This window comes from Leptinotarsa decemlineata, unplaced genomic scaffold (assembly GCF_025532065.1).
Source record: "Leptinotarsa decemlineata unplaced genomic scaffold, Ldec_3_MD MMD2_tig00001064_RagTag_RagTag, whole genome shotgun sequence".
NCBI classification, from domain to species: domain Eukaryota; kingdom Metazoa; phylum Arthropoda; class Insecta; order Coleoptera; family Chrysomelidae; genus Leptinotarsa; species Leptinotarsa decemlineata.
This window is the reverse complement of record NW_027412558.1, coordinates 4,586,083-4,658,171: the sequence shown is the minus strand read 5'-3', so window position 1 is coordinate 4,658,171 and position 72,089 is coordinate 4,586,083. Positions and strand designations below refer to the sequence as shown.

At 35.1% G+C, this 72,089-nt stretch overlaps 1 protein-coding gene and 1 long non-coding RNA gene across 2 annotated transcripts; one reads left to right on the top strand and one right to left on the bottom strand.

The window, feature by feature from the left end:
- Positions 1-13,011: 13,011 nt before the first annotated feature.
- Positions 13,012-52,212, top strand: LOC111517180 (uncharacterized). Its single transcript, XM_023173254.2, is given in 7 exon segments — positions 13,012-13,525; positions 32,141-32,437; positions 35,362-35,601; positions 39,305-39,426; positions 39,483-39,736; positions 51,376-51,878; positions 51,881-52,212. Coding segments are annotated over 7 exon segments (2,112 nt in total). The 5' UTR covers positions 13,012-13,077; the 3' UTR covers positions 52,129-52,212.
- Positions 51,461-58,881, bottom strand: LOC141482401 (uncharacterized). Its single transcript, XR_012465507.1, has 2 exons — positions 58,587-58,881; positions 51,461-52,527 (listed from the first exon to the last, which is right to left on the bottom strand). It is a non-coding gene; the product is annotated as an uncharacterized lncRNA (long non-coding RNA).
- Positions 58,882-72,089: the final 13,208 nt, after the last annotated feature.

The window sequence follows — 72,089 nt, the reverse complement described above, 5'->3', positions numbered from 1 at the left end:
TCCTTTTCTGAGTTTCCATTTATATTTTCATTTCAGTGTGACCAGTCCAGTCGCATACAATAGTATTTTCTCATCAATAACTCCATTGGAAATTCGAATTCATCATCGATTCACATCTTCTCGACCTTCTGCTTGTACCACTTGTGAATATTTATCTGAGTACAGTCATCGTATGCCACTGGCAACATTCCAAATGAATTTGAGCACTCAATTCCATTTTTCTGCAAATTATTCGATCAATTTTGCAAAAGTTGAACTACTATGGCTTCAGAGGAGTGTGTAATGACTGGTTCATGTCTTACTTAAGTGATAGAAAACAGTTTGTATGATCAAACTAAAAACTATCACACACTAAGGACATCTTATGGGACGTTCCACAAGGATCAGTACTGGGCCCGATTCTTTTCCTTATTTATGTAAATGACCTTGTTACTCTCACAATTCAAGGAAATTTTACGATCTTCGCAGATGACACCACGCTCCTTTGGCATGGAAAACATACTTCTAATATGGAAGAAACTATTTCTTGTGATTTAGAAGTTGTGAAAAAATTGTGTGACGCAAACTATTCGGGCTTTAATATTTAAAAAACAAACCTACTCACCTTCAGCTGTAATATTAACAATTTATAATTGAATGGACAAATTCTTGAGAATAAAAACCAATCCAAATTCCTGGGAATCTTCATGGGTACCAACAAAAATGGTATATCATTCCTTGATTGAGTCTTATCTCAGATATGGTGTTGCCTTCTGAGGATTTTGCAGTCAACAACTTTTTCATTCAGTATTTGTTTTGCAAAAGCGAGCGGTTAGATACTTATGCATGGGGGAGTGCGTGAGTCATGCAGACCATTATTTTTGAAAGAAAAAATTCTCACTGCTACTTGTATTTTCATACTTGAAACTGTTTGCCTGATTTCCAAAAACATAATATGGTTGGAACTCCGGAACATAGAAATTACATAACCCGGCAAGTAACTGAAAATAAAATACATCTTCCTGTTCCGAAAGCAAGCCAGACAAAGAATCTTCAATTTATGACAGTGAAAAGCTGTATAATTACATAACTTACGAAATTAGGATGGAAAGAAGCTATAAAAAGTTCAGAAATCTTGTTAAAGATTCCCTTGCAACTGAAGCTTACCACAATCTTGATGAATATTGCAATGAAACTTTGTTGTGATTTAATATAGGTGTTTTTTTGTTGTTGTTTATATCTACACCTATACTTTAAATTATATTTTATACTGGAATATATCTTATTTTATTGCCATGACATGTGAAGTAATATTCAAGTTCTGTATATTTGTTATTTACATCTTTTGAAAGGAACTATACATACTATTTTTTCTACAAACTTAGTTAAATTTTATTTTCTATTGTTATATTTTATCTATTAGATATGTGAACTTAGTGTTTCTGTGTATTTGTGTTTTTGAATTGTTTCTTGTCTTTCATTCTTTGAAGTGCTATATATACCAGATTTTTCAACAAGTTTTTTCAATAAGATTGTATTTTCTTGGACAATAAAGTATATGACCATCAATCTTTTTCGATAGCAGAAAATCGTCGAACACACCAAACACTTCCAACTCTTATGCTTTTCACAAACAAACTGAACATGCTTAATAGCTGAAACTGTAGACATATGTTCAACACGAGTATACAAAAAAAAAATTAAAAAATCGCTAACTGAATTTAGGTAGCCTGCGAAATTTGATAATTCACCTTATTTTTTGAACGGTTCACGTACGTATGTACAGTAACAAATTACACTTTCAATACATGTGTTTATAATTGAAATCGATATACCCAACAGAAAACAATCGAATAGTGAATATCTTTTTTTTTCTTTTTTTGAATGCTAACGCAATATCAACAAATTTTCAACGAAAGTAATTTTTTGTGGAGGAAAAAATCAGGTTTTTCATCGACCTTTTTTGGGTATTCGTTACCTTCCACAATCTGAAAAATATAAAAATTAGAATGGAGAACTTTATACAAGTGTAGAAGGGCAAACTTTTTAGTTTAGCACGATAAGTTACTGCGTAAAAATCAAAGTATTTTTCACAAAGAAAAATCTTTTTTGAGTTTTATCAACGAGCGGGAGCCGACAATAAAATTCACAATAGAGATTGAACAAGATGGTTGACTCCCTTTCCTTGATGTAATATTAGAGAAGTCATCAGATCAATTTGATACAAATGTTTATCGGAAGAAATCACATACAAATAGATATCTTCACTATACATCAAATCATCATGCGAGTGTTAAAAAAGGTATAATAAATTGCCTTTACAAAAGAGCTGAAACGATATGCAATTTAGCTGAAAATCCCAATGAAGAAATATCGTTAATTAAATCTGTTTTGAAAGATAACGCATATCCAGATTCGTTCATAAATTCAACGATAAATGCAATAAAAAATAAAGAGTCAATTAAAAACCAAACGAACTTACAAACAGCTTTACAAATTCAACACCATCCAACTAAACAATCACCGACTCAACATCCACTGACACCTTTCACAACTAACGTTATACCTTACATTCCAAGACTATCTGAAAAAATAAGAAGAATTGGAAATAGGTATGATGTTAGAACTACTTTCAAAACAAAGAATACACTGAGATCTATACTCACATATACAAAACCCAACAACACTGAAGAAAAAACAAAAAATTGTATTTATAAAATACCTTGTTCTTGTGGTAGAAGTTACATTGGTGAAACCTCAAGACCATTGAAAGTGTGTGAGAATGAACATCGAGATTATATAAAAAATAGACAATTGACAGGATCAAAATTATCAGAACACATTTTAAAATGAGACGGTGAACATCGAGTGGAATGGAATAGGACAAGAATGATTACCAATGAGCCTCATTCTAAGAGACGTAAGCTAAAAGAATCAGCGTATATTCTCATGTCTGGAGAGAATTGTATTTCGAATAGCTCCTTAGAAATAGACCGTACTTGGCTACCCTTGAAGAAAACTTTGGATAGTGGCGAAATGGCAATAGACTGATATCGGAGAGTACCTTGTATTACATCGAATGTTTCAGTTGTCAATCAACAACATTGACATAATTTCATATTTCAAAACTTCTTTGACATCTGTCGAAGAAGTAAAGAAATAAGATATCAAAAAAGGAATAACTGCGAATATATTCAAATTTCTTATCCATTTCTGAAGACGGACGCAGATTTTGGCCTCCGAAACGTAAAAGATTATATTATTTCTTAATATTTTTTTGATTGGCAAAATTGTTAAATACGACAAGTTACTGATAAATGGAAGATTTTTCTTTGTGAAAAATACTTTGATTTTTACGCAGTAACTTATCGGGGTAAACTTAAAAGTTTGCCCTTCTACACTTGTTTAAAGTTCTCCATTCTAATTTTTATATTTTTCAGATTGTGAAAGGTAACAAATACCCCAAAAAGGTCGATGGAAAATCAACAAATTATTTTCTTACCACATAAAAACCACGAAAACCCACATAAAACTTCTCTAATTTTACGAATTCAATTCACGAGGGTCCTTCTTTCCATTGGGTCAGCGTTCCCGGTTGCCTGACCGAAACCTACAAACTATCGAGCAGGCGATCTCAATTGAATCGCAGAACAAATGAGGTGTAACACTCGGTAACAAATTGGGGATCAATTTCCCATTTTGGGGAATATTTGTGGAGTTCTCTGACTCGGATATGATCGAGTCAGGAAGTTGATAAGGCATTGTGGATTAACAGGGTTGTTTTATCAATGAGTTGGAATTTTATTCTGATTTACCGTTTTTCAACATAATGATTTGACTTACAAGATGACCCTCTTCAAGTGATCACCAGATTCTTTTGATGAAACATCCCATTTTTTTGAAATTCTGGAGATGCTCCCAACTAGCAATTTTTCATTTCATAATGGTTATGAAAACGTTTCGGAGAAACAAATTATGAAACTGTATTCCTTCCAGAAATGTTTTTAATATGTTAATAAAACGGCTATAAATAGGAAATTGGCACCGTTTTATTAAACATTACAGTCTTTGTTAATATTTTGTAAGGCCTTTTACAAACACTACAAAACCGTTTCATAAACATTTCAGTAGTTACTATGAAATTTACACTACTCGTAAAGAATCTTATGAAGTAATTGAAATACAATTTCAAAACAGTTTTTTAGTAATTCCAAGTGAGCTTTATAAAATATAATGCTGCCTGAAACGACATCGATAAAATAAAAAAGTGGTCAAAATGTTTTTTTGAAGGCGCAAGGAGTAAGTTTGTATTGGACACTAGGAAAATATAATAGATTTGTCATCAACAAACACTAACGAATAGAAAGGTTATACGTTACCCCTATATTACTGTTAAGAAACACTTAGTTCTAGGAGTAATGGTATTGCGGCAGAGTCGGAATACATTTAAAGCTATAGATTTTTATAAAAATGAAGATAGGTGTCACGTATTGTATTTCTTGGTCAAAATATTATACCACCATGTAAACAAAGTAAATCATGGCAGCCTTGGCGAAAGCAAAAACTAATAGTTTTTTTATGGAATTGACTGGAGAACTGAAATAAAGACAGTCTATGAGAAATCGTCGTTTCATTTAGATATATGACATGGCGCAGTCGGAAATAAATTGAAATTAAAGTTGAAAATTAAGTAGATAATTGAAAGTAGAAACGAGATGGGCTCAAATTGAAAAAGAGTTGGCAGCAATTTTGTATGGTTGTGAAAAATATCACGAATATTTATATGGACGTAGTTTTGTTGTGGAAAGCGATCACCGTCCTTTACTTGGTATTTTCAAAAACCATTATGTGCCTGTCCAGCTCGTCTCCAAAGAATGGTATTACAGCTACAGAAGTATGATTTTAAATTAATTTTCAAACCTGGTAAAGATTTGTTTGTGGCTGATGCTTTGTCACGAGCCTGTGACAAAAATAAAAGACATAATCATAATTTTGTTGACAATAATATAGATGTTTGTGTTATTGATAATGCTTGTCAAATTACAGATAAAAATTTTTTTAGACTTGTTAAGTATACAACTGAGGATTATGAATCAAAGCTTTTAGATAGGTTCATAAAAAATGGTTGGCCAAGTACAATAAAGAAAGTTCCAGAAATAATTAAAGATTATTACAAATTTAGAAACGAAATTGTTGAAAGTAATGGTATTTTATTTGAAGGATCTAAAATTATTGTACCAAAAAAGCTGAGGAAAGAAATTATTCAGAAAATTCATTTAGGGCATTTTGGAGTTACAAAGTGTAAAAATCGTGCGAAACAATCTTTTTTTTGGCCTAGTATGTGTAGGGAAATAGAAGATACTGTCCTGAATTGTAAAGTATGTCTCAAACACAGAGTGTCAAATCCAAAAGAAGAATTAGTGATGCATGACATCAAAACAATTCCATGGTATAAAATTGGGTGTGCCATTTTGTATTTGGGAAGTGAAATGTATTTACTTGTAGTAGATTATTATACCAAATGGGTTGAGGTTATACCATTAGATGAAAACGCTCACTCTCTTACCATTGTTAAAAATCTGAAAAGTTTATTCGCAAGACTAGGTATTCCTGTTATATTAATTTCTGATGGTGGCCCTCAATTCAAGTCACTTTCGAGAATTTGCTGAAAAGTGGGATTTCAATCACATTATGTCCAGCCCTCGATATCCTCAGTCAAATGGGATGGTGGAAAGAGCAAAACAAACTTTGAAAAAAATGTTGGTAAAAGCTATTGAAGATAGGAGGGAGATAGAGTTGGTTTTGTTAATGTATCGAAACACTCCCATGGAAAATGGCTTTACACCATCTCAACTGATGATGTCTCGTAATTTAAGGGATACATTACCAAGCACTGAACATAATTTGAAACCACACAAGATCAATTTTGAAAATTACAATAAGTCATTAGAACAGCAAAGACAAAAGCAAAAACAATACTATGATCGTTCTTGTAAAAATTTAAGACCTTTGAATATAAATAGTAAAGTTAGATATCAAACTCATTCAGGATCAAAATGGTCGTTTGGTAAAATAACAAACAAACCTAGAGAACGCTCATACGGTATAGAAAAAAATGATGGAACAAATATCGTTAGAAATAGAAGATTCATTGAAATTTTGCCAAGTCAAAATGATCCACCACCTGACAATAATGATATCGATATAACTGATCAAGATGAGTTTGAATCTTCATCTTTGTCTAATAATAGTAGTTACTGCTACTCTAATCCAGAAGCAACATCATCTGGTAGATCAGTTAAAAAGCCAGACAGGCTAATGTATTATTGAAAATGTTAATTTCGTTATTTTTATGAAATTTTAATTTCATTGTTTTATAAAAAAAAAGGGAGATGTCACGTATTGTATTTCTTGGTCAAAATATTATACCACCATGTAAACAAAGTAAATCATAGCAGCCTTGGCGAAAGCAAAAACTAATAGTTTTTTTTATGGAATTGACTGGAGAACTGAAATAAAGACAGTCTATGAGAAATCGTCGTTTCATTTAGATATATGACAATAGGATTTCTCACGTATTGTTTGGATAAATATTGTCTGTCGAGATTGTGATAATTTTATTTCATAAACTTTTATAAACGTTTCTATGAAAAATATATAAAACACTTCTATTGCTCACAACTGTATTATATTCATGGCTCGTCTAATATAATTAATTAGCATTTTGGAAGTAATTATAAAATACCAACAAAATAAAACTGTTGCAGCACCATGCAATTATAAAATAATTTTGCTGGTTGGGCTCTGCTGAGATGATTCCAAATGTGTATCATAATTTGCTTTCACTTGACACAGTGCAGGGTGCATTTCACCATGGGTTGAAAAATTCAAACGTCCCAAACTGAGATTATCTGTGTCCCAACAGAATTAATTCACTTGACGTTACCATTCATAGCAGTTTATTTTATTTTCAATAAAGACAGAAAAGGCAAGTGAAAATGAGTTTTTCATCAAAAAAGTTTCCTTGTGGGATCATAAACCACTAGAGTTAGATGATATAGAGCGTAGGTTTGCTGCTGATATTAAAAACACTCTTCTTGGACTGCTGTAAAAGGCACTCTGCACTTGATGAATCATGTGATATTGTTGATGATAAACATATGTTAATTTTCGTGACATTTCTTGACATTGAGTGTCAAATTTTTAGCGAAGAGTGGCTAGCAATATTGCCGTTGAAAAGTTACACTCGAGGAGAAGATTTATTCAAGGTCAGTGATGAATTTATTACTGAATCTAACATTAGTTGAGATAAAATGGTGTCGCTTTCAACTGATGGAGCCCCAGCAATGATTGGCAAAGAAACAGGTGTAGTACTGCAGTAAAGAGAATCAGGGATATCGTAATATCGTATCAGTGCATAATTCATCAGGAAGACCTTTGTAGAAAACTTAGTGTTACACTGAAAGAAGTGATGGACAGCTTGGTCAAGTTGATCAATTTCATGATATCTCATTGTGCTCTTCAGCACCGACATTTCAAGGAGTTTCTTTCTGACAGCATATTCTGACTTAACTGCAACACGACATAATGTTCGTTGGCTAAGTAAAGGTCGATTAATTGAAAGTTTCCGGCTGATAAAAAAAAGTGTAATATACTGGTCGTGGCTTTTTTAAAAGATATTTCGAAATATTCACAAGCGCTCAACACAGAATCACAAGGAAATGGAAAATTATTACGTAATCTGATACAAAACGTGTCTGATTTTCCTCGCAATCTGGATATCTTTGAAAAAGATATTGCAGGACAAGAATTTATTCATTTGAATTGGAGGGGTTATATTTTTAGGAGTGATTAATTTTTGAGAAAAAAGTTTTTGGCTTTCTACTACTCCATCTCGATACAAAAAAATGAGGGAATTTCCATTTCTTTCTTTGAAAGATTCCCTCATTTTTTTGTATCAAGATGGAGTAGTAGAAAGCCAAAAACTTTCTTTCCCAAAAATTTATTCATATTTTCACAATTCTTCAATATTGAAAGAACTCTGAAGAAGACATTGCAGTGTTTGTGAAATTTCTGGCCGATCTTAGGAACGAATTTGCTACAAGATTCCAGGACTTTGCAGAGATAGGTAAGCTATCTCGGTCATTTGAAGTTGATGTAGCAGCAGAATAGACAATTGTGGCTGCCAAAGGCATCACTTCAAATAGAGATAATTGACTTACAAGAAGATGTCTCTTTGCAAATATATAAAACGGTATCCACTGAAGAATTTGGGACCAAACGTGTTCCAGAAAAATATCAAGATTGCAAGAAACTAACTATAAATTTGGCCACTATGTTTGGCTCGACATATGTATGCGAAACATTTTCTGAAATAATAATTTTGTGAAAAGAAAATATCGTTCAAGATAACCGGATGCCCACCTAGAAGAATTTGCTGTAACTCTCGAGAACCAAACTATAAAAAAGTGGCGAGACACTTTTTTATAGTTTTGTGTTTTATAATTCAGAATTTTATTTGAAACCAAAATAATACATAGGTGGTACTTAATTTTTATCAGTTGTTTTTTCTGGGCCTCGTTAAAAATTTTCCACAGTTACCGGACTTCACCCAAAACTACTTGCCGACCCCTGATATAGAGCTTTCTCACAAACATGATTTGATGTCGTTTTATTCTGTGGTTGCAAAAAGATTAACTTTTCAAAGTTGCAACATCCATTATTGTCCACAGAAACACTCTAAATCAAAAACTTCAGTGGTTTGGGTTCCCATGAACCGAGAGGTGATGTAGCATTCGAAAGACACTGGACACTTTTCAGATTGTAATTTTTGTGGAAATTTCAAATTTTGCAAAAATGGAATGGAGCTAATTTCCGCCTCTGATAATGTAGCTTTTCAAATCATCTGAAATAACAATCCGTTCAGGCAAGTCTCAACACCCTACACTGTGGGTTAATGGACTGACACCTATCGGAAAATAACTACTCCCCTGGCTAATACCACGAAGTGCGTTGGATTATATTCGACGGGTGTCACTGCAGGATTCTTCACTGAAGTTATTCCTGTATATGTGGTTGGCGATACAACTGACGGATTCGATTTTCAATTATTGGAACACACTTGCAGACCGTTTTCAGGCTGTTTGGCCACTCGTCAGTGCAAGATAGTCTCTATCATCAACATGAAGTCGATGATTTCTTATACTCGAAAATATAATTCCTTTCAGGGTATCATTCCTCGAACTAGGCAGAAACGAACGACAAATATCATGTTTATCATGGCCCCATCTGCCTGTGGACGAGGAAACTAACCACCTTCTCGTATAAGGTAGAAAACTTCACAAATTGAGTGGGCATAGTTGGAGACTTGCTGCAAGTGAGTTTTAATCATTAAAAATCGATTGCCAAGAGCATACGCAGAAATAACTTCAGTGAAGAATCCTGCACTGACACCTGTCGAATATAATACAACGTTCTTCGTGTTATTAGCCAGGAAAGTAGTTATTTTATGATAGGTATCAGTATATTGACCTACAGTGTAGGCGATTTGGCCAACTCAATCTGTAAAATGTAGCTTTGCATTGGCCAAACAAACAAATCATTCACGACATCCCAATTTCATGAAAAGTTTTTTCAAGAAGTTGTTCTGAGATAAGAAATGAGTTGGACTAATGATATCAGGTTTGATTTTCCCGAAATATTTTCGACGTAAAGAATTTTGTTTTTAACGCTAGTCTCTGTTGAAACAAATGTGTTTCTCTGGATTGATGTTGAATATGCATGAACCATTAGGTAAATTAGAACTTTTCATCGAAAACTCGAGATAATATTCAGGTAATTTCAGTGGAAATGTTTGGGGAGGAGATATCGGGTCCTTGACTTTAAGAGAGATTGTATTGAACTGAGGCACATTCCAGAGAATTTTGTTGAATGAGAAATATGTTGGCATCGGAATTGGAAATATTCGTCAAATTGATGTTGAAGGCTGGAACACCAGAATCAAATGGAATTTTCTCGGGAAAGAATGTTACTGAAAATTGCGGCTCAAGGACATGCTGATGGTTTTCAACTCAAGCAATTTTCTCAAACACTAGAACTGCAAGTGATTTCAGTTCATCCTCTTATTTTGAATACCAGTATCGTAAACCAAGTAGGAAGGCATTATAAAGCCCTAAAAACACCAAAGTTGATGAGAAACTGTTGATCAAAAGAAAAATTTAGGAAATTATTGAGTGGAACTATTCAAGTAGTTTATGTGATTTAACATATATGTCCTTCAGCTGCAGCTGAGGTATCATCTTCGGAGGTAATGGTCCTGCTAAATAGCCTGCGAAATGGCGGTAAAAAAGCATCGTTATGGTAATGCAATCACTTTTCTCAACAAAAGATTCTAGCCCTGAATCAGAGATAAACGACGACTAAATGAACCTAACATTCCTTCCTATAGTATTGAATCAGAAGCAAAAAGTTCTCTATCAACGACCCACCATTCAGGAAGCTACTTATAATCTCTTCAACAGTGAAATATCTCCTGAGTTTATTCAGCACCAAATTAACGAGGAGCAGAAGCAGAATCTGCACTAGGAAAAAGAGCAAATGCCCTCTGAGAAGGTCAACGAGTACTTATGCTCAAACCAAGATTTAGCCAAACCGGAGGCTGGAAAATAAGCTTGGCTGTATCTAATGTATCGTCAGGTATGGCTGACTCTCCAGTTGGAGAGGTTGCTGTAGTCATTGAAAAGGAACCTCGAACATCTAGCAACTTAGATATAGACCATTCAATTGGAATCTCATCGGCATGCCGTTAAATCTGCCGTAGAGTAAATCCCAGAAGGTGATGCGCAGGCACAATTCCAGAGCTGCATATTCTGTCATAGCTACAGATCATCTGAAAGGACCAGGAAAGCGTTTCTTGGCTGGAGGTGCTGCTAGCATCCTGCAAAGATGAATGGGTTCTTCCATAGAATGTGTCACAGAAGATCCACTTCGCAGCCAAATAACTGGATTCATTTGGTCCAATTTGAATGAGGACGTGCCACGATGAAACTTTCACGGGGACGATGGAGGGTCCAATAGATCCACTCTCTTGAGATCTACCCACCTGTGTACCTGTTAGATAAATCATAAAACAATGTAGAAAGAATTAACAAAGTTGGAGTTTCCGAATATGTGCTTGTGCGAAAGTAGCGATTCACATTGGATTTGAGTCACTGAAGATTAAATTCATGTGGAGGGTCGTTCTCAGGAAGGTCACTCCACATAAACGAAGTTCTCCAAATTGAACAGATTTCAAACAGTGAAGTTCGAGGTGTACTGAGATGAACTCCAAAACGATGAGCAACCACAGTTCGTATTTATGATATGAATCGCTCTCGATGGAATCAAATGTGCCAAGTTACTTGAACACTTCCAGAAACAAATCTCCAACCTTCCTTCGATGTTCCAGACTATTAAGGTTGCAAGTGCTGTTTGCGTCTCCAATCAGGCGGATGGCTCATTTCTGGATAGAATCCAGCAGCTTCAGGATATGCTCAGGGGCGGAGCTCCATACATGAGAACAATACTCCAAAGAAGGTCTGATCTGAGCTTTATATCAAAAGTTGCTGAGGTGTGGATAGTTTTCTAAATCGAAACAGAGTTCCAAGCTTTCGAGAAGCAGCCTTTGCAATTCCAGCGGCATGATTGTACTAAGATATATTGGTGTCCATTTCAACCCCCAACAAACTTATCGAAGCAGCAAGCAGAATTGGCTGTACTGACATTATCATATCCGGTTCGGAGACATCTATCTTTTTTGAGAAAACTGATGCCTGGGTTTTCCTGACATTGAATTAAACCTATCCACCCTAATTTGATAATACCACTTGATCCTCATAAGGATATGCAAACTCCTGCTGCCGGTGAAGATGTGCCTCCGCAGCGAATGTCCTGGAATCCAAATGTAATGACGCGACAAGTGTGCTGTCATCAGCAAAGCTAAATATTGGGCCATCAATACCAAGACAAAATATTTTTGAGTAAATTTTCGTTTTGAGGACACCCGGCGATTTTGAAAAAAATGTTTGAGTGTACTTACGTATTTTGATGCGTAGATTACGAATCCGAAAGAATAAAGCGGCGCTCTCCCTTATTTACAAAGTGAGGGCCCTTCAAAGTTCAGAAAAGGACAACTTTTCAGTCTTCTTTTTCACAAAATAAACTATTTAAAATCACAAGCATTTATTCATTAGGTCACCTTTACACCTCATTCGTCCTTCTTTGACACTTTTCACTTCAATAATCAACATTTTTTCAATAAAAATGTTAAAAAATGTACGGAATTGCTTTTTGGTTACATATCTGTGTATTTTAAGTTAATGGCATGATTGGTACGACTGATGCAGTCAATATTACTAAAGTAATTCAAATATTTTTCACCTTCATTCTTTAGATCGTAAATTGGTTTTTGGTGGTGTATTACGAATTTGAAATAGTAGGCGGCGGCAAATACCAACCGCTTTTTTCTAAAATCTCACTAGTAACTAACCTATAGAAGAATGTCACCAGGAGGATTCGTTTTTAAATTGAAATTTTTATAAGAAAAATGTTGATTATTGAAGTGAAAAGTGTCATAGAGGAAGGAATAAGGTGTAAAGGTGACCTAGTGAATAAATGCTTGTGTTTTAAATAGTTTATCTTGTGGAAAAAAAGGCTGAAAAGTTGCCCTTTTCTGAACTTTGAAGGACCGTAACTTTGTAAATAAGGGAGAGCACCGCTTTTTCGTAATCTTCGCATAAAAATACGTGCGTTCACTAAAAATATTTTCATAATCGACGGGTGCCCTCAAAACGAAAATTTATCCATTTTTGCAAAAATCACAAAACAATTTCTGCAATAACTCATCTATAACATTCTAGAGAAACTTAAACGATATTGGACGATACACTTGTGGGAAAAATATTTGTTAAACAAAAATAATTGACAGATTTGTTTTGAAAAGTTGAATCATTAATTTCATGCAATCTCATTAGAGACTCCACATTTTTGGAGACTTCTAAAATATAACCTCAATCTATTTTGTCATAGTACATACTTGTCAAAACAATCATCAACACTCGAATGTCCGAAAAGAAAATCAAGAATCTGTCCCAAAAATTCGAAATTAGCTCACGCAGCTCTCAAAGATTTCCAAAATCATCCTCCGGCAGAGACTTCAGCCAAAAATCTTTGGACCGTGAACGTAACGATCCGTCTCCAGCATCTACCGCTGAATTTCCATCACGCGCAGATCCGCTTTCGCGCTACAAAGTAGCTCCTTTGCCGGACGCCTTCCCGAAGCTGAACGACGTTAAACTCCCCTTCGTGAGAGATGTAGGCGTCAAAGTTGCGATAGAGAAGCTCTCCGACATCTTGGGGTGCAGGGACTATAAGCTGAATGCGATTCAGTTTTGGTTTCTCGACATAATCGCCGACTGTCTATGGAGGGCGCAAGATGAATTCCAATTTCCGGACCTCCAGCAGAAAATAATATTGGAGTGGGTTCTGTATACTTTCAATCTGGTGAGAGGTGAGTCTGTCGGAAATAAGAGGTGTTTGGTTTTGGAATGAGATTTGGTGTTTGGTGAGTGGGAAAGGGTTCAAGCTGATGTGTCTTAAATTATATCAAATATGATTCAAATATTCACTTTCGCTGGCAGAATTTGGAAGTATATTTTCGTTATGAGGGCTCACGTGATATTTGACAAACATGCACAACTCACGAAGATTTTCTAATTTTGAAAGATCTGATATACGAAGCATACTAAATTTAATAACAATAATAATAATAATAATAATAATATACTTTATTGCCATTGAGATTAAATCTTGTGGACAAAGTATTGAAATATAAAATCTGAATATAAAAACACCTACAAAAAAGTAAAGTTAGAACATATTTTTTAAATAGACAGATATATATATATATATATATATATATATATATATTATATATATATATATATATATATATATATATATATATATATATATATATATATATATATATATATATATATATATATATATATAAATATGAAAGTTATTGAGTGTCTTGATATTGAAACAGAAGTTAATATCGGACATAGCACTCATGAAAGTGGCAAACCATAGACACGTGTTTCGGGCTTTTGGTCCATCATCAGTATGGTGCAGCCAAGTGTAAGGATGGGCAACACTTGGTTACCAAAAGATACAAATACAAATGCACGGAGCCACCAACAGGAGCCAACCGCACATTTGTGGATTCAGTTGATAGATCTTGTGTTCACAAGAAAAATATCAAAATCACCACGGAGGCAGCTATAGCTACCTGCTTGACATCCGGGTCCAGGAAATTATACAAATATGAAAGTTATTGAGTGTCTTGATATTGAAACAGAAGTTAATATCGGACATAGCACTCATGAAAGTGGCAAACCATAGACACGTGTTTCGGGCTTTTGGCCCATAATCAGTATGATGCAGCCAAGTGTAAGGATGGGCAACACTTGGTTACCAAAAGATACAAATACAAATGCACGGAGCCACCAACAGGAGCCAACCGCACATTTGTGGTTTCATTTGATAGATCTTGTGTTCACAAGATTTTGGTGATTTTGATAGTTTTCTTGAAAAATAAATAGATAAGTACTTTTCGATCATTCCCATTGATTTCAATTCAAGAGCCACCGGTAGACAGCTGTTTCAGCCTATGGGGCATCGTCAGTACCGGGCAGGCGGGCAATTGAAGACAAAATGAGAAAAACCAAGAAAGCACCTGATGGAAATAGCTGCGTGAACGCAAGCGAAACATAAGTGGAACCACCTATTGGTGTTACACCCAAGTCAACTTGCCAAGTTTTTATGTCAGTGTTGGTGGTTTGACCAATCAACCAACTAATGTTTCGCTTGCGTTCACACAGCTATTTTTATCAAGTACTTTCTTGGTTTTTCTCACTTTGTCTTCAATCGAAGACCGCCTGCCCTGTACTGACGATGCTCAATAGGCCGAAACAGCTGTCTACCGGTGGCTCTCAAATTGAAATCGATATGGGTGTCATCAAATAGTACTTATCTATTCATTTTTTGATTTTCATGGAATTATTTTCCATGAAATTATTTTCGAAGAAATTTTCAATCCTGTTGTAATCCATGGTTTCATTTTTTTTGACTTCGACTTTTTGCATGGGGAATGAATTATCAAATTCAATAGCGCGTTGTGAAATGCCAGGAAAATATCATTATTATTCAGTACTGATATTTATTTCATTCCTTTCAAGAAATTCACACACTCACTATTCCATGAAATTTTTATTAAAAGTTTAAAAGATGTTTGAGAACAAAATGAACCAAACAAGAAAACTACAAATATAATTAGAATTTCGGGAAATGCCAGGAACGTTTCATTAATATTCAGTACTGATATTCAGTTCATTCCTTTCAAGAGATTCACACACTCCCTATTCCATGAGATTTTTATTAAAAGTTTAAAAGATGTTTGAGAACAAAATGAACCAAAGAAGAAAACTACAAATATCATTAGAATTTCGGCGTGAACTGAAAAGTTCGGTGTGAACTGAAGTTTTTCAGTACAAATTTTTATATTCATTTTCAGATTATGGAAGATCAAAGGGGGTAGATAAAAAAAGTCATCATTGTATTCTATTTTGTAGAAAAACTATCATTTCTAGTTATTTTTTGGTTAAAATCTTTCACGATTTGGAAAATGAACTAAGCTGAATCAATAAAGAATCTGCTGAAGTCTAATGAAAACCCTCAAATAGAAATGCCTGTGTGCTCTGGCATAGAAAAACACATGCCGCGGTATTGAAAACCTTCAACGGTGGAAATATCATATTGAATTGCGTTATAGAGTTTGGATATGATATCTAGACATTTCATTCTTCTGCCGAAAGAATTTTTTATGATAGAGACTCTGGTGTACTTCTCAAACACCCTTTATTACTTTTGGGCAGATTTTGTGATGATATAGATTCATACATTTCGCAGGTTAGGTTAGGTTAGGTCAAATGTGAGTCGATCTATTCGACCCTCCACCACAATCCACAAGGGTTTATTGTGGCTCATTCCTATTCAAACTCGACCAAATAAACCCAGCTCCTTAACGAAGCCGATTAGTTTGTATGGTGAGTGGTCTTTCAGGCCAGATGGCAAGAGTACGGCTCTGCCAAACTCTGAAAACCTCATTCGGTCCGCAGCAGGGTAGGCATAAAGTATATGCCCTGCTGTTTCATCAATTTCCAAACAGAGGCTACACACACTGTCTTTCGACAGTCCGCCTCTCTGCATATGATGATTCAAAAGACAGTGACCTGTGAAGAGGCCTGTTAGACATCGTAGTTCATCCCTACTGTAGTCCAACAACAACAAGAACGACAGTTTAGTTCCAAGCTTTGAAGGATAAATGACCTTCTTGGTTGAGCCAACCTTGGAAAATTTCGCTAGGAGTTCTTGAATCTTCTTGCCATCCAGGTATTCAATGTTTGTTTGGCAAAACCTGAAGTAATGCTAATGACGCGTTCTGGACCGATCAAGCTGCTTACAGCACCCTCCTTCGCAAGAGAGTCAGCAGCCTCATTTCCTCCCAGGCCAATAGGGTCAGGAATCCAAATCAGAGGCAACTTGTTAGGTCTTTTCATTGGGTAGAGTCGTTTTTGGCAATTAACTGCCAATTCAGACGTTGCTCGGCAGAAGCCAAGAACTTGACTGTCCGAGAATATTTCCTTTGAGTTGAGTATGAGCCTGGATTTTACCAATCACTCCGCACACAATTCAGTAGCAAAGATTTTCTGTTGAATAACGGTCGTATAGGTTACGGTTAGTAACTGCTGGAAATGACTCGATCGAAGCTATTTTTTGAGTTTGTTTACTGTGTTGCGCAGGATTTCACGTATGACACTTCATCTACTACTGCGATGGCTTACGAAGCGATGAAGCAATGGACCCAAATGAACAACCGTTCAGTAAAAATGTCAATTCAACTCCAAACGAGCCTGCCAATGGAAAATTTTTCCATTGACAGGCTCATTTGGAGACAGCATTGAGAAAATTCTAAATATATATGACTTGAAATTCATATTCAAGCAAACAAAAACCACCAAAGGGAGTTTAAGATCAGCTAAATACTCTGCAGTAACTTCAGCCACACAGGAGACATACCAATCCCTTCTAGATATAAATCTTCCTATATAGGTAATATAGAGAGAAGTCTTAGTACCCGACTCTTGAACATAAGAGGGATTGTCGCCTGGAACATGAAGAAAAATCGGAGCGTCAACTTTACCCAAAGCATCCGCTTTTCCATCAAATCAAAGTTGATTTTCAAGAACTATATCATGACAATCGTTCGGTGGAAATAGTATGGGTTCCTTCTCACATTGGTATTCTCGGTAAAGAAAAGGCAGATTTTGTAGCACGTAACTCCTTTGAGAACCCTGAAGCGATATATATATATATATATATATATATAAAGTTCATCATGAAGATTTATATAGTTTTATTAGAACGAAAATTTCGCAGGATTGGACAGAAAGGTGGCAAAAGCAAACCGCAAATAAATTATTCAAAGTGAATCCGGAATTGATCAAACAGAACTACTCATACTTAACCAGAAGAGATCAATTCACAATTACTCGTTTGAGGATTGGTCACATCAGAATAACACATGAACATTTATTCAAGAAACAAACTCCCAAATTATGTAAATTTTGCTATACACCGTTGACAGTGGAACACATCATGTCTCTGCCCCTACTACAATGAAGAACGAAAACTAATGAACATCAGCGAGAACATAAAACTTACTTTGAATAAGAATGTGGAGAAAATTATACAATTTATGAAGACAATTAATGTATACAATCAAATATGAAGTTCGTATATATGTGTGTATATATCTATAAATGTGTGTATATATCTATTATAACTTGTAATGTACCCCGCTTATAACCCTCTGTGGTTTATGCGGAGCTTGTTTAAATAAAAAAAACAAATCGTAATCAATGGAATATGCGCTAACGTGATGTCGTTGAGAAAGTCCCAAGCGCCCGATGGATTTCGAAGATTTCATCCAGGACTATAAAGATTCAAGAATCGAAACAAGTTTTACTGAAAAAACGAGGGAATTGATGTGAATGTAGTCTGATTACCTGCACTCAACTGTACATACATCAGGTTATTCAATTCAACAGATATGAAAGCTCACCACTAATGGAATGGAATCAGAGAGCAGAAATATCAATGCAATATCTGTCAAGAGGGCAGGTGGTATTTCACTTCTTCCGTTGCAAAATTCCGCTTTAGAGATTTCAGCCTCGAAGTTGAGTCCCGAAGTGGTCAAACTACAGTAATCCAGGACGAGGATTTGGGGAGCCTGATGGAGATTGACATATCACAAACAGTGCGTGGGATGGCTGAAGAACTGGGCGTTGATGGTTCAAAACGTGTTAGAAAGTGGGTGCCTTGCTATTTCAAGCCCATTTGTTTTAATAAACAATATATTTATACGCATGCCCAGATAGTATGATTGTCCCACTTGCTCTCACACAGATACTGTGTAAGGAAATTCAATCCTGGCGATCCTGGCATCAGAATAACAAGATGAACTTATGAAATTACTGTCTTGTCACCGATTTTTAGATTCTTAATAAGTGTACAAAGTTTCAAATAAATCTGTCCGTTTGAAGTTAGTCAAAATCGAGTCCAAAGGAGTTGGTTACAAACAAACATACAAGTGAAGTTAATGAAAGCGTTTCAAAAACGGACAACAATATGTTATTTACTCGTGATGCACTGTTTGAAACCTTTGGTGTAGTAATGAATATTACTTGAGTTTTATCCCAAAATCAAATCGTTATTTTTAACACCTCAACACGTGTTTCGATCACCAAGTGATCATCTTCAAGTGTTATTTGCTCATTCATTACAAAAGTCTATACGCATTCTGACTGACTCAAAAATCTCTTGAACCGCCATGAACGATTTGATCAAATTCGTCACTTACCGTCTCAAACGCCAACTCAAACGAAATTCTTCAGTCGAAAGAATTAAACTCTAGAAGTTCACAGTCTTTCCTTTTCTGCAGACGTTCCAAGTTTATTGCATTATATCGAAGTGTATTTTGAATACGCTCATCGTGGTGAGAGGTTTGTGTCAATATTGGGTTTGGAAAATAGGGAATGTTGCTCCTGTTTGATTTAGAAACGAGTTCTATTTTCGTTGAAATCGTTTATCGCACGAGAACCCTCTCAATTGGAATTTGTTTCTGAGGATTCTGAAATGCTCTCACTCCTATTGCTTTCCCGTGTGTGCAGAGGAAGGTTTCCGGATGTTAATAGGGCGGTAAACTGTTTTCTCTGCGCTCCTTTCCCAGTTGTAATTTGTTATTCGATACAAGAAGACGAAACTCGTTGAAATTTTTTGGAAAAATATGTATTAATCCAAGGCCCCAGCTGGAAATTCCGAGAAATTCCATACTGGACTTCAGGTATACAACTTCAGGTAACAAATTTTAGTATGTAAGGACTAACCAGACTAGACTAGGTATCAACTTTCTTCTTCTGAGGAAGCTAACTTTGTTGGCGAAACGCGCGTCGAGTGCAAAAATATCAGTTTGGTGTTAGGGTAATTGATCTCGAGAAAAGTAATTCTCTTTTGCTGTATAATTTTCTGTTCTGTTGAGGAAGAAATGTTTTCAATCCCTAAGGATAGTTTTCAAACTTCATGTAAGTTGAAAAATATATCATTATTGCATTTTCACTGAGAGCCTCTATTGCACATGTATTGATAAATTGATGAATGTAACTGGTACTAAGTGGTAGGAGATCATCATTAAAAATAACGGTTTGGTGTTGGGAAAAAAATCTGGTAATATTAAAAAGGAGAAATAAAACTTTTCAATGTTTTTTCACCACTTTGTATTTGTAGGTAACGTTATTTTGTAATTGACAACTTCCCTCAATTGAATAAATGATGTTTCTTTTGACTTTTATTGAAAAAACTGTTATAAATGAAAATTATAAATCAACTGAACTGAATGATGTTCTCATATTCATAACTCAACACCCCGCCTGAATAAGAAGTCCATCATTCAATCCTAATAGACTTTGGAGCTCTAAAAACATATCTCTCGTCAGTCCTTCCGTCAGTACATCTGCTTCTTGCCCGTTCGATTCCACATATCTCAGCTCCATTTCTTCGCTTATTACTTTTTCTGTGATGAAATGATATTTGATATCAATATGTTTGGACCGTTTTGTATCGGGATTCTTGGAAAGCTGAATACGTCCCTGATTGTCCTCAAATATTTGTATGACACTACAAAAGTCTATTTTCATGTCAGTTATCAGATTTTCCAACCAAATTCCTGCACAAGCAGCATTGCAAGCAGCAACATACTCAGTTTCAGTAGTTGAAAGTGAAACACACAGTTGTTTCTTTGTTGTCCAAGAAATCAGATTTCCAAATGATTCAAATAACCAGAAGTTCATTTCCTATCGATGTCATTTACCCATTCAGAATCAGAAAAGCCAGTAGTTACTGGAGCCTTTTCTCGTCGCCTGTAACAAAGTTTCAGTTCAGAAGTTCCGCGTAGATATCTTAAAATTCTCTTGAGGTGTTTCCGGTGTTCCTCTCCTGCACAATCTTGAAAATGGCTCAAATAATTTACTGCAAAACAAATATGTGGACGTGCAGTTAGCATAATGAACATAAGACTAACAGTGAGTTCCCTGTACGGTTTATCAGTTTTCAGACTAATGTCGAAAATTTTCTCTAATTTCAAATCTTTTTCTGTTGGAGTAGGTACTTACTGATTTACAGTTTTCCATTTCATATTGCCTCAAAAGACTTTCAATATTTCGTTTCTGATTGATGATCAGCTCATTTTTCTCCAAATTTTGTTGGATATGCATTCCCATATATAATTCTACTTTACCAAGGTCAGTCATATGAAATTCTTTTTCAGTTCCCTTTTCACTCTCTCTATTCCTTGTTGGCTATTTTCATTAAGAAGTCATCGACAAAAAGAACCAAATATATTATTTCATCATCACAGAATTTGGTATGTAAACAGTAATCACTGACAGATCTGTCAAAACCGATTTTCAGTAAGTATTGACTGAAACGTTCATTCCAACACCATGGTGATTGTTTGAAGGTGATGATGGCTACTCCAAAGCGATGGTAGAAAAGACTTTGGCTAGAAGACAGCAGGAGCCTCGCAAGAAAGAGAAGCCGTCACAACCAGTGCTTGCACTTCCCTACATCAGAGGATTATCGGAGAGGATGAGAAGAATTGGTTCCAAGTACAAAATCAGAACCTGCTTCAGATTCGGTAACACTATCCGGTAACACAGCCTCACAAAAAAACCAGGCCACTAAACGCGGACTGCGATTCCAAGAATTGCATTTACCGGATACCCTGTGAGTGCGGAAAATCCTATATTGGTGAAACTAAGAGGCCATTCTTGTGCTCACATTGCCGAACACAAGAAACACACACAGCGAGGGGAAACCAGCAAATCAGGAATAGCAGACCATGTTTGGACCCATCAACACAACATACAGTGGTCTCAAGTTGAGATCTTGAACAGAGAGGAACATTGGTTTAGGAGAAAATTCAAGGAAGCCGCATACATGTTGTCCAACAACGTATTCAGCCAAGCCAGCGTAGAAATACGCAACATATGGAAACACATCATCAAGCGAAAAATGGCCAACTCCCGCCAAAACGGTCATCTCCCACGGAACCAGTGAAGCGGAAAATGGAAAGCGGGAATAAGTGAAAGTACTCGAACGACCTATAAATAGTCATCTCTCGAAGAAATCAGTCCAGTCATCACCCGAAGACGATTGTAGATTCTAACAATCGAAACGTCGTGAACTAACGTGACTTGGAATCTCTCCACTTTTCATTTTTTATTTTTTTTCCTTTTCTTAATTTTTATTTATTCAATTGTTCTATTTTTACTTGTATTTTATTTAACTATTATTTCATTACAGGTTTATTTTGGTTAATATAATTCTTATTTTCAGCTATTCATTTTTGATTCTTCTTTTTTAGTTGTTTCAGGGATTTCAAATCATTTTATATAGTAGACAATGGAAGTCCGAACTAGTGAAATTCATCATGGTGATTGTTTCAAGCCATATAATGACCTATTCAGCTCACATACTTGTCCATTCTCGCAATCCATTTCCTCCGGAACCTCCATATATACATTTTTTTCTAGAAATCCATACAAAAAGGCAGTTTTAACATCCATCTGGAACAATGGGTATCTGTATTGGACTGCTACTGACATAAATAACCTAACTGTTGGTTATCTTGCAACAGGAGCATACATTTCTTTATTCACTGGTTTCTTTCTGCTGAAAACCTCTTGCTAACAGTCTACTTCTATATCTCTCTACGTGTCCATTCACATTTTTCTTCTGCTTGAACACCCAATTGCTTGTTATAGGTTCCACTTTTTCAGGGCAGTCCACTGAAGTCCACGTATTATTTTCCATTAAGGAGTCTAATTCTTCTCTCACCGCATTTTTCCATTTGTTTGCATCATCTTGTGGTAAATTATCAATATCTTTATAGTTTTCTGGTACATTTTCTGTTATTGAATCTGTATTTAGTGTAGATTTCAAAGTCATCTAACCAGACTGGCCTTTTTGTAATTCTTTTCTGATTTACTTCAGATGTAGAACCTATTGATGACATTTCAATGATTGACGTTTCATTTTGAATATTTGACAATCTACTTTCAAGATTTCTCGTTTCCTTTTCTGAATTTATCATCTCTGATTCTACTTGATTTTTATCAACTATTTCTATGGTTTCTTCAGGTTTTGTACAATTTGAATTTTCTTTTGCTTCATTTATTCCATCAATATGCGTTATTATTCGATGTTCAACATTTAGATTTTCGATATATCATTAATCATCGAAACGAAAGTTGAGAAGAGCTACTGGAACCCTCTGTACCTGGGAGTGACGAGCTTTGGCGAGTCACCCGCAGGCTCAGGGGAAGAAGACTACTCTCTCACCCATTCACGGAGAGCGCGGAGTGTGCTACTCCCCCGTCGACAAAGCGTTAGCCTTTGCTGACACGATGGAACGTCAGTTTCAGCTTATTGTTGACGACGATGACGTCATCGACCGCGATATGTTGTTGGAAGACCGGGTTCACCGAATCCTCTGGAAAGATGACGATGATGACATCCGTCCAGCTTCTGTGAAAGAGCTGAAGGGATACATCAGGGCCGCGAAGGCCAAGAAAGCTCCGGGGGTCGATTCAATAACCAACAAGTTATTGAAGAGGCTCCTGGATAACAGCGTTGAATACCTGTTACATATAATTAACAGTTCATTGGCCCTCAGACACTTCCCCAGAAGGTGGAAGCATGCGATCGTCGTCAAGATCGCAAAACAGGGTCAGAACCCGTTGTTGGAATATCATTGACTTTAGGTCGATGATGGACACTATCTTGCACTGACGAGTGGCTAAGGAGCCCAAAACCGGTCTGCAAGTGTTCCCGTTCCAAAATTGAAGGTCACCTCTTTCAGTTGTATTGCCAACTACATATGCAGGAAATTTTCTGTGAAGATTCCTGCACTGACGCCTGACGGATATAATCCAACGCCATTCGTGGTATTAGCCAGTGGAGTAGTTGTTTTCTGATAGGCGTCAGTCCATTCAAACTACTGTGTAAGTATATCCGAGACGGGTTTGAACATTTAAAGTTCTTTTTTTTTCAATTTCTTTCTCTTTTGCTGTATATGAAAGAATATTAGGTGAATGATCCATACGTTTCATATTTCATTGATAGTAGTGAAACCTCATTGTCATCTATGTTTTCTTATCTGTGCTTTGAATGAGTAATGAGTTCAGTAAAGTTTTTTAAAAAACAAACCGTTAGATAAATAACTTATTTGGGAAATAGTTCCACATCAATCAGCTCCAATCAATTTGATGAAAAAATATATTGAGTAATTCAGAAAACTGTTTATAACACGAAAAATTTGCATTCTTGTACAAAATTCCACAGAACCCCAATAACCCTTATACTTGCATTTCAATTAATTCCCAATTCCAGGACAACAAAAGGTAATTATTCTCCCATGAGAGGAAGTTATAAGAGGCGACTACAAATGATTTCACCCCTTTTGCCAAACATTTACCCAGGACAAAATCGCTCGAATATTCAACAGGGGATAAATTTAGGTAGTTGCACTAACGGGGGTTTATATACATACAAACTGAAACCGATTAAGTGCTGTGTCATCGTCTAGACGTTAGAATTGAAGACGGTGCTACCGTTAGTCGATTGTTTGACGCCTTTGATCGTTCGTCCTTTTGTGTACCATTGAATTTTCCTTTGAAATACATTTGAAATTATGTTCAGGTTTGTTACATCGGAATGTGTAGGGAATACAAGAATGCATCGATATCTGGTTGGCCTAGATCGAAATAGCTTATTATCGATGTGACTTTATACTTCACCACCATTAAACAACAACATTGTGGGGGATGAGGAAGAAAGTCAAACCAGAGTTTGTTGAAGGTTCCGGTTCAGTTGTTTCTGGATTTTCAAGGATATCCTCTATGGAGTTTCTAGAAAAGGAAAGAGCAACAATTGGGAATTATTTTTTGACATTACTTACCACACTATGAGAAAAAATTGTGAAGAAAAACAGCACCTCAAATCCACCATTATTCATCAGGTCTGGCTATGTTTGACTATAATTTCTCTCCTCTACTTTCAAAGAGGGATGATGGGAGTTATGAAAGCCTGGTTTTCAGAGTGACCCAAATTTTTGAAATGTCTAGATGCATTGCAAGTTCCCTGTAATAAATGTATCCAACTGAGAGGGGTATGTTGTACAAAAAGTACTTTGTTTTTTAAGTTTTTTCAACCTCTATTATAGTTGGCTTAATTTTTTTTCAATACAGCCTCTAATTTCTAGATGGATGCAAAAGTAGTAGTTTCAAACCCTGTATGTGAAGTTTCTGGAATTCCAAACAATTGCCGTACAACATGGAGTCAAAAAATATTTTTTTTTAAGTCAAGCCCAACTTGAGTTGATATCTGTAGAGTAGGGAGGGTGAGTGTAAGCCCACAGCACTCAAGTCACATGTGACCAATTGTACATCCTCCAGAGGTGTTGCCCTCCTAGACCATCGTCCATCCTGTCCTTCCCAGGAAGGTGGCCAGATCACTGGGGGACATCTCCTTTATATCGGCAGGTGTAGGCCAAGACTCGCCGAACACACACTGTCTTGTTAACGATATCTCCGGGCACTCGCATAGGACATGCCTGACAGTTTCATCTTTCTGTTAACACCTTCTGCATAGAGGTGTGTCCACTAGCCCCATATTAAGGAGGTGTTTCCTCAGGTAACAGTGGTCAGTCAGAAATCCCACTGTTAGGCGTACATTTTTCCTGGTCATCGCCAGATATTTCTTCGGCGCAAGATTTCGAGGGTCGTCCAAGTTGATCCTGGCAACATTGCATTCTTTGATTCCATCCCATCTCTCTAGGGATTGATCATTGGTGTTACTGGTAAAAGGTGCCACTAGGACCTATAATTTTTAGACCAGCCGCTTTCTTGGCTGAAGAGTCGGCAATACGATTACCTTCACTTCTGTCGTGCCCTTCAACCCACCTCAGGATGATGTTATTATTTACCGAGGCTTTGGCTAAATCTTGGTGGCACTCTAGTACTAGCCCTGAGGTTACACATGGTCTGTTCAAGGCTAATAGTGCTTGTCTGCTGTTAATGCAGATTGTTATGTTTTTGCCAGAATTTTTTTTCTGGTCATTCCTTTGTGGCGATTGAGATACCATCCTGTTCTGTTTGGACCACGCTGGTATGTTTTCCATTCCCCACTTAATTCTTAGGCTTAGTGATCTGGAGTACACTCCACATTTTCAGCCTTCTTTGGTTTTTGAGCCGTCTGTATATATGCGTATTGCATATGTAGCATCTGACTCTATGTTCTGTTTTATTTGTATTTTGTAAGGTTTATTAAACACAAACATCGGTTCAATTGCAGCGGAGTTTGTGCAGTAAGCGCCTCTCGCCATAGACTCAATTGATCCATTCCTACTTTGAAGTTCACACCAGCCGTGCACAATCGTACCATGGCCATTAACGCAACTTCCTTAACGTACAGGTCCAAGGGGGTCAGACCCGTAATTAATTCCATTACCGCGGTTGGTGTTGTTCTCATGGCTCCTGTGATGTTTAAACAAGCCAGTCGCTGTATTTGACATAATTTTTGAATAGCCTTTGCTTGTAGAACTTTTGGTCCCCATGCAATGGCTCCATACGTTAACATAGGTCTAATTATTGCAGTGTAGGTCCAGGTGACCACACGGGGTGAAAGACCCCATACGCTTTCCACTGTCCTCCGACATTGCTCATAAGCCACATATGCTCTTTTTGCTCTACTCTGTAGGTGAGAGTTCCATGTTAGCTTCCTGTCGAGTATAGTACCAAGATATTTCACCTCTTCAGAGAAGTTTAGTTTGCTTTTTAAGATTTCGGGAGGTTTTAAGCCCAATAAACTTTTTCCTTGGTGAAAAGGGCTATCTTAGTCTTCTTGGGATTGATCGACAGTAAGTATTCCTTACACCATGTTGGTGTAAGGTACCTGAGTTGCTAATTCGTGTAGCAAATTTGAAAGCACTCAAATTTTCGGGTCACTTTTCTTCTCAGAATTATTTATTCAAGTCAAGAAACACAATCGATAGTTCAACATCATTATGAAATTGGTAGGTGCGCTAATATTACAGCACAGTTGTTTGATAACCAATATCTAGATGAATTCATTTGTCAGGTGTGGATGAATCGACAACAGATACATAAACTTCTGATAATGAATAGTTGAACATCAAAACCCATATAAAAAAAGAACGTAGTTGGATAATAATCGTTGAGCAACCCTATATCAATGAGCTTGTGTTCATCAACAATTGTATTCAGCACCATTGTTCACGATAGAGTCCACAACTGTACTCAAGTCTTCCGTCAAAAGTTTCATCGTCAAACTTGAAATGCAAACAACTTATAATGACTTCATTTATCCGAAGCCGTGCACCTTGGCTAATCCAGGGAGAAATTGTTTACCTAGGCACATCTGGAAAGCCATTTTAATCGCCTGGGCTTATGCCGAAACTGAAGGTCCGAGAGTTTCTTTGTCTTGTAAGAAATTGTTCTCCCTGAATTTACTTCGAAGTTTCACTGTGAGATTCATACGGGCTGATTTTGAACCAGTGGCAGGGTTGAAATCTACTTGAGAGGGATGAAAGAGATTGCACAGTAATTTCAAATTAGTGTTGTATCTGTAGTGGTATTTACATATTACCATTCGGTTAATTTCATGTTCAAGGTAATATGCAGTGCTACTCAAATTTGGGTTTGTGCATGGCCATCTACCAGCTGGTAAGAGAATATTTTGGTTAATTTCATCGGTCAGTTAAAATCTACTCTGTGGATTGTGTACACTCATCGGTAACCTTCGATCAATTGTATGATTTGTCTTCATCCAAACCATAGAATACTGATGAAAACTGTCACAATGCTTGAATTTCTTTCCAAAGAGGGAAACTGTGAGTGCAGACGAAAAACCGGCTTGTTCGAAGTGCAAAAACAAAAGAAACTGCCCAAAACCTCTATTCAGAATTTCACCAAATTCCCCAGTAAGTGGAGAGTTGTACGTTGTCTTTCATATAAAGAATCACTTTATCGCATCTTTGAGTTATCACAAATTGGCGCCAAAAATGTGGAAACAATTATTATCAAATGAAAAGAGAAATGAAAATTTCTATTTTTGGGAAAGAAAGTTTTTGGCTTTCTACTACTTCATCTTGATACAAAAAACAAGGATGAGGGAATCTTCCAAGGAAAGGATTTAAGTAGTCAATTTTAAAATAATTAACTCTATACATGGATGTGAAGATCATGCAAAGAAGTAACTTTCAGACACAAACTGAAAGAAATTCCTCCTGAAACAGCTACTTTCATATAAACATTGAATTATACGAAAGAAAAAAATTCTTTCGAAACAAATACTTCTATATGAACACTGAATTATACAGAAGATACTTTTCTCTACTCAGTTTGTATTTCAAACATTCGTTGTGGAATAAAAATCAGATATCATTCACATGAGTTCTACTTTGAATGAATGATAATAAATTGCACTTACATTGAACACTGTCACCCTCACTGGTATACACCGATGTTTCGCCTTGATACACTTGCCCCAAGGCTCTTCAGTACCAAATTGGATAACATTATAGAAAATACACACAGTTCATTCATGAATTACGATTTTTTAATGTCACGGAATAAGCTTGATCTGCTTATGTCATCGATGACATTGTAATGTCATTCATTCACCTATTTGATTTAATCTCAGCCCGAAGGAATCTTATTTGAATTGAAGGGGTTATATTTCTAGAAGTGATTAATTGTTGGGAAATAAAGTTTTTGGCTTTCTACTACTTCATCTTGATACAAAAAACAAGGATGACGAAATCTTCCAAGGAAAGAAAGGAAGTAATCAATTTTAAAATGAGGAACTCTATACATAGATGTGTAGATCATGCAAAGAAGTAACTTTCAGACACAAACTGAAAGAAAGTGCTCCTGAAACAGTTTGTATTTCAAACATTCGTTGTGGAATAAAAATCAGATATCATTCACATAAGTTCTACTTTAAATGAATGGTAATAAATTGCACTTACATGGAACACTGTAACCCTCATTGGTATACACTATATATATATATATATATATATATATATATATATATATATATATATATATATATATATGTATATATATATAAGCCCTCTGATTCTCTGAATGAGTTCTCTGTCAATCCCATAAACTCGAAATTACGACTTCAAATTGAAAATTCCGACTTTAACCTCAAAATTTTGACTTCAAACTGAAAATTCTTTGATTGCTATCAAAATTTCGAGTTTGAAGTCGAAGTAAAGTTACAGAAGAATTCACTTCGGTAAATTGCATGATGTTTTATTAAACATTGAGTTTAACAGTAACAAATGATACAAAGCTCAGAAGTGGCCTTTTCAGTACTTACCTTGACCACCAGAGGGCGATGACAGTATATGTCAGTTTTTAATGTGATTACCAACAGAATTGAGACGTAGTCGCTGGCAAACCAGTCGGTATTTCAATTTAATTTAATTTTGGCGTACATCCCGGCTTCGATATGATCCGGCAGAGTAGTTGTCAGCGACTGTTAGATACCCAATTCTGTTGATACTCACATTGAATACTGACACCGTAGTGCCATTGCCCTCCGGTGGTCAGGGTAAGTACTAAACATTTCACGTGACACAAAAATGCCACCTATGAGCTTCTATGAGCTTTTTATCCTCTGCTAGTAACTGAAAACGAAACGGATTGCATTTTAGCCGGATACTGGATATTCGGCCAACCTTGCAGCCGGATAGCCAGATATTTGGCCACCGAATATCCAAGCAAGCTTGGGTAGGTGGCGCGCGTACGATAGGATGGTCCAATTCAGATTTTTTGCTTGATAAGCGAGGTTAACAATTGTTTTATTCATTGATATATTTTATTGATTGCAGTGCATCAATCTTTCAGCACCTTACAGCAGTGTGTACAGCCGGACTTATTTAAGAAGACGAGCGAAACTGCTTGCTGTCTCTTAGTGAGGAGAAATTGGTTCATTTACCACAATTCGCTCTCAGTGCTGTATAAATACTGATTCATTTGCAGTTGTTCAATTGGTGTGTGATATTTGATTGTATTCCTCAAATTATACTGACTATAGTCCGTTCATAATTTGTCGATAGCACAAAATGAGGGCCCAAGTCATAAAACGGTCGTAAAACTCGTAAAATCATAGGCGGAGGTTCCTGAGGTGTTTATTCATTAAATATAAAGCTTCAGTTTATATTCGAAACTTGCCTTGAAAGGATGAAGTTGTTACGAACGAGAATAATTTTTGGTTTAGTACATTTTTTAATCGCATTTAATTTACGGCTCTTTGGTGTTTCGGCGTCTGCGGCAGTAATTAACGTCTCTAATATTTATTTTGCGAATTTTGTGCAGTGCGTGAGTAACTTTTTTTCATATTCCTACAAACATATACGTACCTTTCGTTCCTGCTTGTTTTGTTTGATTGCTTGCGATGGTTTCGTCATCATCATCAACATCATCAAGTTTTACACCGGTACTGTTGCGTACAGTGAGTAAGTATGTCTATTCACTAAGAGAGAAGACTATTGTTTTGAACGTTCACGATGCTCTGGTTTCTCAGAATCCCACAAACACTGTTCAGAACATAATCAAGAGTTGTGCCAACATGACGGGCGTAGGGGAGTCAACAATATATAGGTTCCTATCAGAAAGAAAAAAAAAGGTATAGCTAACCCAAATACAAACGAATACTCAAAGAGGGGGAGAAAACCTATTGAAATTGATGAATTTGCCAAAAATGGTATTCGAAGGAAAATTCACGAATTTTTTTACAAAAAAGAAATACCCAACTTAAACAAAATTTTACAAGAAGTTAGAGACGACCCGGATTTGCCTCATGTCGGACGAACCAAATTGTGGCAAGTTTTAAAAGAATTAAATTTCCGGTGGGAGAAATCAGACCGAAAATCACTTTTGATTGACCGGGAAGAGATAATATGTTGGAGAAGAAAGTATCTAAGATCTATACGAAAATTTCGGGCTGAAGGAAGGCCAATTTACTATCAGGACGAAACGTGGGTAAACGCAGGTAAAGGCAGTGGATTAATAGTTTCTCACATTGACAGTGAAAAAGGATTTGCTAAGCATGGTTTGTTGGAATTTGAATCCAAAAGCACAAAAGACTATCACGAGGAGATGACAGCTGATGTTTTCGAAGAGTATTTTGAGCAGATGATTGAACATATACCACCAAATTCAATTATAGTATTAGATAATGCACCTTATCATTCACGACTAGTTGAAAGACTTCCAACGACTGCGTGGAAGAAACAGGATATCATTGACTGGCTGCGGAATAAGTCCCTGCCTTACGAAGATGGAATTATTAAAGCAGAACTTTTAAAAATTGCCCGGCAACACAAATCTAAGTTCAAGAAATACGTAGTTGACAAAATGGCGGAAAGACGAAACATCACAGTCCTTAGACTTCCACCCTACCACTGCGAATTAAATCCAATTGAACTCATTTGGGCACAAATGAAAAGCTATGTGGCTAGAAAAAATACGTCATATAAAATACAAGCTGTACGTGAATTGTTATATGAGTCTTTACAACATATTACAGAACAAAATTGGCGAGATGCAGTAAGACATGCAATAGAAGAAGAACAAAAAATGTGGGATCTTGACAATATAATTGATGCGACTGTAGAGACACAACCGCTAATTATTAACCTGCAAGACGACTCGGATTCCGAAGATGATCCTGTTTATTTTGAATTTGAATAGTTTTGTAAGTAATCGTAGTTTATATCATTTAAAAATAGGTATTAATTAAATAAATGTATCTTTTACAAATTGCAAGTAACTTATTATTTTTGAATAAAATAAAGAAATTTTTTTTAAAATAAAAATACAGTTTACAGTACCTACAGTTTAAGAATATTAATATATTTATTTATTTAAAGTAACTAATGTTTTAATCATATACTCTACGACACTGGTCACTCATTTCCACTCAAAATACCTACATAATCGGATTAAAAGTTTTATAGCTGTATTGTATTTCTTCAGATACAAGATGGGTTAGTCGAAAACATCTTAAACTGCCAGTTTTAGTTTGGTTTTTGTTATTATATCATATTAGCTGTCCTCTCTGTATTTCAGTTCTCTAATGAGGGTCAAACTTGCAGTGAGCTATCAACAAATTATGAACGGACTATAAATGGAGCAATCAATTACCTGATTTTGTTCAATCCGGTAATCAGCCGGATAGTATTCAGGCCGCCAAATAGACCGGATACCGAATATTCGTTTCATCTCTATTAGTGACTACTTGAAGTATCTGGCGATTGACATTGGACAAATGGCATATATTTTCATTTATTTTACACGCAGTGACAACAACTCATTGATTTTACTCACTTTCTATCGATTTTCAGACGAACGTCTAGACCTTTCCCGAAAGACCGTTTTCAAAATCATCCGCGAAGCCTTTTCTATTGCCGAAGATCATATCGAGACAGGAGTGCCTTCACTACCTCTACCTACCGAACTTTTTTCATTGGATCTGAAAGAACGTTTGAGTCTGACGAAAAAAGACAATGTCTCTTCATCTGATTCTATAGGCTCGAGCGATTCTTCGGAAGCAGGAAGCTTCATCGCTATAACATTTCCAGAAGAGACGAAGTTGTTCAAGCTCCCGAAGAAACCATGCCCTTGGATCAGTGATGAAGAATGTGAGTATGGTGAAGTCACTGTATTTATCATCAACCATATCATCAATAAGTTCTGCAGATTTTTAAGTAGTGGGAGGATTTCAACGTAAGTGGAGTAAAAGTAATCTTTCAAGTTCAGAGATATCGCTATCGAAGTTATCTTCTGGGTTTATTGACCATACCCTGCAAGTTCATGCCGGACGCTGGGTTTGTAACAGCGATAAACATTAGAATCGATGAGTCATTCATGATTGAAGTCTGTAGTATTATTAAACCAACGTTAAAAGCGCGAAACTATCACAAATATGAGGGCTCCACTTAATTCACCGTCTCTGCCAATCAAGTCGAGTTCTGCAACGATATCAACTAAGTTATAAGCTCTGAGACTGGTCGAGAACACCATCAAAGAGCTGAACAACAATGGAAAAGTGGACGTCTTATTAGGCATTTCGAAGGCTTTCGACCAGATCTAGTGGATCTGGCCCTTTCTGAAGGGCAGGACCTTTCAGGTCAGACTAGAGGGCTGCATATCTGACAACAGGGAGATCCTCGCTGGAGTGCCACAGGAGGCCGTACTCTCTCCCACGCTCTACTCTGTATACACCAGTGACTTTCCGAGGTCCCAGCGTGTAGAGACATCCCTGTACGCCGACGATACGGCTCTCCTCGCCTCTTTCATGGGTCGAAAGCTCGACATCATCTATATGCAACTTACGTTCGATGACCTCGAGAGCTGGTTACTCGTTTGGAAGACCCAAATGAACTCGAACGAAACCCAGGCAATAACGACATCCTCTCTGGCCATGAAAGTGGTGGTCTCTGAAAGGGAGATCGACTGGCAGTCACGGGTAAAGTAACTTGGCCTTCTAATGGGCTGTAGGCTAACCTGGACTCCGCCCTTCAGTAACTCAAAGTCCAGGATCGAGGTACGGATTGCAAAGATTATGATCTATAGTACGATGTTCAAGCCTGTCATCACGTATGTTACATACGTCTGGGTACAAGCGGCTCCGACGGCTCTCCATTTTGGAGAGATTCCAAAATGAGTTACTATACGGATGATAGTGAATGATCCGTGGTTCATGCGGACTGAAGCCATCTGCAGAGATTTGCAGCTGCCTTCCATTCAGCAGTCCATTCGGTAAAGGAATCGGCTAGTTCTTGATAACGCGGAAACTCACGATAATCCGTTAGAGAAGCTATAGATCATACAGTAGATGACCCTTACCGATATAGACGGCCCTGTTACTTAGTCGAATGAGGCCCTCTTATCCTTCGTTAACGGATGACTAACTTTTTCACCCGACATTCCAGCCAGGTAGAGGTACACCGGTACGGATGCCTGAGGACCTTCGTTCCGTCGGCAATCCCCAGTTGGTTGGGCCTCGTCTGACCTCCTGACGAACATACATTGAAAAGGTAGGTAAGCTAGGCTCCATCCTGAATGGAACCAAAACGTTCAAACGGCAACGATACCACTTGCTGTCTGGGAGTCAGACTGTTTATATGTGATGATTGTTTCCCGGTGAAAAGCAACTTGTTCAATTGACTTCATGAAATGAAGAGAAACTGAATTGTTTTCTGGAACTATTATTTTTAGCAAACAGTTGTGTTCCCTTTTTATGGAAGAAAACAATAAATTCTCAATATAAACTGACAAACCAAATGAGTTGGAAATATCTTCAGCCAGCTCTTAAATATTTTGGTTACACTTGGTTGTGGAAAGGACAACCAAAGAATATTTCTAAGGCCGTGGTCCGAATTGTGCTCACAGCACTTACGACGTTCACACTGCTAACGTCGGGTCCGATTTACGTGATCGCCAACGTCTGTTTGCAGTGTTAATAATTTGGACCACTTGTGAGTGTGCTTACGAATTCCATAAGTTGAACATAACCTAACAATGCATTTTTTTAAATAAACATGAGTGGAGTATGTGGTGTAGCTGATAAAGATCGGAAAATGCTTGTATTTCTAACATTTTCTGCAATCGGGGAAAGTGACGAGGGTAATATTGATGTGAAAGATATATTAGATATTTCGTCATCATCGAGAAGCTCCGAAGATGAACTGGTTAATACAATTCTCGTGTTAAACAACAAGCGAGGAAAATTGGAGCTTAGACTTCGTATTCAACGTTACGTCGAAGAAACGATTCCCAGATTTTCTATCTCGCCAGTTTCTTCAATTGACACGAAAAAACTCACTGACATTTCAATAAATTTCATTTCGGACGATTGAATTCACAGAAATAATAAAACACTCGATAGTTCAAATGAATGGCGCAAAATAACGTCAATGTTCAGAATACTAACGATCTGATCCGTGAGTACTGTGAGCACTACGGTGTGACGTCACATGTGACGTCATAGCGTTCACAACGCTAACGGTGAGCGTGAAAAGCACGAATCGGACCGAGCATTGGTACGCTATGAGCGTGATTCGGATCACGGCCTAATTGTCAATAAATCAGCAGTAACTGTAGAAACGATACACGAATCAGACTGATTACTATAACCAGTTACTAATAGATGAATTAGGAAGTTCTTCTTCTTTTCCATTCGTTGGCCGCAGCAACTAGGGCTATCCGACCAAGTGCTAACGAATCTACAATTACTGAGTATCGTATAATGCGGTGAGAGTATAAGTAGAGCACTGCCACATTTGCCTCATCATCTTTGGATATGTCTACCGCAGTTGTGGATGGCACATCAGGCATAAAATTTGCAGACGACGACCACTAAATCTGAGATAAAGCTTTGTGTATTAAATCAATAATTTTCCTGTGGCACTTTTTTGAAAAAAAAAAACAGTAGTATATGTTTTCTCCTTCGCGAATCAGAAATTCAGCTCATGGCCAAACTGTTCCTCAAAAATTCCATTTCATTTATTTGTTCGAGAAATTTAAAAATATATATTTTTTTTTTGTATTTTAATGCATCCAGGTTTGAGCAGTTCCATAGAAACGCCATCGGAGGATGAGAAACCGTCGCCCGTGGATCTTGAATCCGAAGAAGTGGCCGTTGAGGAAGAAGTGAGGGAATCCATTATGGGTGAAGAATTTGATTTTTACAAACCCGATATGAGGACACCACCACGATTCCGACCTTCCGTGGAGTCTCTTTACGAAACCTCAAGCACTTCGTCGGAAATCATTGCGGAGAGTTCAGAAGATGAATCAGGAGGTATTCAAATCACTCCATTGAAATATTTTTGGTTGATGAATTGAGATGGTTTTGTCTCACATTCAGGTACTAAAAAAACGTTTGAATTGAACAAAATCTATTACCCAGGGGCAGATTTGAGATTTTATGAAGGAGGTCTCTCAAAAAACATATTTTTTGAAACACTACTGATGAAAAAATAATTCGGAGCAAATTGTCGATTATTTCTGATTCCTTTTAGCGATGAATCATGAATAGATAGTATTATTTAAAACGTATTATTCGAATCGTATAAAAATATATGTTTTTTCCGTCAACCACTTGTCGCACCCCTATGAACGACAACCCTCAGAAGTCGAAACTTGTGCGAGCTAAGGACTAACGTGGTCTTACCTTTTAACGTGAGATTTCTATATTTGGTATCTGACAAAAAATCACATTAAAATGGAACATTCATCCTTATTAGCTGAGTTAGCCAAATACAGTAATATGCGAAGGACCTTTGAATTGGATACTAACTTTTCTGAAAAACAGAAAGCAATATGTCAGTATTTTCTATCGTTATCATTTAGTAGAGCATCATATTATATTTAATCAAGTAGAAGTCGAGCATGGGATATCGCAAGGGTCCATATTGGGGCCTGTACACTTTATATTATATCTAAATACAATTGGGTGTATCTCTGCAGACGCGATGTCCATTTATGCCGACAATACTTCATTTTTGACATCTGAAAAATTAGTTAAACCTCCAAATACTATAGTATATTGAATAATGCTAGCAGATGATTGAAGTGAGAACTTTTCATTACTGAATAGCACCTGTACAAGATTCATCACATTTAACAATTATCCAAAAATTGCTCTCAACTCAACATCTGCACTAAATAATTGAAAATCGATTCTGGCAGTTGTACCGCCAACAGCATATGCAGGAATTACTTCAGTGAAGAATTCTGCACTGACACCTGCCAGTAATTCAACGCCCTTCGTGGTACTAGCCAAGGAAATAGTTGTTTTCTGATAGGTGTAAATTCGTTAACATACAGTGTATGTGAGTTGAGACTGGCCTGAATGAATTGTTCTTTAAGATGATTTGATTCACAGGCATTCTTCAAATATGTCCCCTTACTATATACAGCAGTGGTCGCCAACCTGTCGATCGCGAGCTACCGATAGCTCGCGGAGGCAATTCTGGTAGCTCTCAGAACGATTTTAATTTTAAAATACAAACTGCAAAAATCAGAGAAGCCTCCGGAAATTCCACAAAAAAATCTAATTGTCATAATATTAAACATAAACAGCGGCAACGTTGCGGTGAGCGATCTGCCGCTGACGCCATCAAGCTAGAATTGGCTAGAACCGACCAGCCGGACCAGCGCGTTAGTGTTCGAGAACGATCTGGATTGCTTTGAACGGGATGAATACGCACGGTGCGGCGACATTGCGCTTAGTTTAAAACTGAACGCGTAACCAATATCCAGCGGTTGGGTTAGTAGAGAACAACAAAAATAATATTATGGTAAGCAGTTGTATGAAGGTAAAGACATACCACTTTCATTCGGAATGGGAAGAACAATACTTTTTTACAGAAGGTAAAGATAAAAATGTGTGTTTGTTATGTAATACTTCGGTCTCCGTTGCTAAAAAAGGAAATATTGAGAGACATCATAAAACTGTACATTCTAATTTTGAAAAATCATTCCCACTACATTCTGCCGCCAGAAAGGAGAAACTGAAACAGTTAAAAAAACAGTTAATTGGACAACAATCAATATTTTTAAGAACAGTTGACAACAATAAGGCTGCAACTGAAGCATCGTACCGTGTGTCCCAGATAATTGCACAAGAAAAGAAACCTTATGAAGACGGGGAAATCATAAAACAGGCGTTTTCAGAAGCTGCTGATTCGTTATTTGCCAACTTTAGAAATAAAGACGAGATAGTTTCAGCTATGAAATCTATGCAACTTTCTGCTAATACAGTGATGAGACGTGTAGAAGTAATGAGCAATGATATTTTTTACAGTTAAGAACTGACTTAGATAACTGTGTTTATTTTTCACTTCAACTGGCCGTGTTCGTCAGGATGGTTTTTAGTGATTTTACGATTAAAGAAGATCTTTTGAAGTTCATTCCACTGAAAGGACACACTACTGGACATGAGTTGTTTTCTCATTTAAAAAATATTATTTCTTTCGAGGAAATTCCAATATCGAAAATGGTAGGCTTGACAACCGATGGCGCTCCAGCTATGGTGGGTTGTGATAAGGGTCTGGTGGCGTTATGTCGTAAAGATGAAACTTTTCCGCAATTTCTCTGTTACCACTGCATTATACATCAGCAAGCATTATGTGGAAATTCACTGAAACTAAACAACGTTATGAAACTGGAGGTAAAAATTGTGAACAAGATTAGAGCTCAAGCGTTACAAAGAAGATTATTCAGAACCTTGGCCGATGAAGTTGACTGTCAATACGGGGACCTACTCCTTCACTCTGAAGTCCGATGGTTAAGTAGAGGACGGGTGCTGAAACGTTTTAATGATGTCCTATCTGGCATAGTTCAATTTTTCAAACAACGCGATGAACCGACTCCGGAACTAGAAAATTCAATCTGGCTTAGAGATTTTGGTTTTCTCGTGGACATTACAGAGAAATTAAACGAACTTAATTTGCAGCTTCAGGGGAAAGACACAGAACTAGCGGAAATGATTTCTGATATAAAAGCATTTATCAAAAAGCTGGAGTTTTGGGAACAAAACCTAATTAACAGCGATGCCAAGCATTTTCCTATTCTTTCAGAAAAAATATCTCAAAATCCATTAGAACCCTATGACAACAAATATCATGTAGAAATAATTTCTACCCTGAAGAATAACTTCAAAAATCGTTTTAAGGATTTCAATGGAATGGCTTCAGTAGCGCAGTTTGTTGTTTCACCCTTTATGGAAATTGATATCCAACAGTTTGCAACTTGTGTTATGCAGAACTTTGGCGAAGACATCGCTGCAACAGAAATGGAAGTCATTGAGTTTCAAAATGATTTAGCCTTAAACCTCTATATCAGTGGTCGCCAACCTCTTCAACACATTGAAGAGGTTGGCGACCACTGATATACAGAATCCTTGTCTGGAAATGTGAAAAACTAGACAAAGATAACAAATCAGGGGTCTACGAACTAACATTGGATGGTTCTCAGAAGTTTATATCTCCGAACACAAAGAAATCTTTCCTCTGGAAAACATTTATGCCAACCATTCTTGCCACCTTCAGTAGAACATCTACGATTTCAACATGGACTACAGCATATTACATACAGAAAATTAAGAACGAATATCAAATCAACTGCAACCTCCAGAATTGAATAAACGCCAATATTCAAATAACTTTTTAAACGTTCAAAAAGAAGTTATTTACTCACCATTGTTGAACTTGTTTACATCAAATGCCAAGAATCAACATATTCAACATATTCATTGATAATAAGAAGTAATATTACATTTCGATTGGTTTTTCACAAAGTACCCATTTTTTCAGAAATAATCATCCAACTGAATTTCGTAATCACCACTGTCAAATAAGACATTGTAGAATAGTTCAAAGTACTAGTCCAACTAATGAAGTTACTGTGTGATGAAACACGTCTTGAATAACATTCATAGTATGAAAATGGTTTGTTCATTATCAAGTAACGAGTCAGTGTATTCATTATCAAAATTTCAGATGCAACTTGGATTCTGTCGAGCTCAAAACTTCCCAGAGTCCCATGTCCTAGCAAAATCTTCGATATCGAACACAAATCTGCGGCCCGAATGGAGAAACAAAAAGAAGAAGAAGTGCTTCAAGTCTGTTTATATCTGCTCGCTCGATTGTCTCTCATCCCTTTTTTCTCCATCTTCAGGCGTTATTCGACTATCATTTGTGGCAACTCAGGAAACAAGACATGGCGGATCCCAGAAAAGGAACGACATTTTCCCCGGATGCTGCTAGTAATCGAAGTTTCGATGGCGGAGATGCTGAAGATAAAAACGACAAGGTTAGGGAAATGTTTCGGAAGTTTTTGAAGGAGCAGGATAAGGATTCGAGAGGATTGAGGGAGAATATCTTCATCAACACCTGTGTGCTACTGGCTATTAAGCAATTTATTTTTGATTAGTAAGTACATTTTATATTTTTGGACTGAAATGGTATAATGAGTTGGTTTGTAAGGTCTATGTTCAAAAAAATTGAATATATAGCAGAATTGGAGGAAATTATGAACACAATTGTCTGATCACCTTACCCTTTTCTCTCTGTCCAATGATCTGCCTAGAATTGTATGTCAAAATCCATTGTGGTAGTGTAATATACTGCCTCAATCAACTCCGAACTTTGATGAATCATTTTATATTTTCATATCTGTAAAAAAATTAACATTTCATTTTATATGGCGGTCATTATCAATAATTGAAAGGTCATACTCTCCAATATTTTGGAAAAACTCCATTGGTATAACAACTCCAAAGAAAAACAATTCCAAAGAATTTTCAGATTTGCTATCCACTATCTCCAGAATTTTCCAAAGATTCTTAGGTAAATTTTCGTCATGCGGACACCCGGCGATTTTGAAAAAATTTTTGACTGTACTTACGTATTTTGATGCGTAGATTACGAATCCGAAAGAAAAAAGCGGCGCTCTCCCTTATTCAGAAAGTTACGGCCCTTCAAAGCTCAGAAAAGGGCAACTTTTCAGCCTTCTTTTTCGCTAAATAAACTATATAAAAACACATGCATTTATTCACTAGGTCACCTTTACACCTTATTCGTCCTTCTTTAACACTTTTCACTTCAATAACCAACATTTTTCTTATAAAAATGTTAAAAAATGTACAGAGCTGCTTTTTGGTTACATATCACTGTATTTTACGTTTTTAAGGTTAATGATATGGTTGGTACGACTGATGCAGTCCATATTCCTGAAGTAAATTAAATGTTTTTTACCCTCATTCTTTAGATCGTAAATTGGTTTTTGGTGGTGTATTACGAATTTGAAATAGTAGGCGATGGCAAATACCAACCGCTTTTTTCTGAAATGTCACTAGTAACTAACCTAAAAATAGAATAATGTCACCAGGAGAAGCATTCGTTTTTAAATTAAGTTTTTTATAAGAAAAATGTTGATTATTGAAGTGAAAAGTGTTAAAGAAGGAGGAATAAAGAGTAAAGGTGACCTAGTGAATAAATGTTTGTGTTTTTAAATAGTTTATTTAGTGAAAAAGAAGGCTGAAAAGTTGCCCTAACTTTTTAAATAATGGAGAGCGCCGCTTTTTTCTTTCGGATTCGTAATCTACGCATCAAAATACGTAGGTAAGTACAGTCAAAAATTTTTTCAAAATCGCCGGGTGTCCAGATAACGAAAATTTACCGATTCTTATACCTACTTTACATCGAATAATTTTCTTCATCAGTGTCAATTTGGCTTCAGACCTGGTAGAATTAATGAAGCAGCCGTAACTGATGATATCTTATGTGAAAATGTGGCAAATTTATGAACTGCTTTGATATTACTCGATTTCCCCAAAGCATTTGACACTATTAGTCAATAATTACTTTATGTCAAATTGAGGTATTATGGGTCAATATGTAGTCAACATCTTTTATATGGATACCCGAAGGATTTTGTTGAGTTGTTCACCTAGTCTAGCTGTGTATTTGAAGGTGGTGGGCAATGTGTCATAGTGCATATTAAAAAATTTAAAAAAAATTGTTTCATGTCTGAACAAGAATAAATCCCAATAACAAGACGTATTAAAATTATTAACAAGCATGTTACAGTTTTATATCTGCCTATATACACACAATACACATACATATACAGGGCTTATCATGATGAGCGTTAATTAGCCGTTCCTGACAAACTATTCGACGGATCAACCTGAAAATTTCACAGTATGCATAAATCAATATGACCTACACGCCTAAAATATTTCAGACGAAGCGGCGTCGTCGCTTCTACTATAAAGTACCGGCTTCTTTGATTTTTCAAAAGGAACACCCCATATATAATATCATATTATGATTCGGTATCACTTTGTCAACAAATTCATATACTATTTCCCTATACCTATCTATTACCGTTTAAAAGATATAAATTAGTTTCCATATTTTTTTTACCAAACATGAACTTTTATAAATGCTAATAATCTTGAACTCTCTTGCACTAAAACGGTCAAATTTGAAATGGAGTGTAGTGATACTATGAGGATCTTCACTCGGAGTCATATTTTCATTTGTCTCATACAGGGTCCCAAAAAAATGCAGATACTTTGATCTCATGAAAAAATGAGTGGAACTCAATTTTTTCAAATGGAACACCCTGTATATTTCAACATTTTTGAGCTCTACATCCAATTTCAGATTAACTTTGTTCAGATAATACTATTTCTATTTTGAACCGTTTTCGAGATAAACTGATTCAAACGGAAACTGACGTGGTTTTCTTGCTCGTTTTTTTTGAATTCATCACTTATTCTGGATATTAAACATTTTTTATACTTAGTAATATTTCTTTTTGATCCAGTTTTTTTAACTGTCTCAGATCAGTCAATTCGAAATTGGTATGTACCTACCTTAGAAAAATTTGTATACATTGAGGTATTGGTCTTTAACGTACAACAGTACACATTAATATTTTTTTTCTACACCCGTACTCTAACAATACACTTATATGACCTTAATCCGTTTCATAATGATATCCATTATGATAGAGATTTTTCATAACGATACAGATTATCAACCAATAGAAACCCATAATTTTTCAATCAAGAATCCTGTACCTTTGCTTGTCCTAGATTCTAACCTAAGTAACTAATTGCTTTATTTGTCAAAATCAGTTTTTATATTACCTACCTATATTATCAAAATGTCTGAAAACAGCGATATAGAAGGAATACCATCGACTCCAATATTTTTAAAAGATCAGATTAATTACAGTTGTTATATTCAATATAAATATAATAAGAATCTTTATAGTTTTCATATATCCATGATAATACCATTAAGTTTGTGTTTTTTAAAAAAAATTTGAGTTAATTACTGTAAATGTGTTCAATACAAATATAATATTTATAGTTTTTCATTATTTATCGGGTTTAGAAAAAATAGCGTATGCAACTCTCATGTAATGTATCCCGTATCCCGGTTAATGCTCGTGTCTTATTAACCATCATTACATGATCGTTGCATAATATACTATTATTAGTGTGCTTTGGAAAAATAAATAAACCAATTATTTAACGTCAGACTTTCGTTGGTGGTTTTGACTGATTGTGATAGCTACCAATTATAATAGAATAATGTCAAGATTAGGTTACAGTAATGAAGATTTCTTGAATTTATTAATAATTTATGGTGAGTACAATAGAATTGCAAGTAGAACATGCCAAGTATTTCATGAAAGATATCCACAACTTCCGAAGATTAATATTAATGTAATAAATTGACTACTAAAAACTGTAGGTTGAATGGAACCTTCCGTCCAAAAATCATTCCTAAGAAGACTAAAGTGGATGATGATGACAATGGTATAACAGTTTTGGGATATTTTCATGCATTTCCAAATGCTTCTCTGCACGAGACTGAAAGGGAGATAGGTATACCCTACGTGACAATTTGTCGAATTCCTAATAAGCATAAATGGCATCCCTATAAGTTCTACTGTGTCCAACATTTGAAAGGGACCGATTTACCTCGTAGAGTGGAATGCTTTGAATGGTTACTTATCAAGACTCAAGAGGATGAACATTTCTTCGACAATATCATATGGACAGATGAGGCCAAGTTCACAAAAAATGGAGTTTTCAATAGACACAACAGTCATTATTGGGCGCCAGAAAATCCCCATGTTGTCCGCCAAAGGGGTTTTCAAGAAAGATGGCAATTCAATGTATTTTGTGCCATAAAGAATGAGTCAATTTTTTATATCGAGTTTTATGATGATAATTTGAATGCATTAAAATATGAAGATTTACTGAGGAATGGAATTCAAATGATTTTAAATAATAGACCAGGAAGAGAACATGTATGGTACCAAATGGATGGTGCTCCACCCCATAATTATCATTCAGTCAGCGAAGCTTCAACCGAAATCTTCGAAGACAGATGGATTGGTAGTAATGGACCTTTTCGTTGACCTCCTAGAATACCAGATGGCAATCCATTAGATTATTTCGTGTGGGGTTTCATTAAAAATATGGTTTACTCTACTCCAATAACAACAATGGAAGATATGAAATCGAGAGTTACAACTGCTTTCAATAGTTTGACTCCAGACTTGATCAGAAGCGCTACACATGACAATCTTTTGAAGAGATTACATGTTTGTTTAAATAGAGGTGGAGATGTGTTTGGACATATTCTGAAATACACTGACGATTAAATTAACTCATTAATGCATGGGTTTATTATTTTCAGTTCGTGTTTCAGCGTTAATAAAACTATTGTTTGAAAACAAGTTTCATTCGATGGTTGAGAAGTATTTCAATAATTATTTTTTCATTGTATTATCTGTGACTAATTGAGAAACATCAAATGAAATCTGTTTTACAAAAATGAGCGATGAACAAAGAAACCATGTCAATTTCCATGTGAAACAGTGTATCTCGAAAACGGTTCAAAATAGAAATAGTATTATCTGGACAAAGTTAATCTAAAATTGGATGTTGAGCTCAAAAATGTTGAAATATACAGGATGTTCCTTTTGAAAAAATTGAGTTCCACTCATTTTTTCATGAGATCAAAGTATCTGCATTTTTTTGAAGACCCTGTATGAGACAAATGAGTGAAGATCCTCATAGTATGAGACTTCATTTCAAATTTGATCGTTTCAGTGCAAGAGAGTTCAAGATTATCAGCATTTATAAAAGTTCATGTTTGGTAAAAAAAATATCGAAATTAATTCATATCTTCTAAACGGTAATAGATAGGTATAGGAAAATAGTATATGAATTTGTTGACAAAGTGATAGAGAATCATAATATGATATTATATACGGGATGTTCCATTAAAAAAATAAAAGAAGCCGCTACTTTATAGTAGAAGCGACAACGCCGCTTCGTCTAAAATATTTTAGGCGTGTAGGTCATATTGACTTATGCATTTTGTAGAATTTTCAGATTGATCCGTTGAATAGTTTGCCAGAAACGACTAATTAACGCTCATCACGAAAAGCCCTGTATGTTCAACGGCTTCAGGAGCATAGGCCATATTTACATATTTATTCATTTAAGAGATCGGAATTCTTTGAGAATAACTGAGTCTGTAGTTTTCAGTTTTCTAAAAATTTTATTTTTCTTTTAATATCGTTGATTAGGTATTCCATTATCGAACCAGGGAGAAATTTTTTTTATTTTATATGGTGCGTATTTGTATATTTCCATTTCCATTCCTGAATTGCTGAATAAAATGGAAAGTTTTTTTTGCTAGTCAACTTTTTCCTCATGTTCACTGCATCTCGTTTTATTGTTTTCAAGGTATTTTTCATGGTCAACACAATTTTCATTCAGTTTATTTCTCTATTCCTAAACATTGTTCGTTTTTCGAAAAATAGATGGAGACTGAATGTCATATAAAATTAATAATTAATAATTGAATTACACATCAACGAATGATGTGTTGTGTAGTAACATCTAACTTTTTTCCATCATAAATTGAATGCTTCAATAAATATATTTTCAACATTCACCCTTTTTCATTGTTACAATGTTCAGTCGGGTTTGAAGGCCGTAGTTTGGAACTGATTACTGACGTTTCGGCAGTACGAGTGCTGGCTTCTTCAGAGGTTAATTCATCTTGATGATGCACTGATGACGATGACTCGGTGAACAGTCATCGGTAAACCATCAAGATGAATAAACTTCTGAAGAAGCCAGCCGTTTCTGTAAGACCACGTTAGTCCTTAGCTCGCACAAATTTCTACTTCTGAGGGTTGTCGTTCATAAGGGTGCTATAGCTGGTTAACGAAAAAAACATATTTGAACATACTCAAAGCGAAAGTTTTTTCGTTTTTTCAAGAAGATGACAAAAAATGAACGGAGAGATGATGAACGGATGATGAATGTAGTTATTTAATAATCAACCAGTTGTTAATCAGCTCAAATTGAAATATCTTTGACAAGTTCATCCTTGTTCGAGCACTCTGTAGAAACTCATTTATTCATATCCATTATTTTTAGATGAACGTTGATATCAGGAAACGGGAATGATTCAATTCATCACAATTATCCATTTCCCGCTGTGCATTTCAGGATTTAAAACTGAATTTTGCAAACACTGCTTCATTTAGTCAAACAACTGACCGGGGTTCGAAGTTAAAAAAATGCAACAAAACGCTGGTAAATTTGTTTGCACAATAAAGCAATGTGTTGATTTTTCATGTATGCGCATTTCGTTGAGTGATTATGCTGTTGAGTTTTGTTTGACTTTCACATCATCAGTGAATTTACCGAATGGAATGAATATTGTTATGGAGGAAAATTTGGAATTGTTCGATTCTTCACAAGTTAATATAAAGCGATAACCAGGATAAGTTTTTTTCAAATTAATAGCATTTTTTTCAAATTGAATCGGCCGTTACTCGATGAAGATCCATAGTAATTTCACAAATTACATCGGAAACGATTATTTTTTTTAAATATCACCACATGTTTCGCTTTCACAGTAGCTTTTTAGTAGTGAATAACAAATTGTTTCCTGTGTTGTTTGTGAAACTGATAATAATCCATTATTACGAAAAAATACCGTGTTTATAAAAAGGAACAAATAATATGAAAATGTGATAATAGTGGAAATATTGAATTATCATTTTAGAGCAGTTATAGTGGAAGAAAAATAATTGTTGGATATAACTGTTACTACGTGGTAGGGGATAATCATGAAAATTTTATCGATTGTATTTGTAAATAAAGTTACAGCAGTTTCGTCCTATAAAACGAATATGATAAACTCTGAAAATGTAACGTTGTTACAGATACAATTGGAAAAAACAGAAGGTTTTATTTCTCATTTTCCATAAAAATAATTGTATCCATGTCAGATGATTTCTAGTTGTACAGCTTTTCGAAAAATTCTTTATTATATACATGTTTTATATACATTTTTTATAATGAATTGTGAATATTCATCCCAGCTAGTGAAATATTTCAATACTGTTTGAACATAAAGAATCAATTTGGAATCTTCAATTTTGTTTATTTTTTCTTGATCACACCTGAATGAAAAAACCGGCAGATTCGTGATTACTTCAATCTTCCAATATTCAATGGATATTTATCTTTGCATAAATTTTACAATAATTATCAAAACGACATTTATGTTTTCATTCTGCAATCTGTTTAGTAGTTTAAATGGACTGAAGAAGTTTATATTTCCAAGTTATCTTACTTGAACATATAATAGACACACTCTGTAGAGATTATCAGTGAGAGAAGAAATTTTTTGAACTTTCAATTTGATTCTTCAAGGTCAACTTTCCGTCTGTAATCAGAGCAAGGCAAAATCGAAGATTCTTCAAAATGCATTGCCATCCAAAACTAGGACTTTTTCAGTTTCAGTTTTACCTTTCATTATTTCAATGCCAATTCGTGAGTTTCAAGCCAAGAATAAAGTAGATTCATATGACTTTTTTAGGTATCTCATCTGCGTATGATTTCATTGATCCTTTGAATTCCAATGATGGTACAGAATTTATGTATATGAAAAACCATAAGGTCCCAGACTAGAACCTTGTGGAGTGTCACAAGACATTAATCAAAAGGGATTTGTTGCCTATTTCTCAGTTGAATTGAAAACCATCCATGCAAATGTTATAGATGTGAAGAGAATTGTGACCAATTGTGTCGAATGCTTTCAGAAAATCCACAAATAGAAATCCACAATTATTATTTTTATCAAAATTCAGATCAGACCAAAAATTGCTGTATCTCTAAATTCTCGAAAGCCATAGAAACAGGAATCCATATAATACATTTGATTTTTTTGAGAATAGTATATTGTACAACAAGTGAGGAATATGTCATTTTCTCACGTATTGTACACTGTACTTTTTCTACGGTTGCGTTGTTTTCGAATATTGAAAATTAAAATACATATATTAATACGTGTATGTCATTATCTCATTTTTATATTTTATTCAAAATAGTGATTAACAGTTATATTTGAACAATTTTGTAAAGTAATTCCTGGTAGGTCGTTTTGTTACAACATGTTTTCGGTAATTGAAATATTAGCTGCCGTCGAAGTTGAAGTTGAGGAAATGTACTGAGCGTCCACAGCATTATTGTGTTCAGGTTCTCATGGCGCTGGAGGCTGAATGGATTCTACTATACTTTTTGAAATTTTCATTTTGTTAGCTATGGAGTTGTCGATATAAGATTCAGCAACATTGCTGGATTTCCTACCCCCATGGCGTTTTAGTTAAAAGATCTGCCCCTGCATTAACTAAAATAGTCGCAGATGACCTTCGGAATAGTGGCCAGTAGATATATACTGTGTAACAACGAAAACTTAACAGAGCCGTTTTTGAATATAAAAAGTAGGATTTTTAAAAAAGCTCGGACACGTCGATTTCTAATTGAAGGGGGACACCTTTCAGACTAATCAGATTTTTTGTAGTACGCACCCCCTCGAAGGGGTGCGTCCGACGACCCTTATTTAGATGGGGAAAGTAGGTCGAGTGGCAACTTGTTTTGAAGGACTTTCGAATACCTTCACATCTCTCTTAAAAGAAATTTTTTGTAACGATTAGTTTTCGAGATAATTTGAAGATTTAAGGGTATTTTTATTGAGTTCAACTCAATTTGTTTTCAAGGTACAATTTACGTTCAGAACTTTCATAAAAAAATAAATTTTTGCTTTTTATGACAACCTGCTAATACGTGTCCATTTGATTTCGTGAAAAAGTAAGAATTATTTGTTTATTACGAGGAGATTTTTTCGGGGATGTGGTTGGTTACCACCCTCACATTTTAGGTGAATTGAGTGGCACCTCCTTATGAAGGCTGCCTTTTGACGTGGATATTTTATGCTTCTGATAAAAAAGTGAATCATTCTAAAAGCTTACCTACACAACGAATTACAACCTGCTGATTTCCTTGAATGCTGATGACCCAGAAAACTTTATAAAACTGTTTTAGGGTTAATAAATCCCAATAATTGTTTTTAAAGCACACACAAAAAAAGTAACACCTAATAAGGGTAACTCACATAGGGAATTTGGAGTAAATGTTCAAAATGTGCGCCATGTTGCTCCATGCAACGATAAAGATTTTGTTCGAATTTTGCTCTTACATTATTCAACATCTCAGGAGTTATAGCTCGGGATTCATCAATAATTCTATGACGTAATTCATCCAAATTGACTGGCTGTGTAGCATAAACTTAAAACTTCAAATATCCCCACAAAAAGTAGTCCAGTGGTGTTAAATCTGGTGATCGTGCTGGCCATTCAATTGGACCTCTTCTGCCAATCCATTATCCTTATGATTATTCAAAAAATTTCGAACCTGCTGGGTATAATGTGGTGGTGCACTGTCTTGTTGAAAATGGATAAATTCATTTCGAAATCTTGGATCCTGTTCAATTATTTCAACTATACGAGGTTTTATTGCTTCTTCAAGAAGTGGTAAATAAGAATCACCGGTTAAATTTCCATCAATGAAAAATGGATCTATAATATGATTGCCTAATATTCCGGCCCAGACATTCAACTTTTGGGGATGTTGGGTATGTATTTCTGCGTATTGTCTTGGGTTTTCATCCGACCAATAACGGCAATTGTGACGGTTCACGCAACCATTTAAATAAAATGAGCTTTCGTCCGAAAAACAGATTGTTATAAAGCAGCTCGGGATTTTGCATTAATCTCTCACTCATGCCCTCACAAAACTCCTGTGTTCTGATTCTCCATGCGCTCATGGAGACATTTGTATACAAGAAAGGTACTCTGTTATTTTCTGTACAAACTTGAAAATACATTTCAATTCTATACAAAATACTTGACAACAGAAATATTTCATTTTCTAAATTTGCATCACACAATTTGAATTATCAATATTCGTACAAGAAGTAAGCATGTTAAGTTTATGGATATATTTTCGACATTTAAAGACAGTGAAATGTCACTACTACTGAAATTTTTTTCTGGAGGTATGCATATTAACTGATTCATCAGTTAGATCATTTAGAACATATCCATGTATGTTTTCAACAAATATGATGAATTGATATTATGCGATTCAACGTGACCCGTCAATTTCAGAATTGATACTGAGTTTGTATAAATTAAAAATGTATGGGGTATAATAAAGAACCTTGGGGCACACCGCCGATCAAGAGCATTGTGTTGAATTTTAACTACTTCCAATTTCCACAAATGTGTTGCCTGTTTTCCAAATAGTTCCAACTGTTATGTTTTACCTGAAATATATAGGTTGAATCCGGTCTTGAAGAACAAAATATTGAAATTCGATGTTTTCAAAGTTTATTTTATTCTCCTTATGTCAATTAAAACAACTGAACATCAAACTAAATATTACTATACACAGGGTAAAACAGAGTAAACAAATAACAGTGAATATAAATCCTGAACATTCTCTCGCGCAGTATTTGATTCGAATGAAAAAAATTAATTCCAATCTGATTATTCTCGGGAGACTTGGGAAAGTGTAGATACAGCTCGCTTAAATGTTGTTCCAGAAGCTGTAGCAACATCAACCACTTTGATTTTGCCATCTTTCCCAGGGTGAACATTTGTAATTCTTCCTTTCAGCCAAATGTTCCGCGGACTATTAGGGTCATAAAATAGGACAATATCCCCTATTTTGACATTTCTTCTCTGCTGGTGTCATTTACCCCGTTTTGCTAGAGATGGTAGATATTCTTTAGCCCACCTTTGCCAGAATAAATCTGTGAGCTTTTGTGCTGCCTTCCATTTGTTCAATAAACACAAATCCCTTTCATCGGTTTCAGCACATGATAACGCTGAATGATGAGTTTTAATCAAAAAAATGATTTGGAGTTAGAGCCTCCATATCATCTGGATCAGAGGGTACATTTTCCACTTCTGCAAATACTGTCCTTCAAACATATTCCTGGGGATATCTTGTTCTTCCGACACATTTTTCTTGATGGATTTTATCGAACTCTCCCATGACCCACCCATGAAAGGAGCTAATGGCGGTTTGTAAAACCACTTCACATTTTTCAGCATTCACAATTTTTTCATTTCATTCTGGTCAAACGATTTCAAACCTTTCTGGAGTTCTCTGTCACTGCCTTTAAAATCCCCTCCATTGTCACTATAAATCTCTTGCGGAAAACCTCGTCTACTACTGATTTGTCTAAAAAGATGAATGAAACCATCCGGCTCGAAGGACCAATTAATGTTATGTTTTTCCCGAAATATCTAGATTGAATCCGTTCTCCAAGGACGAAATATTGAAATTCAATGTCAGTCAAAAAAGTTTTTTTTATTCTCCTTGTTTTAGTTACAACAACTGAACATCAAACTAAATATTACTATATACAGGGTAAAACAGAGAGTAAACAAATAATAGTGAATATAAATACTGAACAACGACAACATTCCAAAATTTCACCTGGTACTAGAACTGTGATTTTTTTTAACGAAACCTCATGATCATCAGAGATATTTGTCTACGTTCCTAATTAAATGAGAATTTGGTTTATTCGTTTTTCTACAACCTCAATTTCAATACATTACAATGGCTCCAAAAAACATATACTAATTTTTTTTTCAGTTTCTACGATACGTTCCACTTTTTTCTTCTAAAAACTGCCTTTCGGAATCGTCATAACCTGATAACACAAGAAGTAAACAAAGAGTGGTATATTCCAAAACGCTTCAAAGGCGAATTAAAGAAGCCATTACCACAAAAGGTCAAGAAACCAAAGTTACCAAAACCGCAAAAACCAAAGAAAGAAAAGCAGCCCCCCAAAAAAGAGAAGAAACCCAAAGCAGAAAAGAAAAGCAAGGCGTCAAAGTCCACTAAAAAGTCTACGAAATCCAAGACTACTGATGAAAGTAAGAAATCCAAGGCCACTGACAAGAGCAAGACATCCAAGTCCACTGACAAAAGCAAGGCTTCCAAGTCCACTGATAAAAGCAAAAAATCAAAAACACCCAAAAAGGATGAAAGAGAAAAGGGAAAGAAAGTCCAGATGGCACAAACAGCTCCTATGAGCAAGGAAGAAAAAGAAGAGTTGGCCCGCATTGAGAGAGAATTGAAGATACAGGAAGAAGAGGGAAAAAAGCAAGGGAAAACAAACAGTTTATGTTTCCTCTAACAGATGCTGCCACTGACCGGTTTTTCCAAAGTATATTCGAAGATTGGGTTCGACCAAAGGGCAAGGAAAAGAAGGAGAAAAAAACGAAAGAAGAGAAAAAACCAAAAGAAGGTAAAAGCGAGAAATCAGCTGAAACTGAAGTCGACAAGAGTAAGAAAAAAGGAAAAGACAAAGTTCCCAAGAAAGGAAAAGATAAAAAGAAATAGTCGTGTATGTGTCTGACTCTTCACTTGTTGTATGTGTTTGCATATTTCATTAAATGTTCAGTCAACTTATTGACACAAATATAACTTTATTGAGATCTAGGCATTGTTACAAACAATTTAAAAGTTTCAAATTCAATTGTTAACAAAACTATTTGACGAGCTTTTGAAATCCAAAAAACATTATGAAAATATTTCAAGAACTTTAAAATGATATCAGTTCATTACACCAAAAAAAATCTTTGTTACTTGCGGCGACATCTGTTTGTGAGTGATTCCAACTTAGAATTTAGTGAAGCTTGGGTATATTGGAATCGTCTACAGATTTCTTCATCAGGTAACTGAATTGATTCGCAAGAAGTAGTGTTAGTACTATGAAACACTGTGGGATGTCTCTGGTTTCTAGAACAAAAAATGTGAATCAATATTGTGGAGAATATTGAAAAATATAATTTGATGAAAATTTGTTGATACATTCAAAGCAGGTCGCAACAGGTATCTTGTATGGAAAATTCACATAGCTTTCTCGAAAAAAATTGGGTACTACAGGGATAAAACCTTTTCAATATCCATCAACTTATTTACAAAGTTAACTGTACCTGCTTTTTGTACAGATGATTTTGAGTTCATTTTTGTTGGTTATAATTTCAAAAAATATATTTCAACTCAGATGAATCTTATTTAATGTCTTTTACTCGTTCAAAAACTTTAACTTTTTTTTTTAGTTGAATCTAAAATCTGATGCTCATCTAGAAGCATCTGGCTTTGAGATAATAGTTCTCAACTCACTTTTCATTCTGGTCAAAAAGCCCCAATAGCAATTCCGAACAAATTAATAAAATGTTCCGCTTTCAAGAAATAGCTAAACAGTCTTGAAATATCTCATTCTATTCAGCAATCCAAGCAAAAATGATGAAGCTGAAAACTTCAAATTAGAACACGAAAGAAACAATCAGCAATTTTTTTTGTGAAAATTTTATAACAAAATATATATTATTGAATTGCTGCTCTCTACCATCTCTGTATCAGGAAAAATATGTTTTATTGAGCCATATATGTTCATATCAAAAAGGTCTATATCAATTGATTGAAAAAAGATCCAATTGAATTCTATAATGAAAATTTCGAATATTCTCCTAGTGCTAAATTTCTTGGACTTATTCTAGATGAAAATGTATCATGGAGAAAACACATTGAAACAATACGAAGAAAAATAGCTCCCATAAACGGAAATCTATTTAAAATAAGAGATGGTGTACCCCTGAAATACCTCAAATTGAAAGTCAACTTGTTTAAACCAAAACACTATTAGATTTGTCATGCGTACATAAATTCAAATTATTACCTTCATTCATTTGGCCAAAAATAAGCTTATACATTCAAATTTGACTTTCGAAATCAGTAGTGACCTAGACAACCATTTGACAAGATATTCAGGCAATCTGAAATTGATGAAAATGAAAACAAATATTGGGCAAAATTCGATTCATTATAAAGGCATCAAGTTCTACAATGAGCTATGGAATGCTTTATTATAATTTAATAAACAAAAATTTCGAGTTCAATTCAAAAAATATTTATTATTTTCATAGATATATTATCTGATGAGTTCTTTCAGGTATATTCATGTCGATGATCATATTCAAACATATCTGTATGTATATATGTGTATTTATTTATTTATTATCAAATATTTCACTTGTTGAAAGGTACAATGGAAAAAAGATGAAAAAACATATCTTCCAATATACAATAACAAGGAAAACGTCAACTTAAAAAAAGAAAAAAACTATTTAGGGGAGACCGGGGCAAGATGAAGTTCGGGGCAGCACGGGAAGTAAGTTTGTGTGCGTGAATAGTTATCGTGTTCGGTGCGGCGACAGCGCCATTTGCACGAACTTCACTCTCCGCTAGTGTGTCCAAGCAGAGCGAACAGGTTAGAACTCGTTTTTGCGTTGCAGAGAGAAAAAAGTGATATTGCAAGTGTTTTTACGCGATATTTGATTCGAAAACTGATGTACAGACATGTAAGTACCTGAGTTATTATATTATTTCAATCTCGAGCTTATTATAGTAGTCCAAAACAGTAAATTCAAACCAGATTTTTTCGCCGGTAAAGTTTGAGGTTGGAATTGCGTCATCTTTTTACCTACGTGTGGATCGGGGCAAGATGATCGGGGCATAATGGGATACTATAATCAAGACTGATAATCAAGTGACTGAAAAAGGTAAAAACCAAATGAAGAAACCTGGAAAAAAGACTGCAAAGAAGATTAAAAAGACAACTGACAAGGAAAACCTGCAGAAAAAGCGTCAAACCAAAAGGCGCAAAAAAGAAACTGAATCGGAAGATAGTTCATCCCAAGAAGAGGATGATGACTATGCTTGCATCTGTTGTGGGTACTTATACTCAGATTCAACTGAAGGTTGGGTCATCTGCGGCGTGTGCCACGGTTGGGCGCATAACTCATGTGCCGGAGTAGATGAGGAAGATGAAGAGGCACACATTTGTGAACGCTGTCTACCCGATTAAAAAGCGTACTCGTTTTGCCCCACAGCGTTTCCCATCTTACCCCAGTTATGGGGCAAAACGGGAAATTTGCCGAGTTTATTTTTTCATTATTTGCCAAAAAAAATTCTGTGATTTTGCATGCTACAACGTTTAATTATAAGAGAGAAATGTATAATGGTTTCCTCTTTTGTTAAATAATGTTATTAAAAAGTTTAATTTTCCTTGTATAACGAGTTTTGTCTTAGCTATCTCATCTTGCCCCAGTCTCCCCTACATTTACAAATGATTTGCCAAATGAAAAAGAAACACAAAATAACATGGAGAGGAATAAAATCATCGATAAAATTCATCCAAGGAGTAGCAATTTTTTTCAATTAAAAAAGTTTTCAATCTAGATTTGAAAATATTTATATTAGGGGCTGCCTTTATATTTACGTCTAATTTGTTGAAAATTTTCGGCCCGAGATAAAGATGGCACCAAATCATTATTTTCTCGACACATGTTTCGATCACCAAGTGATCATCTTCAAGAGGAAGATAAAAACTGGAACCTTCGCGAAACTAAAGCTATTTATGCTATACAGATATATCATACGTGAATCACTCATACGTGAATGAGTTAGAAAATAAGGGACATCTACCATTTCTTGATGTTTTGGTAATGAGGAGCCAATATGGAGGGTTAGAATACGATATATTTAGAGAAGAAACAAGCACGTACAGGTATATTCCTGACAGTTCACATCACTGTGGACAGCACAAACGTGCTGTGTTGAATTTTTGGTGCATCGTCTTTTGACTTTCCCTCTAACACATGATAGGTTTTCAAAAGAAAAACGTACAATACAGGAAATAGCAGCCACTAACGGTTTCTCGAGGGTATTGTAGATGACATAATGAGGAAGAAGAAGTTTAGGTTAAGAATGAACGAAATCTTGACTTTCAGAAAGGACAAAAATCAAGATAAATACATCTCAGTTCCATACCACCAATATACGAAGAACTTAGGAAATATTTTCAAGGAACTAGGTATAAAGGTGATTTTTAAAACAAGTTATACACTACATAGCCATTTGGGAAGTCCAAAAGACAAAGTCGAGAATTCGGAAAAGTCTGGAATTTACGAAATTGAATGTAAGGACTGCAATGCAAAATATTATGGACAGACAAAAAGATCTATTAAACTGACATATTAGGAACACATGACACACTTAAAATATGGAAGACCTGAAAAATCAGCTGTCGCCCATCATATTTTGCAACAAAACCATTCCATAGACTTCAGTTCATTAAGATTAGTTAGACAAGTTAACAAACAACAGGCAACTAGATGCCTATGAAAGTCTAGAAACAAGTAAACATAATGATATTATGAATAACGATGACGGACCAATACCAAATAGCATACTATATAGCTTGTTAAAAGAATATTGTTGGGTTACTGATTAATACATAAATATATTGTAAATATATTTAGATAGGCAATAATGTGAAATAAATTTTCACATAGCTGAAAATTGTTTTATATATAGCTATAACATTTGAACATTACATAAGGACATATTGTAAAATTATAGATAAGGCTAATTGTAAAATTAATGTAGGGTGATGTAATGTATCTGTATACCATAAATAGCTTCAGTTTCGCGAAATTTATAGTTTTATCTTCCTCTTGAATATGATCACTTGGTGATCAAAACACGTGTCGAGGTGTTAAAAATAACGATTTGGTGTTGTGAAAAAACTCCAGTAATATTCATTACCACACCAAAGGTTCCAAACAGTACATCATAAGTTCATAATGATAAAATAATCAGTAGCGAAGAAGAAGTCGTAGTAACATTCGGAGAGTATTTCTCAACAATAATTGACTAGAAAATCAGGAAACATTTTCCAGGGAAAGATTCAGAAAGTTGTTTTACAATGCCAAATACTAAAGCAACCATGTTTTTTGAACCAGTCACTACGGATGAAGTAAAAACAGTTATAGCCTCGTTAGACAATAAGAAAAGCACAGGACATAATGAAGTATCCACAAGAATAATCAAAGAATGCATGAATATATTTACCGAAGTTATTGGATATATGTTTAACTCATGTATTTCCTTTGAAGAATATCCTGACCTGCTTAAAATTGCGGTCCTTGTCCCTATACTAAAAAAGGTGACAGTAAAAATATCGAGAATTATCGACCCATATCAATAATCAGTATATTCTCAAAAATTTTTGAAAAAATTATATCTGCCAGAATAAATGATTACTTGAAAACTTCGATCTAATGACAAAGTGCCAAAACGGGTTCAGGAAAAATCGCTCGATAGAAACTGCAACGTTCAGCTTTGTACAAGAAGTACATGATTTAATGGATAATAGAAACATTGTGGTGGGTTTATTTTTTGATTTGAGTAGAGCCTTCGATACGCTGAATATTAAATTCGTATCAGATAAGCTATTTAATATTGGTATTCGAGGAAACATAAATCAGTTTTTAATGTCTTTCCTAACAAATATATATTTCCAGGTGAAACATAATGATATAATGTTCGATAAATTCCTTATAACAAATGAGACACCTCAAGGCAGTGTACCCGGTCCACTAATTTTTCTATTAAATGTGAATGATCTACCTAATAATATGAGTACTGGTGTGATATACCTTTACGCAGACGACACTTCCATTATTCTTTCAAGTGAAACAACGGAAGAAATGCATAACCTTGTAAACTCAGTCCCTACACGAATTTGATGACTGGTGTTACAGGAATAGACTTATAGTTAACCTGAGAAAAACTGTCTGCATGGAATTTGCAAATTCATCTCGAAACCTACATGATTTAAATTTAATTTTCCGGAATGAATCCTTGGCATTAACAAGCTCAACAAAATTCTTAGGAACAGTAATGGACTCACATTTCACTTGGCAAGAACATATAGAGTTCACATCCTAGACATTGAACCAATCGTATTGTCTCATTGAATCCCTTAAAAATAAATTAGATACTAAGGCACTGATATCAATTTATTTCGCTAAGTTTCAGTCCATTATTTACAATAACATTGCTCTCTGGGGTTTAGCAACTGACGTGGATAGAATTTTCATAAAACAGAAAGCATTACTGAGGCTAATTTTTAATCTAGATTACAGAACGCCATGTAAAGAGATTTTTAGTCAAAATAAAATACTTAATGTTGCCTGTTTGTTCATTCTAAAAACATTGACGTATATCCTTGAAAATAGAAGACAACTCTAGAGTCGAGATCGAAAGTTCATAATTATCATACTAGGAATAACCATATGCTCATCACCCAAAAACACCATCACGCATAGTATATGTTTGCTGGTATCCGTCTCTTTAATATACTGCCATGCGATATGAAGACACTGCCACCTCAAGTTTTCAAAAAAACAGTTGAAAGTGTTTCTATCAGAAAAAGGTTTCTACACAGTAGATGAATTCATACTTGCAGTTGGTAATGTCAGATCACTGTCATTGTAACGTATATATCATAACATTTTGTTTATTTATCTATTTCTATTTTTTACTTATATTTTAATATGTATGTGTTTGTTTTACAAAGTGTGTCACATTATATTTCATTCAAATGACTTCTTATAATATCACACATTTATATTAAACCTAAGAAATATGACCTGTCCCATCTACATAATGAAGCACAAAGGACTAATAGATCAACATAGATAAATATCTATGTTGAGCAAAACTTTCTTAAAACTAACTGATTCAGTATCATCTACAATATATTGATAGCACTCCTGATAATTCAAAGTATCAATTCAATTAATTACTTCCAGATAGACACCCATCATCACTTTCATTTTATCATTTTATCAATTTCAGATTTTTCTTTTTCAAGTATATTCATGCGTAGAAGTTGAATATGTTATCTGAAAAATGTTTGACCAGTATTATATCAAAAAATGACTCACCCTGTATTCAAATGAATGCCGTTACATTTCCAGTTGCATTTTTGTTTGCCTGTATATTTTTATACACTGGCACTTCGTCAAAACATTCTAATGGCGTCTAATGTAGAGTGGGAGTGCAACTAGACACATTTTTTAAGTGTGACAAACATACTCAACGTTTTATTTATATAAATTTGTGACGATTTCGCTATTCCAGAAGCTTTTTCCAGAACTGTGGTGGGTTGGTGTTAAAAAAAAATAAAAACGTAGGCAGTGCAAATTACTTCAAGTACTAGAATTAACCTGGCGTAATATTTGTTTCACTGAGTGAAGTATAATTTTTATATTGATAAATTATTCTACCCTTCGAATGAGGTCGAAACTGCCGATTATCTATGAACGATAGACTGGACTCTCGGTTATCTATGATCTCACAATAAAGTGTCTTCATCAAAGTATCGACTGATTCCATACAGATGAAGGCATGTGTCTCTCTCATAGACATAGAAACAACCCTAACAGGGACATATAAACCTGGCAAAATGTTTGTTTCACTGATTGAAGTATATTTTCTTCAAAAGACCATTTCACTGTACATAAATTGATAAGTTAATCTAAACTTCGAATGAGCTCGAAACTGCCGATTATCTATGAACGATAGTTTGGACTCTCGGTTATCTATAATCTCACAATAAAGTGTCTTCATCAAAGTATCGACTGATTCCATACAGATGAAGGCATGTGTCTCTCTCATAGACATAGAAACAACCATAACAGAGACATATAAACTTGGCAAAATATTTGTTTCACTGATTAAAGTATATTTTTTTTAAAACAAGACCATTATACTGTACATAAATTGATAAGTTAATCTATCCTTCGAATGAGATCGAAACTGCCGTTATCTATGAACGATAGTTTGGACTCTCGGTTATCTATGATCTCACAATAAAGTGTCTTCATCAAAGTATCGACTGATTCCATACAGATGAAGGCATGTGTCTCTCTCATAGACATAGAAACAACCATAATCGAGACATATAAACCTGGCAAAATGTTTGTTTCACTGATTAAAGTATATTTTTTTCAAAAAAGACCATTTCACTGTACATAAATTGATAAGTTAATCTATCCTTCGAATGAGCTCAAAACTGCCGATTATCTATGAACGATAGTTTGGACTCTCGGTTATCTATAATCTCACAATAAAGTGTCTTCATCAAAGTATCGACTGATTCCATACAGATGAAGGCATGTGTCTCTCTCATAGACATAGAAACAACCATAACAGAGACATATAAACTTGGCAAAATATTTGTTTCACTGATTAAAGTATATTTTTTTTAAAACAAGACCATTATACTGTACATAAATTGATAAGTTAATCTATCCTTCGAATGAGATCGAAACTGCCGATTATCTATGAACGATAGTTTGGACTCTCGGTTATCTATGATCTCACAATAAAGTGTCTTCATCAAAGTATCGACTGATTCCATACAGATGAAGGCATGTGTCTCTCTCATAGACATAGAAACAACCATAATCGAGACATATAAACCTGGCAAAATGTTTGTTTCACTGATTAAAGTATATTTTTTTCAAAAAAGACCATTTCACTGTACATAAATTGATAAGTTAATCTATCCTTCGAATGAGCTCAAAACTGCCGATTATCTATGAACGATAGTTTGGACTCTCGGTTATCTATAATCTCACAATAAAGTGTCTTCATCAAAGTATCGACTGATTCCATACAGATGAAGGCATGTGTCTCTCTCATAGACATAGAAACAACCATAACAGAGACATATAAACTTGGCAAAATATTTGTTTCACTGATTAAAGTATATTTTTTTTAAAACAAGACCATTATACTGTACATAAATTGATAAGTTAATCTATCCTTCGAATGAGATCGAAACTGCCGATTATCTATGAACGATAGTTTGGACTCTCGGTTATCTATAATCTCACAATAAAGTGTCTTCATCAAAGTATCGACTGATTCCATACAGATGAAGGCATGTGTCTCTCTCATAGACATAGAAACAACCATAACAGAGACATATAAACTTGGCAAAATATTTGTTTCACTGATTAAAGTATATTTTTTTTAAAACAAGACCATTATACTGTACATAAATTGATAAGTTAATCTATCCTTCGAATGAGATCGAAACTGCCGATTATCTATGAACGATAGTTTGGACTCTCGGTTATCTATAATCTCACAATAAAGTGTCTTCATCAAAGTATCGACTGATTCCATACAGATGAAGGCATGTGTCTCTCTCATAGACATAGAAACAACCATAACAGAGACATATAAACTTGGCAAAATATTTGTTTCACTGATTAAAGTATATTTTTTTTAAAACAAGACCATTATACTGTACATAAATTGATAAGTTAATCTATCCTTCGAATGAGATCGAAACTGCCGATTATCTATGAACGATAGTTTGGACTCTCGGTTATCTATGATCTCACAATAAAGTGTCTTCATCAAAGTATCGACTGATTCCATACAGATGAAGGCATGTGTCTCTCTCATAGACATAGAAACAACCATAATCGAGACATATAAACCTGGCAAAATGTTTGTTTCACTGATTAAAGTATATTTTTTTCAAAAAAGACCATTTCACTGTACATAAATTGATAAGTTAATCTATCCTTCGAATGAGCTCAAAACTGCCGATTATCTATGAACGATAGTTTCGACTCTCGGTTATCTAAAATCTCACAATAAAGTGTCTTCATCAAAGTATCGACTGATTCCATACAGATGAAGGCATGTGTCTCTCTCATAGACATAGAAACAACCATAACAGAGACATATAAACTTGGCAAAATATTTGTTTCACTGATTAAAGTATATTTTTTTTAAAACAAGACCATTATACTGTACATAAATTGATAAGTTAATCTATCCTTCGAATGAGATCGAAACTGCCGATTATCTATGAACGATAGTTTGGACTCTCGGTTATCTATGATCTCACAATAAAGTGTCTTCATCAAAGTATCGACTGATTCCATACAGATGAAGGCATGTGTCTCTCTCATAGACATAGAAACAACCATAATCGAGACATATAAACCTGGCAAAATGTTTGTTTCACTGATTAAAGTATATTTTTTTCAAAAAAGACCATTTCACTGTACATTAATTGATAAGTTAATCTATCCTTCGAATGAGCTCAAAACTGCCGATTATCTATGAACGATAGTTTGGACTCTCGGTTATCTATAATCTCACAATAAAGTGTCTTCATCAAAGTATCGACTGATTCCATACAGATGAAGGCATGTGTCTCTCTCATAGACATAGAAACAACCATAACAGAGACATATAAACTTGGCAAAATATTTGTTTCACTGATTAAAGTATATTTTTTTAAAACAAGACCATTATACTGTACATAAATTGATAAGTTAATCTATCCCTCGAATGAGCTCAAAACTGCCGATTATCTATGAACGATAGTTTGGACTCTCGGTTATCTATAATCTCACAATAAAGTGTCTTCATCAAAGTATCGACTGATTCCATACAGATGAAGGCATGTGTCTCTCTCATAGACATAGAAACAATCATAACAGAGACATATAAACCTGGCAAAATATTTGTTCCACTGATTAAAGTATTTTTTTATAAAAGACCATTTCACTGTACATAAATTGATAAGTTAATCTAAACTTCGAATGAGCTCGAAACTGCCTATTATCTATGAACGATAGTTTGGACTCTCGGTTATCTATGATCTCACAATAAAGTGTCTTCATCAAAGTATCGACTGATTCCATACAGATGAAGGCATGTGTTTCTCTCATAGACATAGAAACAACCATAATCGAGACATATAAACCTGGCAAAATGTTTGTTTCACTGATTGAAGTATATTTTCTTCAAAAGACCATTTCACTGTACATAAATTGATAAGTTAATCTAAACTTCGAATGAGCTCGAAACTGCCTATTATCTATGAACGATAGTTTGGACTCTCGGTTATCTATAATCTCACAATGAAGTGTCTTCATCAAAGTATCGACTGATTCCACACAGATGAAGGCATGTGTCTCTCTCATAGACATAGAAACAACCCTAACAGGGACATATAAACCTGGCAAAATGTTTGTTTCACTGATTGAAGTATATTTTCTTCAAAAGACCATTTCACTGTACATAAATTGATAAGTTAATCTAAACTTCGAATGAGCTCGAAACTGCCTATTATCTATGAACGATAGTTTGGACTCTCGGTTATCTATGATCTCACAATAAAGTGTCTTCATCAAAGTATCGACTGATTCCACACAGATGAAGGCATGTGTCTCTCTCATAGACATAGAAACAACCCTAACAGGGACATATAAACCTGGCAAAATGTTTGTTTCACTGATTGAAGTATATTTTCTTCAAAAGACCATTTCACTGTACATAAATTGATAAGTTAATCTAAACTTCGAATGAGCTCGAAACTGCCTATTATCTATGAACGATAGTTTGGACTCTCGGTTATCTATGATCTCACAATAAAGTGTCTTCATCAAAGTATCGACTGATTCCATACAGATGAAGGCATGTGTTTTCTCTCATAGACATAGAAACAACCATAATCGAGACATATAAACCTGGCAAAATGTTTGTTTCACTGATTGAAGTATATTTTCTTCAAAAGACCATTTCACTGTACATAAATTGATAAGTTAATCTAAACTTCGAATGAGATCGAAACTGCCGATTATCTATGAACGATAGTTTGGACTCTCGGTTATCTATAATCTCACAATAAAGTGTCTTCATCAAAGTATCGACTGATTCCACACAGATGAAGGCATGTGTCTCTCTCATAGACATAGAAACAACCCTAACAGGGACATATAAACCTGGCAAAATGTTTGTTTCACTGATTGAAGTATATTTTCTTCAAAAGACCATTTCACTGTACATAAATTGATAAGTTAATCTAAACTTCGAATTAGATCGAAACTGCCGATTATCTATGAACGATAGTTTGGACTCTCGGTTATCTATGATCTCACAATAAAGTGTCTTCATCAAAGTATCGACTGATTCCATACAGATGAAGGCATGTGTCTCTCTCATAGACATAGAAACAATCATAACAGAGACATATAAACCTGGCAAAATATTTGTTCCACTGATTAAAGTATTTTTTTATAAAAGACCATTTCACTGTACATAAATTGATAAGTTAATCTAAACTTCGAATGAGCTCGAAACTGCCGATTATCTATGAACGATAGTTTGGACTCTCGGTTATCTATAATCTCACAATAAAGTGTCTTCATCAAAGTATCGACTGATTCCACACAGATGAAGGCATGTGTCTCTCTCATAGACATAGAAACAACCCTAACAGGGACATATAAACCTGGCAAAATGTTTGTTTCACTGATTGAAGTATATTTTCTTCAAAAGACCATTTCACTGTACATAAATTGATAAGTTAATCTAAACTTCGAATGAGCTCGAAACTGCCTATTATCTATGAACGATAGTTTGGACTCTCGGTTATCTATGATCTCACAATAAAGTGTCTTCATCAAAGTATCGACTGATTCCATACAGATGAAGGCATGTGTTTCTCTCATAGACATAGAAACAACCCTAACAGGGACATATAAACCTGGCAAAATGTTTGTTTCACTGATTGAAGTATATTTTCTTCAAAAGACCATTTCACTGTACATAAATTGATAAGTTAATCTAAACTTTGAATGAGATCGAAACTGCCGATTATCTATGAACGATAGTTTGGACTCTCGGTTATCTATGATCTCACAATAAAGTGTCTTCATCAAAGTATCGACTGATTCCATACAGATGAAGGCATGTGTCTCTCTCATAGACATAGAAACAATCATAACAGAGACATATAAACCTGGCAAAATATTTGTTCCACTGATTAAAGTATTTTTTTATAAAAGACCATTTCACTGTACATAAATTGATAAGTTAATCTAAACTTCGAATGAGCTCGAAACTGCCGATTATCTATGAACGATAGTTTGGACTCTCGGTTATCTATAATCTCACAATAAAGTGTCTTCATCAAAGTATCGACTGATTCCACACAGATGAAGGCATGTGTCTCTCTCATAGACATAGAAACAACCCTAACAGGACATATAAACCTATCAAAATGTTTGTTTCACTGATTGAAGTATATTTTCTTCAAAAGACCATTTCACTGTACATAAATTGATAAGTTAATCTAAACTTCGAATGAGATCGAAACTGCCGATTATCTATGAACGATAGTTTGGACTCTCGGTTATCTATGATCTCACAATAAAGTGTCTTCATCAAAGTATCGACTGATTCCATACAGATGAAGGCATGTGTCTCTCTCATAGACATAGGAACAATCATAACAGAGACATATAAACCTGGCAAAATATTTGTTCCACTGATTAAAGTATTTTTTTATAAAAGACCATTTCACTGTACATAAATTGATAAGTTAATCTAAACTTCGAATGAGCTCGAAACTGCCGATTATCTATGAACGATAGTTTGGACTCTCGGTTATCTATAATCTCACAATAAAGTGTCTTCATCAAAGTATCGACTGATTCCATACAGATGAAGGCATGTGTCTCTCTCATAGACATAGAAACAACCATAACAGAGACATATAAACTTGGCAAAATATTTGTTTCACTGATTAAAGTATATTTTTTTCAAAACAAGACCATTATACTGTACATAAATTGATAAGTTAATCTAAACTTCGAATGAGCTCGAAACTGCCTATTATCTATGAACGATAGTTTGGACTCTCGGTTATCTATGATCTCACAATAAAGTGTCTTCATCAAAGTATCGACTGATTCCACACAGATGAAGGCATGTGTCTCTCTCATAGACATAGAAACAACCCTAACAGGGACATATAGACCTGGCAAAATGTTTGTTTCACTGATTGAAGTACATTTTCTTCAAAAGACCATTTCACTGTACATAAATTGATAAGTTAATCTAAACTTCGAATGAGCTCGAAACTACCTATTATCTATGAACGATAGTTTGGACTCTCGGTTATCTATGATCTCACAATAAAGTGTCTTCATCAAAGTATCGACTGATTCCATACAGATGAAGGCATGTGTTTCTCTCATAGACATAGAAACAACCATAATCGAGACATATAAACCTGGCAAAATGTTTGTTTCACTGATTGAAGTATATTTTCTTCAAAAGACCATTTCACTGTACATAAATTGATAAGTTATTCTAAACTTCGAATGAGATCGAAACTGCCGATTATCTATGAACGATAGTTTGGACTCTCGGTTATCTATAATCCCACAATAAAGTGTCTTCATCAAAGTATCGACTGATTCCACACAGATGAAGGCATGTGTCTCTCTCATAGACATAGAAACAACCCTAACAGGGACATATAAACCTGGCAAAATGTTTGTTTCACTGATTGAAGTATATTTTCTTCAAAAGACCATTTCACTGTACATAAATTGATAAGTTAATCTAAACTTCGAATGAGATCGAAACTGCCGATTATCTATGAACGATAGTTTGGACTCTCGGTTATCTATGATCTCACAATAAAGTGTCTTCATCAAAGTATCGACTGATTCCATACAGATGAAGGCATGTGTCTCTCTCATAGACATAGAAACAATCATAACAGAGACATATAAACCTGGCAAAATATTTGTTCCACTGATTAAAGTATTTTTTTATAAAAGACCATTTCACTGTACATAAATTGATAAGTTAATCTAAACTTCGAATGAGCTCGAAACTGCCGATTATCTATGAACGATAGTTTGGACTCTCGGTTATCTATAATCTCACAATAAAGTGTCTTCATCAAAGTATCGACTGATTCCACACAGATGAAGGCATGTGTCTCTCTCATAGACATAGAAACAACCCTAACAGGGACATATAAACCTGGCAAAATGTTTGTTTCACTGATTGAAGTATATTTTCTTCAAAAGACCATTTCACTGTACATAAATTGATAAGTTAATCTAAACTTCGAATGAGCTCGAAACTGCCGATTATCTATGAACGATAGTTTGGACTCTCGGTTATCTATAATCTCACAATAAAGTGTCTTCATCAAAGTATCGACTGATTCCACACAGATGAAGGCATGTGTCTCTCTCATAGACATAGAAACAACCCTAACAGGGACATATAAACCTGGCAAAATGTTTGTTTCACTGATTGAAGTATATTTTCTTCAAAAGACCATTTCACTGTACATAAATTGATAAGTTAATCTAAACTTCGAATGAGATCGAAACTGCCGATTATCTATGAACGATAGTTTGGACTCTCGGTTATCTATGATCTCACAATAAAGTGTCTTCATCAAAGTATCGACTGATTCCATACAGATGAAGGCATGTGTCTCTCTCATAGACATAGGAACAATCATAACAGAGACATATAAACCTGGCAAAATATTTGTTCCACTGATTAAAGTATTTTTTTATAAAAGACCATTTCACTGTACATAAATTGATAAGTTAATCTAAACTTCGAATGAGCTCGAAACTGCCGATTATCTATGAACGATAGTTTGGACTCTCGGTTATCTATAATCTCACAATAAAGTGTCTTCATCAAAGTATCGACTGATTCCATACAGATGAAGGCATGTGTCTCTCTCATAGACATAGAAACAACCATAACAGAGACATATAAACTTGGCAAAATATTTGTTTCACTGATTAAAGTATATTTTTTTCAAAACAAGACCATTATACTGTACATAAATTGATAAGTTAATCTAAACTTCGAATGAGCTCGAAACTGCCTATTATCTATGAACGATAGTTTGGACTCTCGGTTATCTATGATCTCACAATAAAGTGTCTTCATCAAAGTATCGACTGATTCCACACAGATGAAGGCATGTGTCTCTCTCATAGACATAGAAACAACCCTAACAGGGACATATAGACCTGGCAAAATGTTTGTTTCACTGATTGAAGTACATTTTCTTCAAAAGACCATTTCACTGTACATAAATTGATAAGTTAATCTAAACTTCGAATGAGCTCGAAACTACCTATTATCTATGAACGATAGTTTGGACTCTCGGTTATCTATGATCTCACAATAAAGTGTCTTCATCAAAGTATCGACTGATTCCATACAGATGAAGGCATGTGTTTCTCTCATAGACATAGAAACAACCATAATCGAGACATATAAACCTGGCAAAATGTTTGTTTCACTGATTGAAGTATATTTTCTTCAAAAGACCATTTCACTGTACATAAATTGATAAGTTATTCTAAACTTCGAATGAGATCGAAACTGCCGATTATCTATGAACGATAGTTTGGACTCTCGGTTATCTATAATCCCACAATAAAGTGTCTTCATCAAAGTATCGACTGATTCCACACAGATGAAGGCATGTGTCTCTCTCATAGACATAGAAACAACCCTAACAGGGACATATAAACCTGGCAAAATGTTTGTTTCACTGATTGAAGTATATTTTCTTCAAAAGACCATTTCACTGTACATAAATTGATAAGTTAATCTAAACTTCGAATGAGATCGAAACTGCCGATTATCTATGAACGATAGTTTGGACTCTCGGTTATCTATGATCTCACAATAAAGTGTCTTCATCAAAGTATCGACTGATTCCATACAGATGAAGGCATGTGTCTCTCTCATAGACATAGAAACAATCATAACAGAGACATATAAACCTGGCAAAATATTTGTTCCACTGATTAAAGTATTTTTTTATAAAAGACCATTTCACTGTACATAAATTGATAAGTTAATCTAAACTTCGAATGAGCTCGAAACTGCCGATTATCTATGAACGATAGTTTGGACTCTCGGTTATCTATAATCTCACAATAAAGTGTCTTCATCAAAGTATCGACTGATTCCACACAGATGAAGGCATGTGTCTCTCTCATAGACATAGAAACAACCCTAACAGGGACATATAAACCTGGCAAAATGTTTGTTTCACTGATTGAAGTATATTTTCTTCAAAAGACCATTTCACTGTACATAAATTGATAAGTTAATCTAAACTTCGAATGAGCTCGAAACTGCCGATTATCTATGAACGATAGTTTGGACTCTCGGTTATCTATAATCTCACAATAAAGTGTCTTCATCAAAGTATCGACTGATTCCACACAGATGAAGGCATGTGTCTCTCTCATAGACATAGAAACAACCCTAACAGGGACATATAAACCTGGCAAAATGTTTGTTTCACTGATTGAAGTATATTTTCTTCAAAAGACCATTTCACTGTACATAAATTGATAAGTTAATCTAAACTTCGAATGAGATCGAAACTGCCGATTATCTATGAACGATAGTTTGGACTCTCGGTTATCTATGATCTCACAATAAAGTGTCTTCATCAAAGTATCGACTGATTCCATACAGATGAAGGCATGTGTCTCTCTCATAGACATAGGAACAATCATAACAGAGACATATAAACCTGGCAAAATATTTGTTCCACTGATTAAAGTATTTTTTTATAAAAGACCATTTCACTGTACATAAATTGATAAGTTAATCTAAACTTCGAATGAGCTCGAAACGCCGATTATCTATGAACGATAGTTTGGACTCTCGGTTATCTATAATCTCACAATAAAGTGTCTTCATCAAAGTATCGACTGATTCCATACAGATGAAGGCATGTGTCTCTCTCATAGACATAGAAACAACCATAACAGAGACATATAAACTTGGCAAAATATTTGTTTCACTGATTAAAGTATATTTTTTTTAAAACAAGACCATTATACTGTACATGAATTGATAAGTTAATCTAAACTTCGAATGAGCTCGAAACTGCCTATTATCTATGAACGATAGTTTGGACTCTCGGTTATCTATAATCTCACAATAAAGTGTCTTCATCAAAGTATCGACTGATTCCACACAGATGAAGGCATGTGTCTCTCTCATAGACATAGAAACAACCCTAACAGGGACATATAAACCTGGCAAAATGTTTGTTTCACTGATTGAAGTATATTTTCTTCAAAAGACCATTTCACTGTACATAAATTGATAAGTTAATCTAAACTTCGAATGAGCTCGAAACTGCCTATTATCTATGAACGATAGTTTGGACTCTCGGTTATCTATGATCTCACAATAAAGTGTCTTCATCAAAGTATCGACTGATTCCACACAGATGAAGGCATGTGTCTCTCTCATAGACATAGAAACAACCCTAACAGGGACATATAAACCTGGCAAAATGTTTGTTTCACTGATTGAAGTATATTTTCTTCAAAAGACCATTTCACTGTACATAAATTGATAAGTTAATCTGAACTTCGAATGAGATCGAAACTGCCGATTATCTATGAACGATAGTTTGGACTCTCGGTTATCTATAATCTCACAATAAAGTGTCTTCATCAAAGTATCGACTGATTCCACACAGATGAAGGCATGTGTCTCTCTCATAGACATAGAAACAACCCTAACAGGGACATATAAACCTGGCAAAATGTTTGTTTCACTGATTGAAGTATATTTTCTTCAAAAGACCATTTCACTGTACATAAATTGATAAGTTAATCTAAACTTCGAATGAGCTCGAAACTGCCGATTATCTATGAACGATAGTTTGGACTCTCGGTTATCTATAATCTCACAATAAAGTGTCTTCATCAAAGTATCGACTGATTCCACACAGATGAAGGCATGTGTCTCTCTCATAGACATAGAAACAACCCTAACAGGGACATATAAACCTGGCAAAATGTTTGTTTCACTGATTGAAGTATATTTTCTTCAAAAGACCATTTCACTGTACATAAATTGATAAGTTAATCTAAACTTCGAATGAGCTCGAAACTGCCGATTATCTATGAACGATAGTTTGGACTCTCGGTTATCTATAATCTCACAATAAAGTGTCTTCATCAAAGTATCGACTGATTCCACACAGATGAAGGCATGTGTCTCTCTCATAGACATAGAAACAACCCTAACAGGGACATATAAACCTGGCAAAATGTTTGTTTCACTGATTGAAGTATATTTTCTTCAAAAGACCATTTCACTGTACATAAATTGATAAGTTAATCTAAACTTCCAATGAGCTCGAAACTGCCGATTATCTATGAACGATAGTTTGGACTCTCGGTTATCTATAATCTCACAATAAAGTGTCTTCATCAAAGTATCGACTGATTCCACACAGATGAAGGCATGTGTCTCTCTCATAGACATAGAAACAACCCTAACAGGGACATATAAACCTGGCAAAATGTTTGTTTCACTGATTGAAGTATATTTTCTTCAAAAGACCATTTCACTGTACATAAATTGATAAGTTAATCTAAACTTCGAATGAGATCGAAACTGCCGATTATCTATGAACGATAGTTTGGACTCTCGGTTATCTATGATCTCACAATAAAGTGTCTTCATCAAAGTATCGACTGATTCCATACAGATGAAGGCATGTGTCTCTCTCATAGACATAGAAACAATCATAACAGAGACATATAAACCTGGCAAAATATTTGTTCCACTGATTAAAGTATTTTTTTATAAAAGACCATTTCACTGTACATAAATTGATAAGTTAATCTAAACTTCGAATGAGCTCGAAACTGCCGATTATCTATGAACGATAGTTTGGACTCTCGGTTATCTATAATCTCACAATAAAGTGTCTTCATCAAAGTATCGACTGATTCCACACAGATGAAGGCATGTGTCTCTCTCATAGACATAGAAACAACCCTAACAGGGACATATAAACCTGGCAAAATGTTTGTTTCACTGATTGAAGTATATTTTCTTCAAAAGACCATTTCACTGTACATAAATTGATAAGTTCATCTAAACTTCGAATGAGATCGAAACTGCCGATTATCTATGAACGATAGTTTGGACTCTCGGTTATCTATGATCTCACAATAAAGTGTCTTCATCAAAGTATCGACTGATTCCATACAGATGAAGGCATGTGTTTCTCTCATAGACATAGAAACAACCATAATCGAGACATATAAACCTGGCAAAATGTTTGTTTCACTGATTGAAGTATTTTTTTTAAAAAGACCATTTCACTGTACATAAATTGATGAGTTAATCTATCCTTCGAATGAGCTCGAAACTGCCGATTATCTATGAACGATAGTTTGGACTCTCGGTTATCTATAATCTCACAATAAAGTGTCTTCATCAAAGTATCGACTGATTCCACACAGATGAAGGCATGTGTCTCTCTCATAGACATAGAAACAACCCTAAAAGGGACATATAAACCTGGCAAAATGTTTGTTTCACTGATTGAAGTATATTTTCTTCAAAAGACCATTTCACTGTACATAAATTGATAAGTTCATCTAAACTTCGAATGAGATCGAAACTGCCGATTATCTATGAACGATAGTTTGGACTCTCGGTTATCTATGATCTCACAATAAAGTGTCTTCATCAAAGTATCGACTGATTCCATACAGATGAAGGCATGTGTTTCT